Below are 72089 nucleotides of genomic sequence, written 5' to 3'. Positions count from 1 at the left end.
AGAAATAGTTTGGTAAAGTTTGAATTTAAGAACAATCTAGTTGACATCTAAAAGTTAAAACCCCGACACTAATTTATGGGAAAAATGAAGTATTTGTTTGTTGATTGTTAAAACTTAAACATCATCATAACGTAAAAGTCAGCCTAGGTGGCTGGCCAGTCCCCCATTGGACCATCCTAATGAATGTAAATATGTTTGGGCCCAAAAGGCCATATTAAAAGGTTTGGCCCAACCTTTCTTTATGTATAATTTTATATGAATTTTGGTAATAAGTTGCGTGATAATTCACCATATTTGATACAAATTTTTAACGACTTCCAAACAAATCAAAATCCTTTGAACGGCCTTTGAGCATTTAGAAACCATATCTTTTGTTAATTAGTAAGAAGTTGAAATTATTCATTGATAAATGGTTTGGTTTTATTAAAGAAAAATGAATTGTACATAAAAAAATTTCTTACAATTTATATTTTATAGGATTATATACAAAACAATTTACATTTTAAAACATAAATTGTTATGTAAAAGAAAATTTATTATGTATGAATCAACTCCTTTTATTAAATATCCATTAGTTCACTTAATCTTAGTTTCTTCCAATATTACAAATCTAAGTTTTTCCATTAAACTTTGTCTAAAATATTCATTTTGTATTTGTTTTTAGAAATGTGCATCTTTTAAAGAATTGTTTTACAATTCAGGTAAGCCGCTAGGATGTACCGACCCGCCTCTAATGGTTTATTGAACATTGATTTTTAGTCAAATATAAATGGATGATACACCTATCTACCAAAAGAATGAAGTGCTTATTTGTTTATTCAAAGTGAAACATATTCGTTGAATTCTTCTGAACCATAATGACCTTTAGTGAAATTTTAAATATGAGAATAACCTAGTTGACATAAAAAGTTAATATCCAACCCTAATTACCATAACAATGAAGCATTCGATCGTTTAAAGTCAAAACATTATCACTGATATGTACATAATAATATCTTTTACTAAGTTTGATCTAAGGTGACATACTTAACATACAAAAAGCGATAAAAAGTTAATATCCAACCCTAACCAGTGTTGTAGTTAAAACCCTACAAATTCTATGAAGTGGTATCAGAGCAGGAGGTTTTGTAATCAGATTTCATATCTAAAATTGTTTCAAGTTCTTCGTGTTTTTTTTTCTTTGAATTTGTAACGTCTCAAAAATATCATCCAAAATTTTCATTTTTAATTCAAATAAAATGGTATTCTAAACACATTATCCATACAACCCAAATGAAAATAAGTATATCAATCATCCTAACAATCAGAGTGATATCTCAAAAGCGGAATCTATGTGGCCTGTACAATGTAGTCAACCCGAGCTCTTCCCCTTGGAACCAGAAGTAACTGAAACATAAACTAAAAACCGTAAGCACATAGCTTAACGAGTTCCCCAAGATACCGCATATCAAACATATAACACATAACGGGCCCCGCCCAAAGAGTATAACGGGCCCCGCCTTAACTCGCATAACGGGCTCCGCCCAATAGGTATAACGGTCCCCACCCAATTAGTATAACGGGCCCCACCCACATACAATTTATACTACATAGCAAGTAATAGCATACAGGATAACCATCGAGGCCCGCCCAGTAAGCATGCAAGCACATACATATACTAGTGTAACACAGACAATAAGGATTCTGACATAACAAATCATGGGTTGGCATTGGTGCCTTCGACCCGCTTTACATGGTGAGGAAACTCACCTTGCGCTGCTGAATCATATTGATAATCCCTGCCGATGGTCCGATAAATCCCCAAGCTATCAATAACAAATAACACCCAATTAACAGTTGATGTGAAATCTATATCCTTCAATCCATACCTAGGGTAAAAATATCATTTTACCCCTTTCCTAGTTTTGTCCAAGACTAAGGCCCAAAATTTCAATCTAAAAAGCCCAAAAAACCAATTAACCATCTAAGGCCCACATATGGACCAAATTTTCAAATTTCGCCCAAATCCCTACATGGGCCTTACCCTAAAGCACAATAATTTTTCCCTAGTCCAAAACACTTGTTCTTAGATGTCCTAACAATGCCCCCAATCAACCAAGACTAAAAGATAGCCCAATATAAAGCCCAAAACATGTGAGGCCCAACAGACCGAGTACGTGGTGCATACTCAACACATACGCATAGCATACTCGCTTGGAGGCTTATACACTAAGCGTACCTGCTTGTACACCCAACATACTCACCCGTTCAACCAAAACTCGATTTTAGTCCTTAATCCTTTAAGACATAGCCCCAATATATAAATCTGACTTCCTTGAGCTCGAATATCATGTAAAGTTGCTAACGTTATGTTCATGCATCGCTAAATGAAGCTCTTATGCTTAAAAGGGACTTAACAAGTGACTTAATTTATGCATGACACCAAAAATCTCATAAAGCTTGCACCTTTTTGCTCAAGGAGACCAAAACAAACTCAAATCTAAAAGAACTAGCCTTCAAACGACTTAAGTTTTCCATTAACCCAAAAATGGAAAAAAAACCATAACAAACAAGATATGAAGAGATCTAAACATATACAAGCCAAGATGCAAACTTGATACCTCAGAAAGCTTTCCAGGAAGATGATGATTCTAGATTTAAGACCTTCTTACAAAGCAAGACAACTTCAAGCTTCTACTCTTCCTTCACAAAGGCAAAAATGGGCACCAAAGTCTTCTTAATATCTCAAGAACACCTCAAGGATAAGAGTCAATTTTAGGGTTTTTAAGGCAATGGAGGCTGGTAAGGAGGCCAGCCATGAGGACTTAAGGGCTTTATATAGGGTACAACACCATAAATTAGAGTTTCATCATAAATCATGTACGCCTCGCATACATGTCAGGATTCCTGTCCCAATCCCGCATCAGTACGTTAAGCGTACCAAGTGGTACGCCTCACGCACTCGCTTTACAACTTGTACGCTAAGCATATCAAGTGGCACGCCCTTCGTACTGCTCAAGGACCAAAATGCAAATTATTTAACAACAAGGGTAAAATAAGAACATACCAGGATTCAACTATTAGACAATTTTTTGATTGATTCCGCACCTTGCAATCATTCATTGCATTTTAATCAGAAATTCTTTGTTCAGATTGTTCGATTGTTGGTTTGAAATTTGTTTTTAGCTTACAAGTATGATTCTAATATCGATTTCTATTGAAATTCTCTTGAAAATGTCAAAAGAAGATTCTCACTCAATTTCACTCACTATTCATGGTGCAATTGGTTCTACAAATCGTATACCAATTATCTTTCTAGAAGTCTTTGAAGTCTTGGCACTTCATTTTGAAGACTATGTTCTTGGTATTGAAAATCATGGCCCAACCATCTGGCATGTAATTGAAGATAGACCATACGTAGTTATAAAAACTCAAGAAATTGTTAAATCTCAAAAGAGATTTGACGAACTAGTTGAAGAAAAAGTTATTATTATTGAAGAAAAGGAAATCGTGTTATACAATCTAAAGGAATTCAGAACTTTTAGGTTTGCCCTTCCTCCAGATACCTTTCGTTTGGTAAGCTCTTGTGAAACTGCTCATCGAATTTGGTTTAGATTGAAATAAATATATTATGGTGTAATGCCATGTTCCGAATCAATTCCAAATTCGAGGCTGTGGCCTGAATAATGGTCATCATAAGGATTAAGGCCTTTAAAAAGGTAATATTTGGGACCATTTGGATGTGGGTAATGTAGATATTGTTGGATTAGGTGTCTAAGCCCATAACTATAATTAGTATGAACTTGACCCGATAGTAACATGGTCCATTTCGGGTTGCTTTCACCAGAACAATTTGATAGGATGAATATTTGAGAAAAAGGATATTTGTGATTTATTAATATGTTATAAGTATTATATATTACTTGAGAAATCATAGTATTTTAATTAGTATTGATCAAGAATTAATTTAGTGATCAAAAGAGATTGATTGATCAAAAGAGATTGATTAAATAAACATGGATTGATTATGTAAATCAGTGAAACATATGGTTTGAGCTAATGATCCATGATTGGTTTGTGTTGGACTAAGCTTAAGTGAAAGTCCATTAAGTGATAATCCAAGTCAATTGGTGGATCATCAGCCTAAGTGTAAGAATTAAGGTTTAACTATGACTCTTGGAAGTCTACACTATAAGTATGTTCCCTTAGCTCTAAAATCGGACAGACTAGCATTCTAAGCAAGAGATAGCCAATTTTAGTATCTCCCAAACGTCTCTCATATTCATCTAATTATTTATTGGTGTCTATGACTTGTTTGAGGCATCACACTTGGGGTGCTAAGCGCTTATAAGGCCAAGTTCTACAAGCTACATCAAAAGGTAATCTTCTAACTAGTTTTTTATAATACATATGTCAAAGTTGCATGCTAGTTAGGCTTCATGCTTTGGAAAAATAATATTGCATGTATAATTAGAGAAAACTTAGATCTAAAGAATTAGGGTTGTATGTGCACCATAGGGATGTTAGAGTACATAAAATCCATATGTGGTATCTGAGCCATGGGTGTTTCTATTATATTGATGCAATTTTATTCTTTTTAAAGTTGAAAATTTATGATTTTTTCTGTCTAACTGCTGGAGTCGTCGAGTCCCATCACGGAACTTGACGAGTTGGATGATCTGACCATGAACTCGACGAGTCGATAGTCTGGCGCGACGAGTTGGATCATCAGTTGGGAGATTTTTCGAGTTTTTGGCATGTTTTAGATTAGGATCATTACCACAAACTGTTTTGGTTCATTAAATTAATTTTCAATGATATGGTAATGGTTATCCTCATCCGTTAACATGATGATTATCAAATTTTAAGATAATTACATGATTTTGTGAATAACCAATTATTTACAGAATTTGAAATTATCTAGCTATATGGGTAGTACTTGGTCAAATTAGTAAATTATAAATTATATGATTATTTTGTTAGTTAAATTCGATCTAAATGTTTCTTAAAGGGTTTCATAACTTGTCCTCAAGTTATGAAATATGAAAAGTCTCATTCATGAAACATTAACTTTTTAAGTTACGGAATTCCAAAGGTCTTAAAGAGTTTCATAACTTGTCCTCAAGTTATGGAACTTGGAAAGTCTCATTTATGTAACATAAATTCTAAAACTCAAGAGGTTTTGAAGAGTTTCAAAACTTGCTCTCAAGTTTTGAAATTTACAGAGTCACATTTATGAAACTTTAATTCTAAACCCTAGAATTTAAAAGTTTAAAATTCAACCCTATACTATTATAATAATAAAAGTTATATATATATATATATATATATATATATATATGTGTGTGTGTGTGTGTGTGTGTGTATAAGACAAGTTAGTCTTACCGTTAGTAGGTCTCATTCACGAAACTAGTCTATAAGGGGTGTTTAACGAAGCGGCCTATAATATGACCGTCATTGAGTATCTACTCTTACCCATCACCCTCTTGACTATTGGAGGCTCGTTAGCCGAACGGATAGGATAGGACATTAATCCTCATTAATAAGTATAATGATATTATATAGTAACTAAAATTTTATAAATTCCCAATCTTAGTTACTTTAGGAAAAATGTGAAGTTGGTGCTATTCCATGAAATTGCACTTTGCACCTTGCAAGGTCGTTAGTGTAGCATGTGTGGTTAACCGACACACTAACTTGGGACTAGCAAGAGTGGAAAAGGGTATATTGAAGTTAATCACGGATCAATGGAGCATTTATGGTCAACCGGCACATTAATTAGGTGATAAGTAACATCAAGAGTACCAAGAACATTTGCATGGTTATTCACACCTTGTTTATGATCCTCGGTATCCTAGTCACAAACTTAAAGGGCATAATCGAGATTAAACATGCAATTGAAAAGCTCAATGAATCTCAAAAGAATATAGGAATTTCAATTCATTTAAAACTTAATCTTCTTTTTCGTTTTTCATGGTGGAAATTGGTAAATCGTCATTTACCTACCTTCAAATATTCTACAACTGGGTTATGACATCCCTCTTCCAAATTGTAGAATATTGTGTTGGGTCCTAGCCTTAATATTTAATTTTTGTGTTTTATTAAGGATCCTTATCTAATCTAAACTTTGTCTTTCTTTTTAGATGTCTACTTCGAACACTGCTTCAAACCCAATCTCTTCCGGCTCTTTCTCCCTTACGAACTTATGCGGGAGGGTCATCTCTAAAGGATCGAACTTCAATGATTGGATTTGAAACATTTACATGGCCATTCACTACAAGGAAAAATAATATTTTCTCGATGAGGTACTAAATGAAATTGACGAAAACACTGCCACTCTTGAACAGATTGCTAAGTACAAGGCTCATGAGAGGGACGCGAAAAAGGTGTCGTGTATCATGATTGCTACCATGACTGTTGAGCTTCAAAAGTCCTATGAGGATTTTTGGCCATATGAAATGCACCAAGATTTGATGGAAAGTTACCATCAAAGTGCTCGGCAGGAAAGGTATGAAATCATAGCCTCCATGATCACAACAAAAATGAAGGATGGAGAGTCCGTCATGGCCCACTTGAAAAAGATGCAAAGGTTTGTGGACTGCTTGCTAAAGTTGAATGTCAATTTCGATGAGGAGTTGACTATTTAGATTATCCTACTCTCTTTACCTTTTTGTTATGATCAATTCAAAATGACCTATCATATGAACAAGGAGGAAGACACTCTATTTTGTAGGATGTGGTTTTCACATTTGTTCTGATTTGTAGGGTCTAAAAAGAATTAGGGATATGATGTAATGGAAGATGAACTTGATCATAGGGAATAGGAAAGTGTCGCCTGCCACCAAGATTAGAGTTTATTCTTTATTGCTTAGTAGTGGGTTAAATTTAGAGTTGAATAATTATTGCTACTCGTCTGATATGACGAGAAATAATATCTCTTTTCATGGTTTGTATAAACAAGGTTTTACTTTTTCATTTATTCATGAAAATGGTGGTATTAGTGCTTATTATAATGGTAAATTATATTTTGAAGCATTATCTCGTAATGGTATATATGAAACTGTGATGGTTGTAGATAGCTCAGTAAATAATGTGTTGCATATCGATTCGTCCAATGGTTTGGATAAAGCATGCTTATGGCATTTTCGTCTTGGACATGTTAACAACAAGCGCATAGCCCAAATCCAAAAGGATGGAGTGTCGGAGTCATTGACTTAAAGTCGGATGACACATGTGAATCTTGTTTACTTGGAAAAATAACTAAGTCGCCCTTCACTAGTTCTTGTGAAAGGGGTGAGGGTTTCTTAGATCTCATACACACCGATTTGTGTGGACCCTTCAGATCTGCCACAAAGGATGCTAACCACTTCTATGTGACTTTTACTGATGATTATAGCAGATATGGGTATATCAACTTAATCAAGCATAAGTTAGAAACCTTGAAAAGTTCAAAGAGTTTAAACAAGAAGTGGAGAATCAATTGGGCAGAGAGATAAAGATGCTTTGATCCGATCGAGGTGGTGAGTATCTTAGTATCAAGTTCTGTGGCTATCTTAAGGAATGTAGAATTGTTTCACAATTGAAGCCACCTAGGACGCCGCAGCTAAATGGGGTGGCTGAGAGGCGCAATCAGACCTTGTTGGACATGGTTTGTTCCATGATGATTCGAGCTTCGTTACATATCTCATTATGGGGGTATGCCTTTGAAACTGCCACCCATAAACTTAATCTAGTCCCAACTAAAAAGGTTGCCAAAAACCTCACGAGATGTGGACATGGAAGGTTCCCTCGTTAGCACATATCAAGTTTGGGGGTTGAGAGGCTTTTGTAAGACGAGAGACTCACGACAAGATCGAACCCCGTAGTGAGAGGGGTATTTTCATCGGCTACCCAAAGAAATCCTTTGGATATCCCTTCTATAGACCAAGTGAAAATGTTGTCTTCGTTGCAAGGACAGGGGTTGTCCGCAATAGAGAACTCATATGCTAAGAGGACAGTGGGAGAAAAATTGACCTTGAAGAGCTTCAAGAGATAAGTGATGGATGAACCTCAACCACTAGCGCTCAACCCGAGGAAGAAACTCTAGTGGAACCAGTTGACGAGTCCTTACCTCTGAGACATTCCAGTAGAGTTAGAATGACACCTAGGTTTTATGGTTTACATATTACTATTGAAGGTGATACATTTATCAGTGATAGTACATTGGTAAATTTGGATGAACCTAACAACTACAAGGAATCCATGGCAGGCTCGGAGTCTACAAAATGGAAAGAGGCGATGGACAGTGAGATTCAATCCATGTATGACAATCAAGTTTGGAACTTGGTTTACAATGTACCAGGTCGTAAGACGGTCGGGTGCAAATGGATCTTCAAGAATAAGACCGACATGGATGGGAAAGTACACACTTATAAGGAACGATTGGTTGTGAAGGGCTTTACTCAAACTCCTGGAGTTGACTATGACGAGCCCTTCTTACTAGTAGCGAAGATTAAATATATAAGGGTTATGCTAGCCATATCTGCATTTCATGATTATGAAATATGACAAATGGATGTCAAAATTGATTTCCTTAATGGGAAATTGGTTGAAGATGTTTACATGAGTCAGCCAGAGGGTTTTGTCAGTGCAAAGTACCCTAATAGAGTGTGTAAGCTTGAGAAATCCATTTATGGATTAAAACACGCATCTCGCTGATGGAATCTTTGTTTCGATGAGAAAGTCAAAGAGTTTGATTTTTTGAGAAGCGAGGATGAGTCCGTCAAAGCTAGTGGGAGTATAGTTAGCTTTCTGGTATTGTGTGTAGATGACATACTACTCATTGAAAACGACATTCCAACCTTGCAAGAGGTTAATTCATGGCTTGGAAAGTGTTTCTCTATGAAGGACCTTAGGGAAGCTGCTTACATTCTTGAGATAAGGATATTAAGAAATAGGACTAATAGGACATAGTCAGAGTACCTACATGGGTAAGGTATTGAAACGTTTCAACATGGATGATTCCAAGAAAGGAGAATTGCCTATCCATAGCAATACCAAACTGAGTAAGACTAAGAGTCTGAGTACCGATGCTGAGGTAGTATAAATGAGTCGAGTACAATATGCTTCTGTAGTTGGCTCGATCATGTAAGCTATGACATGTACTCGTCCTGAAGTAGCCTTTGCTTTCAGCATGGTTAGTAGATATCAAGGGAATCCTAGTAAAGCCCACTGGACTGTATTAAAGAACACTCTTAAGTACATGAGGAGGACTAAGGACTGGGTCCTTACCCTCGGTGTGAGTGATGACTTGAGAGTGACATGGTATAGTGACACCAACTTTTAGCTTGGGAGAGATAATTTCTGCTCTTAGTCAGGTCAGGTATTTAACTTAAATGGAGGAGTAGTAACTTGAAAAGGTTCCAAACAGGAGACTGTAGCTGATTCAACATGCGAATCAGAATACATAGCAGCAACCGAAGCGTCGAAGCAGACAATATAGATAAATAACTTCATCAGAGACCTTGGAGTTGTATCATCTATACAGGAGCCTATGGAGATTTTCTATGACAAAGAGGGTGCAGTCGCCTTAGCCTAGGAACCAAGGGATCATGGCAGATCCAGACACATCGACAGGAAATATCACTTCATAAGACATCGAGTAAAAGAATAACTCCTCGTAATGAAGGGGGTATCATCAGAGGAGAACCTAACAGATCCCCTTACAAAGGGACATACTAGGGTTAAGCACTTGGAGCATGCTAGGAGTATCGGGCTGAAGGACTATATTAGTTTTAATGATTAGATAGACAATTAGTAAGTTGTAATAGCTAAAATGCAATTGATATTTGATGATTGAATAAAAGAAGTTTTATTTATAACTGTCTTGTTTCAATTATTTACTATTGTTTCAGTTTTGTATGTTTTGACTTCCAGAATAATAAGATTATTCAAACTATTTACAGTCGATCATACTTTGGAAGTAGGTTATGAAAGTAGACTATCATGAATAGGTTTTTGTAAGATTGTCTAAGGAGTTAGACATTGAATTTTTTTTTTTCTACAAGCATTCTTGAGTGCTCTTGAAATAAGATTTGAGTATTGGACTAAACCCACGCTCACATGAATCACTTCATGGAATTTATCATGAGTGATTGTCAGACGATAATATTGTATAGTCTTCAAACCAAGATATATGAGTTGTTGATTACGAGTTGGTTGTACATTGATGATTCGAAACCGCATCAGTAACTTAATGTTATAAAATGTATTATTGTGTTTGCTTTAATGAGGAGTTAGTACAAGTATATAAGTCGAAGTTTATCTATTCCTTTTATCCTAAGAGGATTAAAAGAGATATATTAGGCCCCTCGATGATTTTGTTTTTGACTTATGTATCCAGTCCGGTCAGAGCTAAATTGATGTGTTTAATTAAGTTCTATGTCAAACAAATCAGAAATCAGGAAACAAACTGTAGTACAATAAGTATGACTATGTTCCATGTATTTGTCTACACGATATCTTGAAGAACAGAGGATTATATAATCCCTTATCTAACGGACGCATCAGAGTTCGTCCGCAACATTTGAGAGCTAAGATTGCTAATAAAAATTTGAAGTTACATTGGCAGTTATAGTTATAAGACTTATCCAAGTGGGAGACTGTTGGATTAGGTGTCTAAGCCCATAACTATAATTCGTATGAACTTGACCCGATAGTAACATGGTCCATTTCGGGTTGCCTTCACCAGAACAATTTGATAGGATGAATATTTGAGAAAAAAGATATTTGTGATTTATTAATATGTTATAAGTATTATATATTACTTGAGAAATCATAGTATTATAATTAGTATTGATCAAGAATTAATTTGGAATTAATTTAGTGATCAAAAGAGACTGATTAAATAAACATGGACTGATTATGTAAATCAGTGAAACATATGGTTTGAGCTAATGATCCATGATTTTTTTGTGTTGGACTAAGCTTAAGTGAAAGTCCATTAAGTGATAATCCAAGTCAATTGGTGGATCATAAGCCTAAGTTTAAGAATTAGGGTTTAACTATGACTCTTGGAATTCTACACTATAAGTATGTTCCCTTAGCTCTAAAATCGTACAGACTAGCATTCTAAGCAAGAGATAGCCAATTTTAGTATCTCCTAAACGTCTCTCATATTCATCTAATTATTTATTGGTGTATGTGACTTGTTTGAGGCATCACACTTGGGGTGCTAAGCGCTTATAAGGCCAAGTTCTACAAGGTACATCAAAAGGTAATCTTCTAACTAGTTTTTATAATACATATGTCAAAGTTACATGCAAGTTAGGCTTCATGCTTTGGAAAAAGACTTTTTCATGTATAATTAGAGAAAACTTAGATCCAAAGCATTATGGTTGTATGTGCACCATAGAGATGTTAGTGTACATAAAATCCATATGTGGTATCTGAGCCATGGGTGTTTCTGTTATATTGATGCAATTGTATTCTTTTCAAAGTTGAAAATTATGATTTTTTCTGTCTAACTGCTAGAGTCGTCGAGTCCCATCATGGAACTTGACGAGTTGGATGATCTGACCATGAACTCGACGAGTCCATAGTTTGGCTCGATGAGTTGGATCATCTGTTAGCAGAATTTTCGAGATTTTGGCCTGTTTTGGATTAGGATCAGTACCACAAACTATTTTGGTTCATAAAATTCGTTTTTAATGCTATGGTAATGGATATACTCATCCAATAACATGATGATTGTCAAATTTTAAGATAATTACTTGATTTTGTGATAAACTAATTATTTGTATTATTTGAAATTATCTTGCTATATAAGTAGTATTAGGTCAAATTGGTAAATGATAAATTGTATGATTATTTTTTAGTTAAATTTGATCTTAGTGTTTCTTGAAGAGTTTCATAACTTGTCCTAAATTTATGAAATATGAAAACTCTCATTCATGAAACCTTAATTTTTTAAGTTATAGAATTCCAATGGTCTTGAAGAGTGACATAACTTGTTCTCAAGTTATGGAACTTGGAAATCTCATTTATGTAACATAAATTTTGAAACTCAAGAGGTTTTGAAGAGTTTCAAAGCTTGCCCTCAATTTTGAAATCTACAGAGTCACTTTTATGAAACTTTAATTTCAAACCCTAGAATTTTAATAGTTTAAAATTCAACCCTATACTATTATAGTATTACAAGTTTAATACTTATATATATATATATATATATATATATATATATATATATATATATATATATATATATATATATATATATATCTGCGTGTGTGCGTGTGTGTGTGTATGTGTGTGTGTATAAGACAAGTCAGTCTTACCATTAGTAGGCCTCATTCACGAAGCTAGTCTATAAGGGGTGTTTAAGGAAGCGACCTATAATATGACCCCCATTGGGTATCTACTCTTATCCACTGCACTCTTGACTATTGGTGGGTCGTTAGCCGAACGGATAGGATAGGACATTAATCTTCATTGATAAGTATAATGATATTATAAAGTAACTAAACTTTTATAAATTCCCAATCTTAGTTACTTTAGGAAAAATGTGAAGTTGGTGCAATTCCATGAAATTACACTTTGCACCTTGCTAAGTTGTTAGTGGAGTGTGTGTGGTTAACTAGCATACTAATTTGGGACTGGCAAGAGAAAAAAAGTGTAGCTTGGAGTTAATCAAGGATCAATGGAGCGTGTATGGTTAACCAGCACATTGATTAGGTGATAAGTAACATAAAGAGTACCAAGCACATTTGCATGGTTATTCACACCTTTTTTGTGATCCTCGATATCCCAATCACAAACTTGGAGGCCATAATCTAGGTTTAAACATACCATTGAAAAGTTCAATGAATCTCAAATGAATCTAGAAATTTCATTTCATTTAAAACTTAATCTTCATTTTTAATTTTTCATGATGGAAATTGGTAAATCGTCATTTACCTACCTTCAAATATTTTACAAATGGATTACGGCATCCCTCTTCCGAATTGTAGAATATTGTGTTGGGTCCTAGCCTTAATATTTCATTTGGGTGTTATATTAAGGATCCTTATCTAATCTAAACTTTATCTTTCTTTTCAGATGTCTACTTCAAACATTGCTTCAAACCCGATCTCTTCCGGCTCTTTCTCCCTTACGAACTTATGTGGGAGGGTCATCTTTGATGGATCAAACTTCAATGACTGGATTTGAAACATTTTCATGGCCATTCACTACAAGGAAAAATAATATGTTCTCGATGAGGTGCTAAAGGAAATTGACGAAAACACTGCCACTCTTGAACATATTGCTAAGTACAAGGCTCATGAGAGGGACGCGAAAAAGGTGTCATGTATCATGATTGCTACCATGACTGTTGAGCTTCAAAAGTCATATGAGGATTTTTGGCCATATGAAATGCACCAAGATTTGATGGAAAGGTACCATCAAAGTGCTCGGCAAGAAAGGTATGAAATCACAGCCTCCATGATCACGACAAAAATGAAGGATGGAGAGTCCATCACGGCCTACTTGAAAAAGATGCAAAGGTTTGTGGACTGCTTGCTGAAGTTGAATGTCAATTTCGATGAAGAGTTGACTATTGAGATTATCCTACACTCTTTACCTTCTTGTTATGATCAGTTCAAAATTACTATCATATGAACAAAGTGGAAGTCACTCTAAGCAAGCTTCATGGGCTTTTAAGAACTGTTGCAAGCAGTTTCAAAGGAAAATCTGTTGTGCCAACTCCTACTATTGCTGCCCTGTCTTGGTAATTGGAAATGGGAAAGGAAAGAATAGGAAGACTCCTTCTAAGAGTCCCAAGGGAAAGTCTATTAATGGATTGTCACACCCCCAAACCAAGGATGGCGGAAACGTCCGGGGGTGGAGGACTTCATGTAGAGTATCACAAAAACGAGTATAATAGTGCTCAAAGTAAATACAACCATCATAAATATAAGTGAAAAGGTTACACCAAAGTATATGTTTACATGATTCAAATCAATTACAGTATGATACAAAATGAATTGTTTGACGTTTTATCATCCCATCCTCAAAACGTTGTTGATTTCCTGTTTCACTGAATTCCTGAGAATACAAGTAGTTTTGAAAAGTGTCAACACAAGGGTTGGTGAGTTCATAAGCTTTTGACAGTAAGAGTTTAAAAATCGATCTTTGTAAAGAGATGTATGTTACCAAGAAAAATCCAATATTTTCCTTATAAAAGTTATGTGGTCCTAAATACCAGGACCGAAAATGAACAAGTATTTGTCATACTTAAAGATATAAAAGTGGTTTCAAATTAGCGTAAAAACTCTTTCTGATTTGAGAAAACTCCCGTAATGAATGGTGTTTAGTCTTAAATACCAAGACTGAAAATATACAACAATATCTATAGTTATTGATATGAAAAGTGATTTTAAATCGACATAAAACCCTTTTTGATATGAAGACGTACAAGTGTTTTTCCATAATTAAAGTAATTTCAGTGAGCTAAATCGACATAACTAGCTAAATTAAAGTTAGAACCCGTAAATCTTATGATTTGTTAATACCACATGTGAGCTATCATAACCATACTTGACTTAGACGGCCTCGTAATGCGACGTTCTTCAGGCGTCGCCGTTAAATGACACTTGTCACCACAGATCTGCCGGTCTAGCTGTTGCAAGCAGCTCTGGTGTGGGTTTGTCAAACCCAATATAGATCTATACACAACTATCACGTTCTCCCTACAAGAGACTCTGGTTACAATTTACAGGACTTTTTGAATTGGTTACTTTGGAAGTAACCTGAAGCGAATGACTCACAAATTTATTCATTAACAGATTTACGTGAACTAAACTGAAAACCTTTGGTAAATAAGTTCGATAAGTAAATGATACATAAACTATACCTATTATAGTTTATCCAAAACGTTTGTAATGTATAAGAACTCTTTTATGAAGATGCATTAGTGTTATGAATCCATAAATTATGCTTATTATAGCTTACTATTCGTGTTCTAAATGAATGAATAATCTTATCATGAATGACTAAGTTTCAGTTTATGATGATAAACTAACAAGGAAACACATTCAATATTTAGAACTTATTGTTATACACTTTGCTCAACATAATACAAAGTGTTATGAAAGTTATATGTTGTTAACTAATTTTAACCTTTCTTCACTGTTTTAGAAAAGTCATAGAAAAATCATACGAATTCGAAAACTAAATCCGTAAATTCTGAGAGTTCCCAAAATGTATCTAGTTTACTCATAATTTTTATCACGATTTTTAATGACTTCCAACATGGGTGAAAAAGTTCATAATCACATACTGGTCCGGCTTGGTGTTTGAAATGATAGGAAGTTTTGTAAAAATCACCATAAATTGTATAAAACCTGTATGGAGATGTGAAAGTAGTCATTTTAAAGCTAAGACCTGGAACTACTTAAAACTAAAACAGTTTTGAAAACAAAAATGTTTAAGTTTCCCAAAACAGTCTGTGAATGGAGTTGAACTTTTCTGATGAAGGCTGTTAGAAAAGTTTAGTAATGTTCTTGGTGTTTTAACTTGTATTCCCCCCCCCCCCCCCCCCCCCTTAAATCTTAATAAAACATGAAAATAGAGGGGTATGAACTCACCTTGAGTGATTTCAGTAGATGGATGATGGAGAAAAGAAGTGCTCAAGTCAAGAACACTTGGGAGATTGCTTGAAGATTCGAGATCTAACAACAATAGGATGGAGTTTGTGTAAGATATCTATGATTTGAGTAGAAGGAAGTGAAATAATCATACGGAGGATGTTAATACTTACCAAAAGTAGAAGAAAAGCTTGGAGTATAGCCTTGAATCTCGAATTTTAGAGAGAGGAAGTGAGAGAGAAAATATGTTTGATCTTTTGTGGAAGAATGAGAAAATGAGAGAAGTGTGAGGAGAGAGGATAGTTTTCTAGCCTTTGACCAATTGTGTGGTTGGAAAAAGGTGGGAAAAGTACAATGAAGTGAATAGGTATGGGCTGATGGGGAATAGTGACATGGAGTGGGTATGGGAGGTTGCTTGTGTCATAGATTAAAGTAAAGTCAACACTCCACCTCTTGTACTTCACCCACTCTTCTTGGATAAGGTTTATCCCCAAAAACGTGGATAATTAGTAAATATGGGGCCTTATATGTTAAAATAAAGTTTTGGGTGAAAATCCCGCATTAAAACAATTAAAAACGGGCCTAAAACGCAAAACTAGTCGAAAACCGGGAAGAAAAGGGCTTCCAGCGAGACCTCTCAGTCCTGGCCGGAGGTTCGGTCCCTTCTGGTGCTGGCCAAGAGGCGAAATGAAGCGAAACAGCAAGAAGCGAAGGGTGGTTCGGTCCGTAAGCGAAACGAGGCGAAGAGAGTAAGGCGCGAAATGGACCGAAATGGACCGAAGGTTCGGTCCGAAGGAAGGGTTCGGTCCTTATGCGAGGTTCGACCCATTAGGCGAGGTTCGGTTCTGACTAGTTCGCTTCTGATGCTTTCGCTTTTGACAGGTTCGCTTCTGATGCTTTCGGTTCCTAAGAGGGGTTTCGGGTCCTTAAGAGGGGTTTCGGGTCCTTAAAAGGGTTCGGCTCCTTAAGAGAGGTTTCGGGTCCTTAAGCCTATTTTACTCGTTTTTACCCCGTTTTAAGCCATTTTTGACCCAGTTAAGGGTCGGGATGGCCCGAAAGACTATAAAAAGTTTAAGGAACTTTTGAGAGAGATTTGGGAGAGATTTCACATTCTTGGAGAGATTTCTCATACAAAGAGAGATTTGGGAGAGATTTCACATACTTAGAGATATTTCTCATGCAAAGAGAGATTTGGGAGAGATTTCACATTCTTGGAGAGATTTCTCATACTTGGAGAGATTTGGGAGAGATTTGACATACTTGGAGAGATTTGGGAGAGAGTCTAGATAAAGAGAGATAGAGTGAGAACGATTGAGAGAGGTTTCGTGTGTGACATTTGTGAGTGTCCGGCTTTGCAATGCAAGGTCTGTAAACCCCGTTAAGCCATGTTTAAGGACCATACACACTCCTAATGAGTATGCAACATTGTTTTATCGGTTTGGTTCGTTACTTACCACAGTTTAGGTTAAATAAATTTAGATGTACGAACTTTTCAATTTATGACTTCTCATTAGAATAGCGAGTTGTATAGTATTTACCTAACATGAGCCCTAGTACACTAGGGTTAGTTGGGTTGACCAGTCTGACTTGTTGACTTTATTTGACTTTGACTTGACTAGAATTTGACGGTTGTCACATGGATCCTCTTCTAGTTGGAACAAAGTTGGTTTTGCTAAACCCTCTTCAAATCCAAAGGAAGCAGAATGCTTCCATTGTCATGAAAAGGGCACTAGAAATGAAGCTGCCCCAAATACTTGCAGGACATAAAGGATGGATGTCCACAAATTTTTGAGCACCCATTGTTCTTGTAACAAGATTTGCATACAAGATTTCCTGTCGATTGTTCTCAAAAATAAGACCAAATTCATAGGGGTTGTCTATGGCATGTGGGTCTTGTTCATCATGTGAAGTGCCAACTCTATGTCTTTTACCCCGGGAAGCCATAACCCAAATGAATCAACAAAATATTGCACACAATTAAGACAATTGAAGTACAAGAACTAGCAAGTTTCACCAAAAACACCCAAAAAAAGGAATGTGTTCTATCTAAATGCACAAAGTAAGAGTTTGGAACAATTATACCAATTTGTGCTTGATAATGGTGATAAGATGATATCCAATGCTTCCCCAAGCTATCCCCAAGCTTATCCTACAAGAAATTTGAAACATTAGGTTGAGATTTGAAGTTAAAAAATTCTAGGGTTTTGTTAAAAAAAAAAACCCAAAATCGGCCATGGGAGAAGGATAAAGATGTGGAAGATAAAGAAGATGAAGAAAATGGAGGAATTTCATACCTTGGAGCTTGATTTTTGATGCAAAATTGAGGAAGATTGAGTATTTGGAAGGGTTTTTTTCGAAAGGGGGCAGTAGGGAGAGAGGGAATCGCAGGTATTGAGTGAAGAATGAGTTAGAAAAATCGAGATTTGACCTTAAAATCGTTCAGCCCTGTTTTTGCGTTTACACGGCCCGTGTAAATCAAAGGGGAGGGTTTACACGGCCGTGTAAATCCCTGAATCATAAAAACCATGTTCAATTGTTTACACGGCCCGTGTACATGCAAGGCATAAGTTTACACGGCCGTGTAAACTTCTGAGAAAGCCAAAAAAACTTGATTTTTTTTCACTTTTTGAAAATGTAACTCGCTAAACCTCTACTGCCCGAAAAATGATTTTTTTAACCCTTTTTTTAGCATGAAAAACAACTTGGAAGTTTGAAAACAGAGAAAATGAAAATATACTAAATGACAAAAATACCCCCGGGTTGCCTCCCGGTTAGCCGCCCCTTTTTAATGTCGTTGGCTCGACTTGGACCCCAACTATTTGTCAATTTTCATACTTTGGATCCATTACTTCCTCCACCTCTTCATTCTTGACTTGAAATCCTTCATAATAAGGCTTCAAACGGTGACCATTTACCTTAAAAATCTTCCCGGTTTTCTCACTTGTGATTTCTATTGCACCATGCTCAAAAACATTCGTGACAACAAATGGTCCCACCCAACGGGACCTTAATTTACCAGGAATCAATTTAAAACGCGAATGGTAAAGTAGTACCTTTTGACCTTTGTGAAATACCTTGCGTGTAATCATCTTGTCATGGAATACTCTAGTCTTTTCCTTATAAAGAACCTCATTCTCATACGCTTCATTGCGGATTTCTTCCAATTCTTGTATGTCCAGCTTCCTCTTCTTACCCGATTCACTTAAATCCATGTTGAACTGCTTGACTGCCCAATATGCCCTATGTTCCAACTCAACGGGTAATCGACACTGCTTTCCATAAACAATACGATATGGCGACATTCCAATTGGAGTTTTGTATGCAGTGCGGTACGCCCACAAAGCATCATCAAGGCGTGTACTCCAATCTTTCCTTGTTGTATTCACGGTTTTCTCCAAAATGCCCTTGATTTGTCGATTGCTCACCTCAGCTTGTCCATTTGTTTGTGGGTGGTATGCTGTGGAAACTTTATGAATGACACCATATTTCTTCAAAACACTCCCGAGTATACGATTACAAAAATGTGTACCACGATCACTGATCAAGGCCTTTGGAACACCAAATCTGGAAAAAATGTTAGCCTTCAAGAAATCTATCACAACTTTTGAATCGTTAGTACGGGTAGCCTTTGCTTCCACCCACTTGGAAACATAGTCCACAGCCAAAAGAATATAAATAAAACCCGAAGATGATGGAAAAGGTCCCATAAAATCAATGCCCCAAACATCAAAAATTTCACAAACTAATATGGGGTTTAAGGGCATTTGATTCTTTGAGCTTAAAGAGCCCATTTGTTGACATCTATCACAGCTTGAGCAAAAAACATAAGAGTCATGGAAGATACTTGGCCAGTAAAATCCACTCTCTAAAACTTTTCTTGCAGTCCTTTGAGGACCAAAATGTCCTCCACAAGCATAAGAGTGACAAAATGTTAAGATAGAAGCTACCTCATATTGATCCACACATCGTCTAATCATTTGGTCAGCACAATATTTCCACAAATATGGCTCATCCCAAACATACCTCTTGGCTTCTTTCTTGATCTTGTCTTTTTGCCATCGAGTTAAATCTGGTGGAAATTGATTTGTGACAATGTAGTTCACAATATCGGCATACCACGGGGCAACTTTTGCTGAAAACAGATTTTCATCGGGAAATGCATCATGAATGGGAGTTGAATCTTCGGGAGAAACAATCCTGCTAAGATGATCAGCTACAAGATTTGACTTTCCGCTCTTGTCTTTGATTTCAATGTCAAACTCTTGCAAGAGTAATACCCATCGAATGAGTCTAGGCTTCGAATCTTTCTTTGCAAGTAAATACCTAATAGCTGCATGATCATAATAAACAATGACTTTAGAACCTAGCAGATATTGACGAAATTTGTCTAAAGCAAAGACAATAGATAACAATTCTTTTTCAGTTGTTGAATAATTGTCTTGTGCACTATCAAGTGTTTTTGAAGCATAATAAATGACATTAGGAACACGGTCTTTTCTTTGCCCTAACACTGCACCAACTGCGTGATTACTGGCATCACACATGATTTCAAAAGGCAAACTCCAATCCGGTGATTGAAGTATTGGTGTTGTGATCAACAACTCTTTCAACTGATCAAAAGCTTGCTTGCACTGTTTAGAAAACTCGAATTCTGCATCTTTTTGTAGGAGCTCACACATGGGACGAGATATCTTGGAAAAATCTTTAATAAACCTTCTATAAAATCCTGTCTTCTTCGGCACGACTTGGACCGGACTTACCCACTTACTATCTGATATAGGGTAAATCATTCCCGCATTCAACAACTTTAAAATCTCTTTTTTCACAACCTCCATCATTGGAGGATTCAGACGCCTTTGAGCTTCTCAGGAAGGCTTGTAATCTTCTTCCATAAGGATTTTATGCATGCAAAGCGAAGGACTTAGCCCTTTGATGTCGGCTATAGTCCACCCAATTGCTTCCTTATATTCCTTCAAGGTGGTGACAAGTTCTTCCTCTTCTTTTGTTGATAACTTGGTGGAAATGATCACTGGTAGAGTTTCCTTATCTCCAAGATATGCATACTTGAGATGCTCGGGTAAAGTTTTTAGCTCCAATTCCGGTGCCTGCACAATAGAGGGAACAAGTTTCTCATTAGACATTGGTATTTTCAGCTTTTGAACATCAAACCTCATTTTCTTCTTCTCATCCATACAAGACACAACCTCCATAATCTCTTTGTCAATTGTAAATTTATTGGCAAGTTTTTCCACTCTTTCCTTTTGAAGATTCCTGTCTAAAATAAGAGCTAACACATCAAGATTAGACAGATCAAAACACTCCTCTGTCAATGGTTCAATGACATCCACAAAATTCAAAGATGAAATATCACTTGGATATCTCATAGCGTCATAAATATTGAAATTTATCACCTCCCCATCAAATTCCATGGACAATGTACCATCATAAACATCAATTTTCGTCCTGGCTGTTTTCAAAAAGGGTCTTCCTAGGAGAATTGAACTCAAATTCGGTGAATCATCATCATCCATATCAAGTACATAAAAATCTGCTGGAAATACTAGTTCATTCACTTGGACTAACACATCTTCTAACACACCTTTGGGATGTACTAAAGATCTATCAGCCAATTGAATGATTACCCTGGTCTTCTTCAATGTGCCAATATTTAATGTTTTAAAGATGGAATATGGCAAAACATTGATAGAAGCTCCAAGGTCTAGCATAGCTCGTGGAACATGAAGATTACCTAATTTGCAAGGAACCGTAAAAACACCCGGATCCTTACATTTTTTAGGTAATCTTTTTTGTAACACTGCAGACACATTTTCCCCTACTTTAACAGTTTCATTCCCTTTCAACTTTTTCTTGGATGTACATAATTCCTTAAGGAATTTTGCATACCTAGGGACTTGTTTGATGGCATCAAGAAGAGGAATATTTACCTCTACCTTCCTGAACATCTCCATGATTTCATTGTCTTCTCTTTCACGCTTTGACTTGCTTAATCTTGAGGGAAACGGAGGAGGAGTGACTTTTACTTCAATAGGAGCTTGCTTGGAAGGGGTTTTTGACTTCTCTTCTTCTTTCTCTAACTCCATCTCTTCTTCTTCTTCAATCATTTTAGGACCTTCATATTCTTTACCATTTCTCAAAGTGATGGCACATGCACTATGTTTTGGATTCTTCTCAGTTTGCGCGGGTAGTTTGCCTTGTGACTCCAATTTACTCACAGATGTGGCGAGTTGAGTCATTTGTTGCTCCAAAGTCTTGATGCTCGCTTTGTTCTCATTTTGAAATGTTTGAGTACTTGTGGCTAAACTCTTAACAATGTCTTCCAAAGACATTCCCGATCCGCTTGAACTACTTCCTTGATGCATGTTTTGAGGTTGATATTGAGATTGATGAGGAGGTTGAGTTGGTTGGAAATGTGGTTGATAATTTTGTTGATGGTGCATTTGATTTTGAAATGGGGGTCTTGGTTGATAAGGTGGTGGTCTAGGCTGAAAATTGGTATTAGGTTGGTGCCAATTTGGATTGCTTCTTGGCTGGAAGTTTCTTTGTTGTTGACTTGAAAATCCCATAGCTTGAACTGGCTCTACATCTTCTTGTAACATGGGGCACATATCAGTGGGATGTCCAACTTGTGTACAAATGCCACAAGGTCTGACTATTGGTGGTTGCACGCCCTTATCTTTTGCAAGCATCATTACTACCTTAGTCAACTCAGAAAGTTGACTTTCAATTTTTGGAGTAGAAATTTCTTTCACCCCCTTGGTGCATCACTATACCACTCTTCTTCTTGGACTGTATGCTTGGACTCTTCTGCCATGTTTTTTATAAGAACTCTAATTTCTGTTGGAGTCTTATCAGCTATAGATCCACCACTTGATGCATTGAGCAATCTCCTATCCCAAGATGACATTCCTTCACAAAAATACTGCAGCAACTGATATTCTGTAATCCCATGTTGTGGACATCTTGAGCACAATTTCTTGAACCGTTCCCAATAAGTATGCAAGGCTTCTCTCTTTTGTTGCTTGATGCCAATTATCTCTCTACGTAAAGCTGAAGCTCTCATTTCGGGAAAATATTTATCCAGAAACATCCTTGCAAGTTCATTCCATGTTGTGACTGACCCCGGTGGTAAGTCATACAACCACTCCTTGGCTGAATCTTGTAAAGCAAAGGGGAATGCCCTTAACTTGATTTGATCTTCTGTGACTTCATGTGGCTTCATACCCACACAAACAACATGAAATTCCTTAAGGAATTTATGTGGGTCTTCATTCTCAAGACCACGGAATGAGGGTAACAAATGGATGAGTCCAGACTTGAGTTCAAAGTTGATTGCTGCAGGGTAATTTATGCACAAAGGTTGTTGGGTGACATCTTGAGTAGCCCATTGTCTAAAGGTTTGTTCAGGTAATGGATGTGGAGGATTTTGATGTCCTCCATGGTTGTCTGCCATGGTAGGAGTAGGTGAAGATGGTGGGGTGATACTTTTGGATGTTGGAGAGGATGTAGTTGATGGATTTGATGAAGAAGCTCTGGATTGTTGTTGTTTCTTTATAAGTCTGGCTTGCTTCCTTCTCTGTTTAGCAGATTTCTCTATTTCCAAATCAACTGGTAAAGGTGTACCTGTGCGAAAAGATCTTGGCATAAACAATTAGTACTACCGTATCCCCGGCAACGGCGCCAATTTGTTTGGGTGTCAAACCAACAAATGATGGGATAAAATAATATTAATATAACTCAAATCACTGCTATTTCTAATACTAAAGATAGTATAGAGTAAGCAGGGTCGGTCCACAGAGATACGAGACTTTTCATCTTACCATATTTTCACACATAATACAAGTAATATTTAAATGGGGGTTTGTATTTAAACTTGAATTAAACTTCATAAACAAGAAAGATTGAAAACAAACGCAGTAAAAGAAGTACATTTCCGATTCTGACTCTTATATATGTATTATGTTGAAAGATGTAATATGATTATAACTCATGTTCAATCTAGGTTAGTAAGTTGGATATTAATAAACTCTAATATCCAAATTGGCAAAAGTATTCTATTCAAAATAAGCTCTTTAAATAAAATTTCATTTATTTGATTCAACCCAAATAAGCTCTTGCATTAAATCATTAAATGACATTAAGTTCTTGCACTAATTACCAACAATGTTTAACATTCCTCTTAAGCTTGGGAATATAAACATTTAATCTTTGATTGCACTAATTTTGATCTAATTACAACCAAATAAGTGAGTGTTTCTAACATCAAATCATAAAACATATACGAATTTCATGATTTGATTAACTAGATTGAATAGAACCCTAGTTCATTGATCAAGTGAAAAAGAGAACTAATCAAACACATGATTAAGATCAAATCAAAGATTACTAGATGTTAAACATAAGTCAAATTCAAGTTACAATCTAACAACACATACTTAAGAATTCAGATTCGGAAATGATAATAAAATCAACCACACATATCTAGGTTGGACTACAAATCAAACAAGTTTAAACTTCAAATTGACTTACAAAAAGAAATTAAAGTGTTTTCCAAGTGTTAATCTACTTGCAAAAGCTCTGAAAATCTTCTCTTCTCCTCCCAAAATCCGACCTAACCTCCATAAAAACTGATTGTCTGAATTATAAGAAGACAAAACCACTTTAAAACTGCCGAGACGTTTACACGGCCCGTGTAAACCAAAGGGTTCCATTTACACGGCCGTGTAAACAAGAAAAGTAGAATGCTTAAGTCTTCCAGGTCTTCGAAGTAGAATGTCCTTGCATATACGTTTACACGGCCCGTGTAAATCAAAGGCATAAATTTACACGGCCGTGTAAACTCCTGTGAAACCAAATTCTTCATTTCTTCATTCTCTCTCTTCAAAGCTCCAAAACTTCTACAACTTTGTATCCAACTCTTGATAACTTCCTCCAACAAGATCCAACCTTCATAAGTCCCTGAAATATTCTAAAAGCGTGTGAATGGAATTGCATCATGAAAAATCCCGAAATTATACAAAATGCATGAGTCTAAACCTAAATGTAATGCACTTTTATGAACTAAAACTATAAAAAAATGAATGCATGAAATGCACCTAACACCCGTTAAGCCATGTTTAAGGACCATACACACTCCTAATGAGTATGCAACATTGTTTTATCGGTTTGGTTCGTTACTTACCACAGTTTAGGTTAAATAAATTTAGATGTACGAACTTTTCAATTTATGACTTCTCATTAGAATAGCGAGTTGTATAGTATTTACCTAACATGAGCCCTAGTACACTAGGGTTAGTTGGGTTGACCAGTCTGACTTGTTGACTTTATTTGACTTTGACTTGACTAGAATTTGACGGTTGTCACATGGATCCTCTTCTAGTTGGAACAAAGTTGGTTTTGCTAAACCCTCTTCAAATCCAAAGGAAGCAGAATGCTTCCATTGTCATGAAAAGGGCACTGGAAATGAAGCTGCCCCAAATACTTGCAGGACATAAAGGATGAGAAGATTAAGCCCAACTCCATAGGTATTTACACTATTCTATCTAAGAGCTCATCACATGCTAATTCTTGGGTGTGGTTTTCAAATTTGTTATGATTAGGGTTTAACTATGACTCTTGGAATTCTACACTATAAGTGTGTTCCCTTAGCTCTAAAATCGGACAGACTAGCATTCTATGCTAGAGATAGCCAATTTTAGTATCTCCCAAACCTCTCTCAAATTCATCTAACTTTTTATTGTTGTTTGTGACTTGTTTGAGGCATCACACTTGGTGTGCTAAGCTCTTATAAGGCCAAGTTCTACAAACTACATCAAAAGGAAATTTTTAACTAGTTTTTATGATACATATATCAAAGTTGCATGATATTTAGGATTCATTCTTTGGAAAGAGAATATTGCATCTATAATTAGAGAAAACTTAGATCCAAAGTGTTAGGGTTGTATGTGCACCATAGGGATGTTAGAGTACACAAAACCCATCAGATACGTGACCCAATAGTTCGTTTTGCACTTTGGAGTCAAAGGGTAAAATAGGAATGTAGTGTTTCATAATTCTGTTATGAAATACGGATTTTAGTTTGATGTGCTTTAAGTAAAAAGTAATTAGATAGGGTTCTATAGCTCCTCAATACCTTTTTGAAGTTTGGGTGGTTTTGGGCCAAGCTGAGTAAGTTGGGCGTACAAAAAGGTGTATGTTGGGCATACTAATGGAATCCTGAGTACGCTGTGCGTACGCAAGTAGTGACCAAACCATATTTTCATGGTTTAGGCCCTATTTAAGCTACTTAACTCTCCCAAACCCACTCCATTCTCATCCTCCACCCCTCTAACGCCCCTTTCATGAAAACCTAAACTTAGATGATCCTTTTGAGCTAAAGGAAGCTGATTTTGAGTGCTTTGGGGTATGCATGGTGCACCTAAAATATTCATGATGCATTTGTTAGATATAGCTAATTTTGGATGTTATTAGCTTTTGGTCATTTTAGTGCATAAAGTTTAGATCTTGAAAGTTTGTAACCTTGTTATGTATAAAGTTGGAAACCTTATCCATGTAAACATCATTGTGATTTAGATGTGAAGGTTGGAGACTTGGACTTAATGGATTAAGTTGAAAAACATGCACTTTTGGTCCCATTTGATGTTAAAGGCTAGATCTTGGTGGTTTGGATAGTTCTTATGGATAAAGTTGGAAACTTTATCCATTATAGAGCTTTTAGGATCCATAAAAATGTAATATTGATCCTTCTATACCTTCCATAAGAGTGTCATGATGTCTTAATGGATTGATAAGTTAAGGTTTTAGCTTTTGGACCTTTTTTAGACACGGAAAGTCATAAAGGTGGAAACTTTATGACTTAGAATGATGTTGTGGGACTAGATCTAAGTGTTGGATGAAAGCACTTAAGAGATTAAGCACATAATGGAAAAGTGACTGGGTACACCAGGCGTACCTTCGAGTATGCTATGCGTACTCGTATGGGGTCCCGATTCTGGTTTATAAGTACGCCATTCGTACGACCTGAGTATGATGGTCGTACTCAGCCTAAAGTTTGACTTGTTGACTTTGACTTTTGTTGACTTTGACTTTCGTTGACCGTTGACTTTTGACCAAGTTTGACCTTGGGCCAAACTTAAGGGTTTTGGCATATTAACAAAGATTTTATGTAGTTCTGGTATTGATAGCTCGGGAAGTTGGTGGGCAGCAACTAAGGATTCTTTAAGGAAGCTTCTGCAATGGAGGTGAGACTCCTTTCCATACCAACGGGTCGAACGCACCAAGGTCGGCCCATTATTTTCTATGTGGTATGCTAGTGGATTATGTGATATGTGGTATACTAGTTGTATTTGTGATACTTTCACAAAAGACCTGGGGGGCTGGGGTTCCTAAGGCACTTGGGTGTAAGACCTTGGAGGGTTCCTTGGCATCCTTAGGAAAGACCTTGGGGGATTTCCGAGGAACTTAGGTGTAAGACCTTGGAGGGTTTCCATGGCATCCTTAGTCAAAATCTCGAGGGGTTCCCGAGGCACTTGGGTGTAAGACCATGGAGGGTTTCCATGGCATCCTAAGTAAAGACCATGTGGGGGTTCCCATGGCACCCAGAATAAGACCTTGGAGGGTTTCCAGGTCATCCTTATATGTTTGTATGCATGGCTTTTGTAGATTATATGGCTGATATGGTTTATGTGATTATGTGGATTGTGTGGGGTATGTTATGGGGAACTCACTAAGCTTCATGCTTATAATTTTGTTTATAGTTTCACCTATCATTGGTTTGGAATGGAAGGGCTTGGCTTGATCGCAACGCACTTACCCGTGTTTTTCGTATTATGTGATTTTGGGATGTAACTCTAATAAATGTTTTAATTAAGTAATGTTTTTGGAATGCTTAGATTTAAAAGATATATGTGTTTTGATATAATAAAAATGAAAATTTTACCCTGGATTTTGGGTCTTTACAAGTTGGTATTAGAGCCTTGGTTTGAGGGATTCAGACATACTCTTGAGTGTGTTTTAATTCAAATTGAGGATTTGGTAAAGTTATCAAAAGAAATTGTTTTCAAGGAAAGAGTTTTCTTAGAGAAGAAAGGGTGTGGTGCATGCAATCAACCTAGCTCAATTAAGTTTTCCCTAGAATACACATATATGTTATTTGTTATGACTTGATTTATGAATGTGTGAACTGCATGCTAGTTAGGGCTAGGAGAGACGCCTTTATATGTTGTATAAGCTGGTACACTTGCATTCTAGTGATGAGTAGTCAGCAATAGATTGGCCTGATACGTGATGCTTATAGCTTTTGGGATACTGGATGCTATGTTGGAATGAGAATGACTATTGGTATTGGTAACTGATAAGTGTATGCTTTGAAAATTGTATACGGTAAGGATCTTATATCCTTAGAATAACTGGTTTGACCTTATTTCCTATTCCTTGTCTGGTTGTGGTCCTAGGGTGGAGTCTATTATTCAACAGTCTATTAGATCCTGTTTTGTGTGTAATTTTCATGTATAAGGCAGCCGACAGTGAGGGTGGATATGGATAGCATGTGTTGTGGTATGTAGGCTGAATGTTCTATGATAATTTCATGGGTTGGAGAGTTACTGCACAAATGCTACTTTCTTTGTACTTTGTGGAACTCTTGAATGATGGGAGTCAGCTACTAAGAGTGAATATGATGATATTCAGGAGGTGGTTGGCTGGTATCGTGGGGAGTTCTTCAGCAGTTGATAGTAGGGTGATGTTGGGAACCTAAGAAAGCCTAGAATATGCTCCAGTGAGTTAGTGGGGTGGTTCGGTGAGGTTGGGAGCCTAGGAGTTGCTTCAGTCGGATCGTACTATTTTTTAGCAGATATTTGGTGCATCAGTGGAGTAGGTGACTTATAGGATTCAGGAGGATTGGTGAGGAAAGTATGAATAGGTGTGGAAGGTAGTATTCGGCTCGTACTACTGAAAGTACAGGATCCATACTCAATCAGTGAGAGTCCTGGAAAATCGAAGAAGCTTATGGTAAGGAAATTTTTTGGTTTTGCTCTGATCGTGGGGATAGCTGCTTTGTCAGATGAGGATGAGTACACATGGGGAAGGACCAGGGTTTTTTCCTAGCTCCGGTGGAGAGCCAGCTAGTGGAAGGCTTGCCAGGGATTTGAGTTCACGTTGGATTAAGGATATGGAAAGTGTTATCCACACTAGTCCCTACCCCTTATGGCTAAGGTTCGGTTCTCCTTGGATCACTTGCATCGAACGACAAGTATTGATTGTGTGATCTATTGCGCTTTCGGGATTAAAGACTATGTCTTGGAAGTAGTTTGTAGCCCAGTTTAGGGCAGAGGTTACTCAGTTACTACACTTTAGCCACGGACGATTGAGCTAGTGAGTGTCAGGGTGAGAGACCCTAAATGATATGATTTTGTAGAGCCTGAGAGCGGGTGACTGATTTGGAGCACTCAGGAATGGGATCCAGATTCCAGCACCAGCTCAAGAGCAGAATCTGGGCCAATCGATGCATGATCGCGGGAGTTCATCTCATCAGAGATTACTTGAGGATTTTTGGATTGGACCTTGGTAGTCTTTCATTCATCCAAGAAAGGGATTTTGGGAACTCTCGATAGTCGTCTTGGGGCCTTTGAGGCCGGAATTGTCGCGAGGCAGTTAGGGGCTCATCTGGAACCCAAAGCCTGTCGATCCCTAGAATCCTTCTGGAAGGAGGATCCTACTTTTAGTTCCTATCATTGGGATCGTAAAGGAGCGTTGCACCATGTCCTCAGGATGTTCAAGGTAAATGAGGAGGAGCTGGTTACCATTCCTTCAAATGTTTGCAGGTATGTTATCTTCTGCCACTTCAGGTGGATATCAGGAATTTGTATTGCCTTGGAAATTTGATTGATTTTGAATAAATTAGATCTCGGGTCGGTTCTCTCTTATTCTCTGGGTTATCAAGGATTATCATATGCCAATCTACATACCGAGGAATATTTGATGAATCTTCAGTTGGACGTATCTTGTAGAGTGGATCCTGCGTGTACCTTTATTGTTTCGGGTCTTTGTCGAAATTTGTTCAGGAGTATTTCTTGGAGGATATTTGGTCAGAAATTAGTTGCATGGTTATTAAACATCGTTAAGATTTGGTGGTTTTAGTAACCGCTATTGATTGGATGATGGAAGCACCAAGGGAAGTGGATCATTGCTAAGGTATTGGTTGGAGTATTTGTCTTTTAGTCTAGGATTTGAGTGTGGTATCATTTCAAGCATCAGGGGATGTCGGTTTCATAGGGATGCGATGATTGTTCATCTAGTAATTTGAAGTTGTATGGTCTTTGGGGGATTGGCTAGTGATGGAGTACTAGTTGGTAAGCGCAAGTTGTCATCGGGTCGATCGTTGTAAGGTAAGAAGGATTGGGAATCCATCAATTCTCATGTGCTTTGGGAATTTATTCTATTCAAGGTGGGGGAGAATTATTCAGGTATTCAGGACCGTCAGGAGGAAGGCGACCCAAGTGGCTGTTTGGTTTGAGGGTTGTGTGAGTTGGGAGTTCGGTAAAACTCCCCAGTAGGTGAATCGCGTCTTCTAGGTGCTTGATAGTAGAATTTGGGTTGCAGTTGTGTTAGGGATAAAGTGTTGTAAGATTGTGCTCGAGCTGTAGCATTCACTAATGGTCAGTTAGGGCGAAAGTACTGTAAGACTGTAGGGGAGCCGTAACATTCACTAATGGTCAGTTAAGGAGGAAGTGGTGTAAGACTAGAGGGAGGTGTATGATTCACTAGAAGTCAGTTGGGGTGAAAGTGTTGTAAGACTATGGGGGAGCCGTAACATTCACTAGTAGTCAGATTGTGTGGGAAGTGTTGTAAGACTGCGGGGTAGCCGTAGCATTCACAAGCTGTCAGATAGTATGGAAAGTGTTATTAGACTGCGGGGGTAGCCATAGCAATCAGATAGTATGGGAAGTGTTGTAAGACTGCGGGGGGGGGGGGGGGGGGTAGGGGGTAACATTCACAAGCAGTAAAAGTGTAGAAAGACTGCATGGTAGCTGTGGCATTCACGGATTCGTTCAGATGACTTAGGCTAGGGTGGGCCAGTTCGTAAGGTTGTGAGTAGGTCAGAACATAATTGGAATCAGGAAATGGTAGGTTGAAATAGACCGAGCATGATGTAAGACTATAGTTATATTGGTAACATTCACTTTTTTACGTCGGATTTAGTGGCGACAGGTTGTCAGCCTATCATAATCAGATGGATCTAAAAGATTGAAGGAGCTATGAGTGGCGGTATAGATAGGGCAGTTATTTTTAGATGAGGTATCCTTCGTAGGTCGTGTGGGGTGAATGCAAGGTTGCTTGTTGGCTCAGCAACCGGGAATGAATCTTATATTTCGGATAATGGCAGTCAAGATTGGGATCCAGGGAATTCATGGTTGCTATGGAAAGCATCTTGACAGCAATATGGTATTCCGAGTAGCGGAAGTGATTGGGATCCTTATGTCGAATAGTCGATGACCGGAAGATGCTAAGCCACTTGCAGTGGGATTAAATAAACTTAGAGTAATCGATTTGACACTTCTGCGCAGCTCTCATCTGAGTCTAACCATTGCAGAGATGGATCCTCTACTCAAAGGATTATTTAGACTATATGTTAAGATGGGCGTTCGGCATCTGTACATGGTAAGTGAATTCATTATGTTGGTAACACCAAGATAAGTAGGACCAAAAGTGGTTGTTCGAGCAATTATCCGTGAAGGAAAATTGTATGATACGGTTCCAGTGTCGGAGGTCTATCGAGGAGTCAGACTAATGTGAGTTCTAAGGATCTGGGGAGGCAGGAGTAGTTTCCTACATGAGACGAAGGATTTATGATTTGTCGGGATTAAAGGGAGTCTGGTTTGGTTGGTTTCGGTTGCCTTGGGAAGGATGTGGTATCCACAGGATTGTGGCTGTGTTGCTCAGGTTGCCTGGTATGCCCGCGATGGTAGTAAATGATTTCGAGGATGAAATCTAATTTAAATGGGGGAGAGTTGTAACGCCCTATTCTAAATCAATTCCTAATTCGAGGCTCTAGCCTGAAGAGCGGTTATCATAAGGATTGGGGCCTTTAAAAAGTTAGGATTTAGGCCAATTTGGATGTGGGTAATGTAGATATGTGGCCCAATAGTTCGGCTTGCACTTTGGAGTCAAAGGGTAAAATGGGAATGTAGTGTTTTAGACTTCTTTTATGGATTTTAGTTCGATGTGTTTTAAGTCAAAAATAATTATATAGGGTTGTATATCTTTTAAATACCTTTTTGTGGATATAAAGAACATCAAAAACTAAGTTAGAACGAAGAGGTTATGACCGTTTGAAGTTTGGCTGGTTTTGAGCAATGCTAATTATGTTGGGCATACAAAAAGGTGTATAATGGGTGTAGTAATGGAATCCAAAGCATGCTGGACATACCAAGAGTATGTTGGGCATATGCAATCAGTGCCCACACCTTATTTTCATGGTTTAATTCGTATTTAAGCTCCTTAACTCCCCCAAACCCACTCCATTCTCATCCTCCACCCCACCAAGACCCGTTTCATGAAACCTTAACCTTAGATGAGCCTTTTGAGCTAAAAGAACTTGATTTTGAGTACTTTAGAGTATGCATGGTGAACCTTGGAAAAGAGGGATCTTCTTGTAGAACTGTTGGTTGCATTGGAGCTTGTAGATCTGGATGTTGTTCACCTTGATCTATCTTCTAGAGGTATAAAGTTTGGATCTTAATGATGCATTTGTTAGATCTAGCTAGTTTTAGATGTAAGGTAGGCCATCAAGTAGAGTTTAATGATCAATTCTGTTACATCGTGACGGGTGATAAAAGCACTTGCTTAATCAAGTCTCGATCCGAAGGCACCATGTATCATCTGGATGTTTCTTTCATCATTGGTAAACCGCAGCTGTGCTTTCTCTCAAAAGCTGTCTCCGAAGTTAGTTGGTTATGGCACCGCAAACTCGCTCATCTCAACTTCAAATACATCAACTCCTTAGTCACTGAAGAATTGGTCAGAGGTCTACCCATTCTCAAGTTTAGCAATGACACTCTATGTCCTGCTTGTGAATGTGGTAAGCAGTCAAAAGCAAGTCACCCCATAGTGATTGACTCCTCCATATCTGAACCACTTAAACTTCTACACATTGATCTCTGCGGTCCTTAAACCGTAGCCAATCTCCATCATAAAAAAATATATATTGGTTATTGTTGATGATTTCACTCGTTTCACTTAGGTATTCTTCCTCAGACTCAAATCTGAAACACCGCAGATTCTAATAAACTTCATCAATGAAATAGAACTCCAGACGCATCCATAGTGACAATGGCATTGAAATCACTAATCATCCTCTCAACAACTTTTTGGTTTCAAAAGGCATTTCTCATAACTTTTCAGCTCCGTATACACCTCAACAAAATGGTGTAGTAGAGCGAAGGAACCGCACTCTTGTTGAAGCAATCAAATACATGCTTAACTTTGCACATCTTCCTCTTTACTTCAAGGTTGAAGCTGTAGCAATCGTATGCTTTGTTCAGAATCAAAGCATTGTGTGCAAATGCCTCAACAAGACACCATATGAGGGTCTCAACAACCACAAGCCAAATGTTCGTTTCTTTCACATCTTTGGGTGTAGATGTTTTGTGATCAACAACAGAGATCAACTTAACAAGTTTGCACCAAAGTCTGATGAAGGCATCTTTCTAGGTTACTCCACAAATAAGGTTGCTTATCGGGTTCTCATCAGACGTACAAGGTTAATCATTGAAATTTTTGATGTGAGGTTCGATGACTCTTACGTCCGCAACTCCTCTCCATCTACTGAAACCACTGCCATGATGGAAAGCAACATTCTTGCTTCCTCAGGTCCTCTAAACCTGGTTGAAGTAAATTATGATGATCTTTTTGATCCTGTTGAAACAGCAAAATTATCCGAAGTTCTTGTATCACCAACTGCTCAACAACAACATGCTGATGTTTCTGGTCCATCTCTATCCGAAGTAGCATCTCTCAATACTTTCACCTCTCCGGTTGAGGGGGAAAGCTCTACTCCGGGTCATATCGTAACCATCGAGGTTCCAGTACTTGATGAGGCTCAAGATCCCATTCTCAGACAATCTTTTCCGACAGCAGTCCAGGAGGAACCTTCTCAGGTTTCATAAGAACTCCCTTCAGCAATCCACGGGGAACCTTTCCAAACTACTCCAGAAAATGTCATTCCTACTCCAACAAGTCAAGATGATTCCGCAAGCTGTTCACAAATCCAGGGGGAACTTCCCTCTCCATCTGAAGCAACCTCTGATATTGAAAAGATTCCCTCAACCGCAGCTGCTGATCATTTGTTGCCTCGTCTACATGTATGGATGAAGGATCACCCACCAGGGCAATTTATTGGCAACCCATCCGCAGGTATCCAAACTCGATCTGCCAAAGATTTATCTGATCATTGTCACTATGCATCATTTATGTCGGCAGTTGAACCTCGATCCATCAATGAAGCATTATTAGAACCAGATTGGATCTCTGCAATGCAAGAAGAACTAGAAGAATTTGAAAGAAACAAAGTGTGGAAACTTGTTCCCATTCCACAAGGCCATACTATTGTTAGTACAAGACGGGTGTTCAAGAACAAACTAGATAAAGGCTTTAGTCAACTAGAAGGCGTTGACTACGATGAAACATATGCTCCGGTGGCTAGAATGGAATCAATCTGAATCTTCTTAGCATATGCTTCCCATAAAAACATCTAAGTACACCAAATGGACGTTAAGAGCGCTTTTCTTAATTGGAATTGAAAGAAGAGGTTTATCTTCAACACCCTCCCGACTTTGAAATATCAAGTTCCCTGATTACTGCTACAAGCTTCAAAAGGCGGTCTACGGTCTGAAGCAAGCCCCTAGAGCTTGGTATGAGACTCTTCTGAATTCCTAGTTTCTTCAGGTTACAAAAGAGGAGTGATTGATCCCACACTATTTAGAAAAGCAAACGGCTCTCACCTTATGCTTGTACAAATATATGTGGATGATATCATCTTCGGATCATCGGATCAAGAAATGGTGGATGAATTTGCTAAGCTCATGACAAACAAATTTCAAATGAGCATGAATAGAGAGATTAACTTCTTTCTAGGTCTTTAAGTCAAACAAATTCAACAAGGGATATTCATTCATCAAGAGAAATACACCACTGAACTTCTGAAGAAATACTCTATGGACAACTGTTCATCGGCAAAGGTTCCTATGGCCTTCGGATATAAGATCTCTGCTGATCCATCTGGCGAATCAGTGGATCACAACACTTATAGAGGTATCATTGGCTCCTTAATGTATCTCACCGCAAGCCGATCGGATATTGTCTTTGCAACTGGTGTATGTGCAAGGTATCAGGCTGACCCAAAAGTGTCACACATGACCGCAGCCAAACATATTCTTCGATACCTAAAAGGAAGCAAATCTCTTGCTCTATGGTACCCCGCAGGAAATGACTTCAGTCTTCAAGCGTTTACTGATGCAGATCATGCCGGATGCAAACTTGATCGAAAAAGTACCTCTGGTGGATGCCAATTTTTAGGAGGTAGACTTGTCAGTTGGTCCTCAAGAAAACAAAGTTGTGTTTCATTATCTACCGCAGAATCAGAATACATGGCCGCAACCAGCTGTTGTTCCCAAGTCCTTTGGATGAAGATACAACTGTTAGACTACGGATACAGAATGGTGCGGATACCAATCTATTGTGACTCTGAAAGTGCCATAGCGATTTCTCATAATCCTATTCAGCACTCCAAGACTAAACATATTGAACTACGATATCACTTCATTAAAGACCACATTCTGAAAGGTAATATTGAACTCATCTTTGTCCCTACTCATGAAGCGATTGCTGATGTTTTTACAAAAACACTTGACTCTACAAAACTCAATGTGTTCTTACACATGTTGGGAATGATGAATCCGGACCCTAAACTTTTCTCGAATTAACAGGCACCGCAGACCCTCCTGGTCTCCATTGCGGTTCTAACTGAAATTCATAGATAATAGATGGTTTTGGAACATTCTGTGTACCGCAGTCAATGAACCGCAACCATATATTGTATATATCTTTCATTGGTCCTTCTTGTATGTTATTTCTAACTCTTGTATAAGTGCTCTTCTCAATTTGTCTCACTACAGTTATCCACAATATCAAAGAAGCCATCCACAATGACGTGTTCATCCGCAGTCACGTCAATTACTTTTCAGACGTTTTTTTTTAGATATTTAAAAAAATAATTTTTTTATAAAATAAAAATAAAATAAAAAATAGTGTGCTATTTAATGATCATTCCTTAAATAAAACATTCCTTGGAGAAACTGTCACTTTCTTATCCTTAAAACCTAGTGTCAGACCTATTTTAGGTATGATGACAAATAAAAGATTTTCCAAATCAAATCTTCTAAAATTTCTCTTCCTATTACCCAAACCGTCCCATCCGTTACAACTTCCACTTTATCCAACTGATTTTTCGCACCCTCACCGCACATACTCATAATGTGATCTGACATTTCATTAAATGTAGTACTCTTTTTAGATAATCCCAATTCCTAATCTCTACCCTTTTTTGAATATGTGGTCAAGATTAAAGATGCCCCTTTTACAGATAATTATATTCCTTTTTACCCAATTTTTACCTAGGTCAAAAAACTCACCGTTTCCCGCTTCTTCAAATCACTATAAAATCCCCTTCTTGTCCACAAAGAAACCTTTATGCTCTCAAACAAACCCTCAATCTATCTCTGCAAATTAACAATCTTCTCTCTGCATTCGTTAAGCCTTTTCAAACTCAACAATGGTGAAATTCGGCGCTTCTAAGAAACAATCGAAAGCCACTGGATCAGCGAACCCTCCTAGCTCAGATTCTCCCACGATTGCTTCGAGCAATTTCAAAGTTGTGTTGGATGATCAACCCACTTAAAATGCACCAACCAAACTGATGATCAAGTTCTTGAAGAATCATCCACTTTTTGGGCCCTTTGATGCATTTACCAACGTTGTTCCTCTATCCACTCTCTACAAGTGTGCTTTTTCTGCATATCGCCTAGCCGATGATCTTCAAGAAGTTCATCTCAAGCTTACTATTGATGCCTTGGTCATCTTGACCAAAGAAGAGTTCCTCTCAGCAATTAATTTTCTGATTCATCCATCAGTGAAGTTCTTTAGTCCATCAATGGCGGATGTCACCACCGCACTGTACCAGATGGGCTATCAGAAGAAGATCAAAGGTATTGGCGAGTTCAAGAAGAACCAGTTGCCTGTAGTATGGCAGTTTGTCTGACACTTTATCATCCACAGTCTGTCCGGCAAAACCGGAGGCACAGACAACAGGGGTTTAAAACCTCTAGAATTGTTTTGGAGCATCTTCACTGGCCGACATGTGAATTATGGTCAAATTCTATGGGACGATTTTCTTCAGGATATTCCCAAGGAGAACCCGAAACAGAACCATCTGAGCTTACTTTTGCTAGATTTTGGTCTTTGTGCATATCTGACTTGCATACGGATGCCAAGATTGACATGGGTGATGACATCAATTTCTTCTTCACCAAAGACTTGAAAAGCTACAACCCTTCCTCAGATCAAACTATTTTTGGTCCCATCTGCAGACTCCCTACCCACATTCTCACTTCACTTGGTCTAGAGACTACTGATGTCTCATATCATATAGAGGCTACGGAAGGTATTGACCCAGACCTTCCTACCCCGCCTCTTCCATCCGCAGCCTTAAACCCTGAAGGTACCGCAGTCCCTTCATCAACCACCCTTTTCTAACGTCTCTCAGAGACGTAAACATAAGGTTTCACCTCTTCATGGTCCTCGCACCGCAAAGAAATCTAGCACTCCAAAAAAGGATGCTCCCACACCATCCAAACCATCAAAGAAGAGAAAATAACCACCAGTTCTCATAACAACTGAACCGAGTCACCGTGACTTTTTTAGTGATTCTGTTGAAGATGACTAACCCATCTCAATCCATAAGAAAAGTAAAATTGATTCCTCTAGCCAAATGCATGACCGGATCAATATCTCAGCCTCTCAACAGGCTCTCGTAGTCCTTGGGGTGCCCTGCACACCCACTTGATGACACCATCTTTTTCCTCTCAGACTCAAAAAGTGAGTCTGAATCACAACAAAGAGGAGACCCCCCCCCCCCCACCAGTACATTCCCAAAGGGATAATACTAGCGATCGCCCTAAAGTCTCCAGGGCTTCCCGACTGCACATTTTTTTCATCCGAGGAGTTGAACTCCATCCTCTTGAACGTAACCCATACACTTCAAACACAGTCCTATCCGTAAGGCACTTCTTCTACCTTTTCCAGAACTGAGCTGAGGCCAAACTTGACCACGGGTCAAGGAGACCAAGGAAGCTCAGGAAATCCTACTCTACTTACATCACATTTAGGTGGTTTAGGCACAGTGAGCACAAATGTGCAAGGATCCGTGAACCCAAGGGACACCTTGGTGCATTTTTCAGGAATTGACAGAGATGACTCTAATGATTCTTGGAGCAGATATCAACCCTCTAACGAGGCCGAAGCCAAGAAATATGCCGCTTTTGGTAGGACATTTCAAGCTCACAAGGATCAGCAGATCAAACAGCAATAGATCAAAGATCAAGAAAGTCAAGCTGTGGCTAAGTATTGGGTAGATGAAATCAATAATGCCAATATCGTAGCCACTATCCTTAAGGTTCTCAGGATGAAAAATCCAAAATCGAAGTGAGCACTGCTCCAATTTTTGGCTTTGATGATGATGAACCACAAGAGGTAAACAAACCCTCTCCCTCAGATGATGACCTGATGATGTTCGATGAAGACGAAGAATCCAGTGGATCTCATCACTCCGCAACTAAGCCAAAAAATAAGAAGAAGAAAAAAAAAGCCCGCAGTCACAAGAAAAGAATTCCTAAGTCTTCAAGCTAAAGTCGATCAAAATTTTGCTGTAGTCAAACCAAATCAACCGCAACCTGAAGACAACCCAGGACCGTAGTCCTTGATGGAAAGACTTGAAAGATTGGAAGCAAGGGAGAGATTGGCTGCGGAGCGCATCTCTCTAAAGGTTGAAATGGGGATCAGGTCACTTGACAACAATCGTCAAGCTGATCATAAGGCATTCATAGCTATTGCAGAACGCCCTATCTTTGAGGTTACTGCAATCAAAACAGATCTCCAAGCCACGGTTGCAATCAAACTTCACAGTCTGAGAAGCTGATTGCTGAAACTCACACTGCTTATGAGTCAGCAATCTCTGTTCTTCAAACCACCATCAACAGACTGCAACATTCTCTCTCCAAAAACTTCCATGGTCCAACGATTCTTCAGCTCACAAAAGAGATTCACAGACTACTTTTCAATTCCTCCATCCCCAATAACCTTCAACTATCAAAAGAGCTCAAAGCTGAATTTAAAAATGTATTTGACAAGGTTGAAGGCCTTCGTCAATGGATTGAGGAGGCTCCGGGTCTGGACCCCTCAAGAGGGGGAAGTGAAGAAGTACACGAAGTCCATCACTCCGAACAATCTCAGCAACATCATCAAACTCCTCCAATCTCCACTGGAAAATTCCCACACCACAACCATCACTGCAACATCAAACACAACTCTCACCGCATCTATCTCATCACAGCTCCCCTCTCTATATCACTCCTAAAAAGCCAGAAACTCCCCTGCACTTCAAAAATCTGGAGAAGTATATGTCGTCTCTGAGCTCAAACGATTCTCCTGCCTCTACTCGGAGAAAACGCGACTGGAGGGCAGCCAAGCTAGTCAAAGAAGTATGGAGACTCTGCGGTTTCAACACGGTTATGGATGAATCCTTGATAAATTCTTGGATCAATCCTCACCGAAGACTTCTTGATGATGACTACGTCCCTCATCTCACCTATGCGAAACCCCCTCCAGAAGGATATTGGGATGTTCCAATCTCACCGAATGCCAGATACTTCACTGTACTTGAGCAGTTCGACTGCAGCCTTTCGGATGAAAAAAGACTTCCTATGGAGTTCGAGAGACTTAGCCAATTTTATGCTAAGCATACCTCTCCAGTAGAACATATATGGTCTAACGATAGACCATCCATAGTGAAGAATTACAAGATTAGGAAATTTATGAAGGCTGAGTTCATCCAGTACACCCTGACCAGAAGGGAACATGCCTACATCCGCACACAGGCTGACTTTCCTTTTATGAACTCGGAAGACGTGTTTCTCATCGCCAGAGTCTGCCAGCACAAATCTGAAAAATATCCAAGGATGAAGATTGCTCTTGAAAGGGCTAGTACATATCTTAAGGAAATAGTCTGTGACTTCGCAAAAATAGATGCAAACATTCATCCCATCATCTCCAAAATTGCTGACTTGCCACCGCTTGACCCCGCACCCACGCATACCTAAGGCTTTGAAGAAAGATCCTTAGGCGCAACCAAGTTTCCTGAGCTGGGAGTCATTTTCAAGAGGAAGACTGACAGCGTCAAATATTTCATTCCTATGACTGCCATGCATCGTCTCACCAGAAAACAACTTGAGATATGCCGCAACGCAGTTGAAAAATCCAAGCATACAACCGCAGAAGTCAAGTTTAAAATAGTGAGAAGAATCAACTCGTTAGAGAACGTCAGGAAGTTTTGGTGGATACTAATCAAGTTCCTTAAACTTGATAACTGTTCCAATTTAAAGAGGTCACTTAGGGGGAAATTGTTGAATCAAAAAAGTGACCCTCTTGAACATCGCCACCGTAGTGTCCAAGCTACCGCAGTCAAGCAACGTCTTCAAATAATTATATCTGAAGTCATCATTCACCGCAGTCTATATCATTACTTAGTTTATTTTGTCTTTTCTGTAATACACTCTATTGTCCAGTATGCCATGCATGGCTACTCTTAGAGTTGTAAACTTCTCTATAAATAGAGATCCTTTCTTATGTATTCAGTACCAAAAAAAAACCGATGTGTGAATCTCTTATCAATTTCTAATACACATCTTCTTGTTCTCATTCTCTCTTACTTAAGCTTCTTCCATAACTATCTCTCCTCGTAGAGCAAGTCACTTGTGACTTAATCACAAAGCTAGATCTCACTTATTAACTTGGTTTGAATGCACTCCATGTTATGAATCTGCTTTTGTGTATACTTGATATAACAATTGTTGTCATTTACGTTTCTTTACATTTCCGCATCTAACTCACTAACTTCTAATTCTTAATATTATTGTTGAGCTAACAGATCCTTAGAGATTAACAATTCCGCTATTTACTTGTTCTAATATTTTGTTCAAGTGTGTCTCAAAGTTTCTCTTAACAGGATCCGAGTTCACAACTGCCACAATTGAAAATTTTCTTATATATAAAGCCATTGAACACAACTCTTCTGTTCCATAAAATCCTTAGCAAAATGGTGTTGTTGAAAGAAGAAGCTGAACTCTTGTTAAAGCCGCTCGATTGATGCTAAACTTTGTGAACCTTCCTCATTATCTTTGGGTCGAAGCCGTCTCAACAATTTGCTTCACTCAAAATCAAAGCATCATCAACCGTCGACTCAACATGACATCATATGAAGCAATGAATGGTCGGAAGCTAAGTATCTCATTATTGCACATTTTTGGATGTAAATGCTTTATAAAAAAAACAATTGTGATCGACTCACAAAGTTTTGATCGAAATCCGATGAAGCCATCTTTTTCGGATACTCATCCAAATCTAAAGCTTATGGGGTTCTGAATCATAGAACTCGTATAATTGAAGAAAGCTTTGATATCACTTTTGATGATAATTTTGTTCGTAACTCAATTCCTACTCATGTTACAACACATATCATGGAGTTTGGTGCTCCACCATTTGGGTCTGTGAGTCCTCAAATTATCTATGATGTTGATTTCAAAAGCTTGTTCGGACCAAAAGAAAATGCTCTTCATTCTAAATCTCGATCAAGACCGTTCTCAACTACCACTCCTATTTCTCAATATGTTTCTAGTCCTATCTCAACCTTTCCTCCATTTGATTCCAAGACATTTCAACCTTCTCGGGTTCAAGGGGAGAATAGTCATCCAACCCTCGAATCAAATGTTGATGGATTTCAAGATGTAGCAGATCAATTTGATGAAATTGACCCTGTTATGAACAACAATGAAGATGGTGTTCACTTCTTTGACTTTCAGAACAATGACGAGGCTGACATATCCAGTTCAGAGGGAGCATCATCCTTAAATTCAAACTATTTAGGGAGAGCAACACAACCCCATTGTTGATATAGGGTCATCCGCTAAACAAGAGCTTCCAAGATTACATATATGGACAAAGGTGTATCCTCCAAATCAAGTAATTAGAAATCTCAACGATGGAGTTCAAACTCGGTATGATGCTAACATTCAAAACGAGTGTCACTTCTCGGCATTCATACCCGTGGTTGAAACTAAATCCATCAAATAAGTATTAGAACATTTAGATTGGATTACAGGTATGCAAGAAGAGTTAGTAGAATTTGAAAAAAAAATCAAGTTTGGACTCTTTTCCCTCCTCTTAAGGATCACCTTATTGTTGGTACAACATGGATCTTCCGAACAAAAACTTGACAATGCTGGAGTCATAATCCGAAGCAAAGTGAGATTGGTAGCCAAAGGATTTACTCAGATCGAAGGACTTCACTATAATGAGACCTTTGCTCGTGTTGCCTGTCTTAAAGCTATCTGAATATTTCTCACTTATGTTGCTCAAAAAGGCTTTAAGGTTTACTAAATGGATGTCAAGAGTGCTTTCCTCAATGGTGAACTTGATAGTGAAGTATATCTTCAACAACGTCTTGGGGTTGTGAATCTCTCATACCTAAACTATTGCTACAAACTTCAAAAAAGTTGTTTGTGGCCTCAATCAAGATCCACATGCCTAGTATGAGACTCTCGCTGATTTTATGAAGTGTTATGTTTTTCAAATAGGAATTATCGATCCCATATTGTTTTGAAGAACAAATGGGAAACATCTCATATTAGTACAAATATATGTCGACGACATCATCTTTGGATCAACTTATCTGAAGATGGTTGTTAACTTTGCTAAAGTAATGGTTAGTCGATTCCAAATGACTATTAATCATGAATTAAGCTTTTTCCTTGGACTGCAAGTTAAACATACCAACAGAGAAATCTTCATTCATCAAGAGAAATACATTTCTAAACTTCTATAGAAATATTCAATGGACACATGTGCCTCTGCAAAGGTTCCAATGGGTTTTGGACGCAACTCTTCTCTGACCCATATGGTGTTGTCATTTATCAAAAGAAGTATATGGGTATGATTTGATTTCTACTCTACCTTACTGCAAGCCATCTCGACATCATGTTCTTAATATGTGCGCGCTAGATTACAGGTTACTCCGAAGATCACTCGTCTTTTGGCTATCAAGCAAATCTTTTGATATCTCGAAGGAACAAAGAAACTCGAAATTTGGTATCCTGCAAATGAAAGTTTCCTTCTTCAAACCTATTCCGACTCAAACTATGGAGGACTTCAACTTGATAGAAAAAGTACATTAAGTGGTTATCAATTTTTGGGTGTAAGATTGGTTAGCTGGTCATCCAAGAAACAGAACTGTATTACTCTTTCAACAACTGAAGCGGAATGCATTACTGCTACAAGCTGCACATCACAAGTTCTATGGATGAAATCTCAGCTTTTGGACTATGGTTAACGATTTCAACAGATTCCGATCTATTGTAACTCACATAGTGCTATTGTGATCTCTCATAATCCAATTCAGCACTCTATGACCAAACACATGTTAATATTTGGTACCATTTCATTAAAAGTCATGTTTTAAAAGGTAACATTAAGCTTATTTTTGTTCAATCTCACGATGAAATTGTTGATGTCTTTACCAAGGCATTAGAAGAAACCAAATTCAATGGTTTTATGAACAACGAAGGAATGATGATGCCTGATCCTCAATTCTTTCATGAAGTTTGTACTCTCTAATGGGAATATTAGAAAGTCAAGTAATTCCGATTTAAAACATTTTTCTCCTTGGAATTGTTTCTTCTCGGAGGATAAAGGATCATTATATGTTTTGATTGTCTAATGTTTTCTTATAGTCTTAAGATTTTTATATTACTACCTTAATTGAAGTTTCATTTGATATAGTCACACTGGATACCTTGAAATAATTCCACATCGGAGTATTTTATCTCGGAATGTTCTCCAAGATGTACACCGTGGAATTTAAATCCGAATTCATGATATGATTGTGTCCTTTATCTCCTTCCGAGCTTTATTCCTTCATTTCTCGAAATTTCAAGTCTTTTCCAAAAACATGTCCTCTAAGATCTTCATACATTTTTACATCTGATGTCAATTTAGATATTATGTTATCTCCAAATCTATATCATGTACTAATGATGTGTTTCGATTCTTTTCGAAGTATCTTATGACATTCCATCCAAGAATCTAATTGTTCCAAGACTCTCAACAACAAATAAATTTTAAGGTTATCATTTAAGTGCTAATTATTAAACATTTTCTCATGATTATTTTAACAACAATTTGTTTTATGATTATCCTATTAATTCACAATAAACATGATTTTGGCACACATTTGAATAAAGTACTGAGTGATTCTAAAACTGAATTAACGGATTCCCTTTTTGAACAAACAAATATACCATCTCTTGGTTCTTAACATTCACATAGGAAGGCTTTTGAGTCTATCCATTTAATGCAAACCATTTCCGATTTTGGGTGTCATCATTCCATTCTTCGACCCAACCAAGAAACTCCCACATATAAAAGGATTTTGAATCCTAACTCTTCCTAATTTTCACCTTGGCTATCGTCATCCTTAGAGCTTTTCAACTCTACTGTATTATTTAATATTTTCTCATCTTCTTTAATGGTGTCTAAATCATCCAAACCTACAACCAAGAAGAAATCATACAAAGGGTCCGATTCATCTGCCTCAACCAAACTCATCCTCAGTGAAACAACCCTAAACTTTTCTTTCGATCTATAGTACTATGATGAGTCCGTCAGAATCATGGTCGAGTTTATATCCCGTCATCCCATCAACGTTCCCATCACTAGAACTCCTAACCCTAATTTCCATATTAGGCTTCGGCATAATTCCTTTGAACATGTCAAACTTGAAAATGATGTTCTTGAAGTAAAAATCACAGATGATCGGATCGTGCCAGTTTACAAGACAATGTTTCATCGAGCAATTGGAGTTGCAGAAAAACCACAAGGTTTTCAAGTGCAAGAACCCATACTAGAAGATTTTTAATCATTCTTGACTCCGATTGGCTACAATGGAAAACTCAAAACCAAGGATTTCAAGAAATCGGTCATCATAATTTGCAAAAAGAAAAAAACTTAAGATTTGGGGATTTCTATGCTAACGAAGGAGGCTGGAAAGAAACAAAATTAAGTCTCGTTGTTGGTTGGAAATTAGAAGAATATTGTTGCACAATAACTTTTTTGATTTTAGGCTCTCAGTGGTGGTTTTCGATGGCTATAGTGGGTGGTGATGGAGTTGGATTGACCTCAGATTTCTTAGGTAGGATAGAGAATGTATAGGGGAAGAGATAATTGGAAAGGGACACATTTTTTTTAATTTTAATTAGAACAATTTAATAAAAGAGAAAATTAAGCGAATGTTCCCTGTGGTTTAGTATAAATTTCATGCTTGGTCCCTAACTTATTATTCTAACTTGGACTATCCTCATGTTTTAATTATGTAACGTGCCTAGTCCATATTTTAACAATTCATTAATTGTTTCTATTAGACACCCCACGTTCCTTTCATGTTCTGGGAATAATACTCATTTACCATTGCCAATGATCTTCAAATACTCGCTTTTTCATTAGGATCGACCCTAATTTTGAGTTTCTTTCAATTTCTCCATCGTTGAACCGGTTACACATTCTCTCCTTCAAATCAGGAATGGTTAAATACGATTGTCGGCGTGCTGCTATAATTCAGATTTCAACTACTAACAATAATCTAGGAAAACTCGTTTACACATGTCCAAGTAAGGTATGTTTGTATTTGAGAATTTTGTAATCTTAACGCTAGATAGAGATAGCGTTGTATGCGTTTATCAGTATGGTAATCATGGCTTTTGAAATTGGCAGGGACCACGTAAAGGATTGATTGCTTGGGATGATGATGATGAAAAGGATCATGGTGATGGTTTGAAAATGTTCTGGCTTGTGAGGTTGAACAAGAAGCTGCAAAAAAACAATCTAATCTTGAAGATATGTTTATTTATTCGTTAGGTATTGTTCTTGGTGATACTTTTTTACAAGTTGTAAGGTGACAATTAGTTGTTATTGTAATGGTAAAGTCTTTTGCAATGGTTAGGTTTTCGTAGTGAATATAATGGTATTGTTTTTTTTGTAATGGTTAGGTTGTCTAAGTATTTGTAATGCAAATGGTTAAGTTCTTTAAGATTAATGAAAATTGTATTATGTTGTATTGATTATGTTTTAAAGTGGTGTATAAGAAACATGTTGACCAAAACAACTAGCAATGGTGCATCATAAAAAGAAAACATTCCATTAATTAGTACTAAACTATTACAGGGAAATGAGGATTAGTTGCTACAAACTAGTTCATTCAAAAGTGCCAACATATTGGCCAAAACAATTAGCAAAATACTATCCCTATTACAAAACTATTCATAAATAATGTACCAAAATATTATCCCTATTATAGGTAGCAACATAACATAATCCATTCATATTAAAAGTAGCAAAATACTATCCCTATTACAAACCATCAAGTCGTTGCCTTCCCTTTCCCTTTTCCTTTGACTTTTGATAGTCCACCACCCCTACCAATAGTTGGTCTTTTCCCTTTGAAGGTTATTGCATTGTGACCAACATTGTCACACTTGTTACATGTTACTAATATATGTGATCTCGGTGTTGTGTTTCCTCTAGCATGGTCCTTCTTTTCCACAGTTGATATTGTTCTCTTCTTCTTTGGTCTTCCTATTGGAACACGATGTTTTGGAGGCTAAAAAGTTGTTGGTATAGCTGACTTCTCCCACATGGACCTTTCATTGATTGGACTAACTTTAAAATAATACGTCTCTTTCAAGCTTGATAACCAGTAACATGGATACACAAATGATTTTGGGATACCCACATCCTTGTTATTCCTCCCCATGTCCCAAATAGCAGCCACACAATGTTTGCACGTTATTCCTGTCAATTCATACCTTTTGCACGTGCCAATTCGTTAACCTACATCTACAATAAATTGATCTTGCCAAGGTCCAACAACTTGATATTTTCCATCACCATAAAATGTTTCAATATACCGTTCTGCCTTACTCTTTATCTTATCCAATATTTTGTACTTGTATGAGTCAAAGGACCTACAACTTTCTGAATTTCCTTGTCAACTTCAACAATCTTCTTCTTGAACGTGCTTTAAAGCTTCTTACTTTGCCCTAAAAGTTTTCATATGTGAAATGTCTATATGGTACTCACATTGGAGTTGCTCTCATAAAGCCCTAATAGGAATCTTTGGGTTTGTTTCAATAACTTGTACTATATGCTCTGAAAGGAACTTGTAGTTGTTAGATTAGGTGTCTATGCCCATAACTATAATTGATATATGCTTGAATTGATAGTATCATAGTCCTTTTGGGTTGCCTTCACTTTAGCAACTTGACAGGATGATTTTTGGAGATAAAGGTTGAATTTATTATTTGGAATAATAAATTGGTGTATTAAAAACTCAACCATTTTATAATCAAACTAGTTGTGAGACCCATGTATTACATGAGTTTATTTAAAAAAAACAAACATGAACATCTAACAATTTAGAAAATTTAAATTTATAAAAAATATATATATTAATTATTAAAATTGAAGTGCTTATTTATCTTTTAAATTTAAACTAATAATTTAAATAAATAAACAATTAAAATAGTTGAATTCAATTTGCAATAATAAATTGGATATATATTTTTTATTATATTTATTACATTTAAGTATTATATGAAATCTACTCTAATAAATGAATGTTTTTTTACCACTTGTCACACTCTCATTCAATTTGTCAAATGTCATTTTATGGTTATTTTAAATTTATTTTTTTTCCACATATCATTTTATGAAATTTTATATTTTATTAAATTCTACATAACGTTTTAATGTAATAATTGTAATAAATTTAGTAATAAATGGATATCAATTTCATTAATAAACTTACTTTTTAATTTCAAAATTCCCAAAATTAAAACTTATTAGTTTCTTTTGTTTATTTGTTTAAATTTAAAATATAAAAACATTTCCATTATAATAATTCTTTATTTTTTTATTTTCTTATAAATTCAAAATTCTCAAATATTTAGATATTTATATTTAATTTAAAAAAAAAAAATTAACACATGTAATACATTGATCTCACAACTAGTTTAATAAAGTAGAAAAAAAAACCATAAAATGACACATAAATATAATATAATCTAAATTTACCACAAAATGACATGTAATATAATACATAAAATATAACAAATAGCAAAATTATTTTATTTATTAGGGAGGATTTGAAATCTCTTATCTTTATAAACACATACAAGTTTAAAGTTCCTCGCACTACTTGGTATATACTCAGTCTTGCTGCATGTTACAAGAAATCAAAATAATATAACTTTTAAATATCCTAATTATAAATGAATGTACCTTTTAATTCCTTTTGGCTGTTGTCGTCGATTAAGTGATTATAAAGGTTTAAATAGAAACAGCAAAAAGGTGATAACATAAGATACTTTAAACTGTCCTGAAATATGCATATTGTTGAAGGACATAAGTAGCAAAACATAATACCACAACAATAATACCACAACAACAGAAACTTTTAAGGAAGGAAAAAATCATTCCGTCCAAACTTATTGAACTCTCTGTCACATCAAGTTTTGTATTTTCTTTTATTTCATATTTTTCAACCCACAACACATAGAAATGCTATCTTTCTCAATCCACCCAACCCACTCAATTAGAAAAATACAAAACAACTAAGATACAAATTTTAAAACACATGGTACAAAAAAAAATGAAAGAGAAAATACAGAAATGATGAAGTGGGTTAATAAATCAATTAAACAAGTCGTTGAAGCTGGAATGGTACCGGCGATAACTCTATTGCTAATTAAGATTTTACCTTAGTTGTTTTATAATTTTTTTTAATTGAATGGGTGAGTGGGTTCAAAAAGATAGGATTTCTATTTGTTAATGAATGGAAAAATAAAAATAAAAAATAATAATAATAATAATGTGTGCAATTGGTTCAATGGTTGGAAAGAAATGACCATCTCCTCTCTTAACGAAAAAGCAATTGTCTCACAGGTAAGTCTGTGGGCGGAAAACCATACCTTGTACACTAGGTTCAGTCATTCAGTGGGTTCGTCCATTTTTTTTTATTCAAACGGCACGGTGAACCTGTTATTTAATTCTTTGATTTAAATCTACTTTTTGACTGCCTCTTTGCCTTCCTCTTTGACTGATGCAAAAGAAAATTTCTCAATATTTTGTTATGCATGTAAACCGTGAATATATATATATATATATATATATATATATATATATATATATATATATATATATATATATATATATATATATATATATGAACTTCACAAAATCATTTATACCTAAATTCATTATATATTTTTTTGTTTTAAAATAATGATGACTGAGTTGGAAAGATAGGGTTTTCCTATCTTATGAATTAAAAAAAAAAAATGTGGGTTGGGAGAAAAAGACTCCCTCCTCACTAAAATAAGCAAGAATGCATTCAAATGCATGCTAGAAAAAAGGTGAAATAATAATATATTCATATGACTATATCACAAAATCCATATCAAATCTAATATGTACAATATTTCCTTTCGCATCATGATCTCGTGGAATGTTAGTACGCATATATAACTGATTAATATTTAATAACTGGGAAATAATCAATCAATATATTAAAAAGCCAACCATTTTGATCTATGAAATGGTTGTTTTTACAGCTTCTGGGATAATCAGAGCTAATTTCCACTTATGAGGATCCAAAACTGATGATGACAACAGGATCAACATTTACATCTTTATACGCATTTAAGATGATGGGTTATGGGTTCTCTAAAGCATTCACCTTCCTCTTGATGTATTGTGCGCAAAAAAACAAATATATATATATATATATATATATATATATATATATATATATATATATATATATATATATATATATATATATATATATATATATAATGACAAAGGGCATCTTTTCAGGAGAAGGGGATGGAACAACAGCTTACAAGTCTAACAGGGAGAGGATTCAAACGGAAAAATAAGTATAAAATAGGAATTATGAACGGATAGGATTAAATCTGGAAGTTGGCAAAATTAAATAACGGTAAAAAAGTAGTCCCGGCGGGGCTCGAACCCGCGACCTTCGGCTCATAAGACCAACGCTCTAACCAACTGAGCTACGGGACTTCGATGTGTGACTGATGTCTAACCTGTATACATTCTTAAAAAACACAATACCCAAATTTAAAAAACACACAGTATATATATATATATATATATATATATATATATATATATATATTAGGATAAAATTTATAAAAGTAAAATTCTGGAAAATATATTCTATTATCTTTAATACCAAATAAAACATAATGTAATCATTTTATGTTTTGAGGAGGACCCTTTCGAGTATGTCTTAAATAATTTATGGTATTAAGTAAACTCTTACCAGCCCGTTCTTTACAATACTTGGCCTCTTAAAAAAGTTAAAAACTAGATTCATTATTCTTAAATGCATGAAACACCCATTAATATATATATATATATATATATATATATATATATATATATATATACACACACACACTAGGTGAGTTCTCATGTCCATTCTAAGCACGACCCAAAAAACATAATTCCGGTATTTTAAAAAAAGTGAGGTAGAATTTTTTGTTGAATGAATTTCTTGAAGTACAATATATCAATAATCATAAATGAAATTACAAACACATCTAAACAAGTCATTTAACAAGTCGTGAGATGATGTAGTGACTATCTTAAATAATACTAACATGAAAATATAAATGCCAAATAAGTATCCAAGCTAAAAAATAAGAAATATAATCAGCAAACATGCAATAATTCAAAAAATGCAGATTTTCAATCACAAGGTAAGGATTTACCACCAAGGTAAGTAGGTAACTACATTTTGTTTTTTTTACCTTCTCAATTGAACAAATATGATCCCACTAAACAACTCTTGTTGTCTACTTACAAACACAAGAAGGGCCTGGTACTTCTGAGAGAGTGAAGGAATGAACCAGACAATGTGCAACATGAGTTTCATCCAATGTACCCGACAATATTACTCATCCTCGATCCATCAAATCATGTAACACCACTTGTGCACCTTATATCTGTAATCAAATTTTATAAAGCAATACACTTTGACTGACATGGAATGAACTCTCATTTTTTATGTGACCCAAGTAGAAGTCATATTTCTTGATAAGGTCCTAATATGGTTTCACATAAATATACTTTCACCATGTCTGCCAATGATTGAAATAAAGTGTCATGAAGACATTGTAAGCTGCCAATTACCCAAATTGCAATAAAAACATCCCAGTACAACACATCATCATTTGGCATACCATAGTTTTAACTTGTTCTTTAGTAAATATATGTTATCTATAACCAATACTTCTTGTCATCTTTGAAATGATTGTGCCACGTTTAAAAAATAGACGCCTAACATGCCTCGAGTGTACCTAAACCTGACAAAGACGAATTAAGAAATGATCCTTCAAGAAGCATATTAGAGGTAGTTAAAATTTAGTGAATCAATTTCTCGAAGCGGTGTTGTAACATCCAGATTTTCAGGGTTATTATTGTGCAAGTTAATTTTGTGATTAGAGGAGAGACTCGACGAGTTAAGGCTCCAACTCGCCGAGTCAAGTTGGTTTTTTCTCACAGGTTTAATAGGTGGACTCGACGGGTCCGAGGAGGGACTCTCCGAGTAGGTGCTGGGCAGAGAAACCCTAAATTTCAGGGGTTTAGGACCTATTTAAAGGCACTTATAGCCTCCTTGGCCCCTCCCCACCAGATTCTTCGTTCCTTGAGAGAAACCCTAGAGTGATTGGTGATCTAGAGAAGAAAATAGCTTATTGGAGGTTGATTCTTGGAAAGGAGGAGCAAGGGTGTTGCCAGGATCTCATAGGAGAGTTAGAGGATTAGTTTCATCTTCATTGCAAGCTCCAGATATGGTATGAGCTCTTCCCTTCTTTGTTTTGTATGGATTTCCTTGGTTGATTAAGTTAGGGATTGGGTCACCATTTAGATAGGGTTGTGAGTGCATCCAAACCCTTTTTCAAGTGATGTGTAGATCTGGACCTTGTGAGGTCCAGAGAACCAGAAAGTAGGCAGCCATGAAGGAGTTGTTTGGGAGCTTTGAAGCTATGGAGCTTCAATGGAGTCCAAATGGTGTATTGAGCAAAATACACCATGCATGAGCCTCAAGTTCAGACCTTTACGTGACTATTGGGTAGTGGGAGGTTAGATCTATGAGTTTGGGTTGCAGATCTGACCTCAGATAGCAGAATGAGCAATATGTAGGAGCCAACTCGCCGAGTCCATGAGGTGACTCAACAAGTCATAGCGGGTCTGACCGAGTAGCCTTAACCCAGTGTTGGCTCACCAAGTTAGGGGTCAACTTGGCGAGCTGAGTGAGACCCGAGTAGAGTTCTGATAATACGAGGGGACTCGACGAGTCGCAAGGACGCACTCGACGAGTAGGGTCAAGTGTGGACTGTTGACTTGAGTTGACTTTTGTTGACTTTGGGAAACTCACTAAGCTTCGTGCTTACCGTGTTATGTGTTATGTGTTTCAGGTTTTCTCAAGATCACGGGACGGCACCGGCTCCATTGTACACACCAGAGGAAGAGTTATGTTTTGAAGACCCTGGATTATTAATTATCTGAATATGGAGATGTGTATTGTAAATTAAACAAAAATGAGATTTTATGAAGAGTGTTTTAAGAATTAAGTGATTTTAAATGAAAATTTTAGTTTTTGAAAAATTTACGTCGTTACAAGTTGGTATCAGAGCCTTGGTTTGAGGGATTCGGATGCACCTTCAGGTAAATCTGGACACAAACTGAGGAATTGAGAAAATTTTCAAACAAATGATTTTTCTAAAGCGAATAAGAGTTCAAAGAGAAAACGAGAAGGAGCAGTGTGTACAATCAGTCAGAGCCCGAACGGTGATTTCCCAAAATACCCTTACTTTGTGTTATAAGATGCTTATGATATATGTTATGAGATATTATGCATGCTAGAGATAGGCTAGGTATTCCATATTTTAGGACTATAGTGGCCTGATTTATGATGCCTTAGCCTAGGAGTTGCGATTATTAGTGATGTGTTTTCGAGTATGTAAGAGTATCCAGCAGGAATCCCATGTTTAGAGGATTTTGAGTAGAGGAGTAATCTAGGAGAGATACCTAGACGAGCATGGGAGGAGCCTACCGAGAGGTTAGCCAGATGCCCACGTGGGGTGAAGTTGTTTGAGTTCGGTGATATCCTTTGAGTATGAGGAGAGCGAGTGGATAATAACCTAAGGAGGTTTTTACGTGCTGGAGGAGGTACTTCGATGCCCGAATGTTGCTTGCTTCGTGCTTTGTGGAGCTCTCGATGATGGGAGACAGCTACTGAATGAATATGACGATATTCACGGGGTAGATGGTTGGCATCGTTAGGAGTTCTTTAGCAGCTGATGGCGGAGAAGTGTGAGAGCTTGGGAAGAGCCTAGGGAGTGACCTTATTTGTATGAGTACGCTGGCAGAGTAGAGTATTTCGCTGGAGAGCGAGCACGCGTGACGGGATTGGTGATTGACAAAGTTGAGCAACTACTTAGAAACTCTGGGATGGTTAGTGTGGAAAGTATAGGTAGATGTGGCAGGTAGTATGGGCCCATACTACCGAAAGTAGAGGACCCATACTCGAAACAGGGAGTAGACCGGGGATCTAAGTGGCAGATTGAGAAGTGATGTCATGGTTCGAGTACCATGCATCGTAGCAGATTGAGGGGTGATGTCATGGTTCGAGTACCATGCATTGTAGCAGATTGAGGGGTGATGACATGGTTCGAGTACCATGCATCTTAGCAGATTGAGGAGTGATGTCATGGTTCGAGTACCATTGTAACATCCCAAAAATATAGGCCAAAAATTTCATTTTTAAATACATCATTATAAAACCAACAATGTAATAAAACATTTGTAATATCATGTCATGTCAAAACCAAAGTAGAAATAATTAAACATGTTATCATAAAACAATATCAGAGTGTAATCCCAAAGATCTCATGTGCAGAAAACCATAGTGTGATGCGCTGCGATCAAGCCGGCTCCTTTCCTTTAGACACGAAGTACCTGAAACCAAAACTGAAAACCGTAAGCATGAAGCTTAGTGAGTTCCCCCATCATACCACATAGCATATAATCACATAACATATATATATTGTCCGGCATATCTGGGTGCCCGACCTACCCTTCGGTCCTCTCGACCGGATACTGGCTAGCATATCTGGGTGCTGGCCTCCCTTCATTCCTCTCGACCAGATACTGGCTAGCATATTTGGGTGCTGGCCTCCCCTTCGGTACTCTCGACCAGATACTGGGGACTATTTCACCCCTACTACTACCACATAACACATATCTATCTAGCATGGTTGGACATGACTACCCCTTCGGCCCTATCGACTGCTAATCTGAGGACTATCTCCCTTACTGTCACTAGCACATAACATGATATCATACTAGCACATAACATATCAGGTAGTAGCAAACCTAGATGAATATCATAGAGATAGTCATCTAATCATACAACTCCTACTGATGGGCCGACATTGTGGCTGTAGACCCACCGCTACTAGAAGGTAACTCACCTCACACTGCTGAAGTCCCGTAGACATAACCCCATATTGCTGAAGTCCCGTCGACTTCACCGTAGCTGCTAGATGACAGATTCCCGAACTGTCAACACCAAAATAACACCCAATTAATAATTAGGTCCCAATACATAACCATAAGTACATTCTTTGGGTAATTACTACATTACCCCTAGCTTGGCTTATTCAAGCCCAAACCATAGGTCCAATGTCGATTAGGAATCAAAGCCCAACACATGGCCCAAATTTCCAAATTGGGCCTAGGCCTATATATGGTCTCATTCTAAGGCACAACATCATATAATCATTAAGGCCCAAACTATGGCCCATCTATGTCCCAATTTTCCAAATTAGGCCCAAGCCCCTTACATGAGCCTTACCCTAGGCCCATTAAATTACTCTAGACCATTTGCTTGATCTTGGATAGCCCATTTAATAACCCAATCATCAAGACCCAATAGAAAGGCCCAACAATAAACCCAAGTGAAATTAGGGTTTCACATAAAATGATGATTAGGGTTAAGTTTTCTACTTAACCCATTAAGGACTTAATCCATTAAGGACTTGATCCATTAAGTCCAATATTGCTTAGATTAATTTCCACCAATGATTATTATTTAACATCTCAAGTTATTAAATAATTCCCATGTGTCCCGATTAATTTCCCAAAACTAGTGTTTTGATTGCATTAGGGTTTTTCAACCTAAATACTAGCCCATTATCAACTTGTTGGGCTTTTAGATTAATTAGGGCTTTATTGGGCCTATTAAGCCCACTAGAGTAATATTAAGCCCATTGGAGTCCATTAAGCTTTATTGGGCCCACTTGAGCTTACAAGGCCCATTAGGGTTTCAAGCACCCCCAAACGAATCAAACTCACAAGGCAAACACACCGCCACCCGACATGGCGGCCGGTGGTGGTTTTTAGTTTCTTTCTCATTATTCCATTTCCAATTACATTTTACAAGGCTAAATCTCAAGTAAACACACACACAAAAACACGGTGGTGCATGGTGGTGGTGATGCCTTGTACTTAGAACTCCAGCCAAACACAAACTAAAGAAATCAACACACACACAAAATTAACCCATACATCAGCAAACCCAACCGCTACCTTGAGGTGGCAGCCACCATGGTATACTTTATAGGCTAGAAAGGCTAGTGTTCCAGTTGTTGGTATACTTTCCTATATCCTATTATCTATTTCTTAAATCCAATCACATACCATGTAAATGCTCATATTTACATTGTATCTCAACACATGTACATGGTTATTTTGTCAACTCATACACAGGGTTATTTTGATTATTTAAATATGTAATTAGATCATAGATATTATCTGTTGACCAATGTAATCAATTATTTCTCTTTTCTTGCAACCAATGAAGGCATCATTTGTTATTAATATCAGTGAAGATATATATATATATATATATATATATATATATATATATATATATATATATATATATGCAAGGTTTAGTTTCACTTTGAGGCAGGGTAATATTAGGCACAATCAGTACATATAGGTTCATCTTGGCACAATGTTGCTAAATATTCATAACTCATAATTCATAGTTATGTTTTTCCGTCTAATCCTTTCGCATGTAGCTTGGTAATGGAAGATATGTTGGGTTAAATCAAATTACCCTGTTTGAAGGAAATTTTGCTAATGTATATGGAGAACTAGTTTTAAGCAAGGATGTATAGAGGGTTTGATCCTCTTTTTAACTTTTTTAAGAATTCTCTCTTTCTACTTCACCATAGTTTATTAGGTCAAACTTATAGAGATTCTTTGTATACATGATATTTTTTGTATAATGATATTATTGAAAGTGATTCGGTTTGAATGTTAATACGTTTAATTTGTTGTATGAAATAAATTGTTTTGTTATATATGTATTTTCTTTTGTATTATGAGACATTAATTTTCATTTAATTTGAAAATTAGTAAATCTATTAAAAATATATATTCTTAAAAACATTTAAAATTATGACACACAAAAATGCATGTCCTTTTTCTTTATGACAGGGGCTTCAATGACAAGCAGTGTGTGTCGTAAATGCATGTCGTAAGTATATGACACGCAAATGTGTATCGTCTTCCTTTATGAAAGGGCCTTCCTTGACACACATTTGTGTGTTGTCTATGAGTTTTATGACCCGCAATGCATGTCATTAAAGTGTATTTTTGTAGTAGTGAAGGATGGAAGGCGTCAATAATAGAGACAAACCTTGTAATCTTTTGCGATGTAGAGACCTTTTGATTCAAGCAGTGAAAAAAAGGAGATAAAAACTTAAGGCGACAAGAAACTCCGATTAGAAGAATGGTGGTATCATATTAGAAGGGAATGGCAGTGGTGGATAACTGAGATAAAGACATCAGGGATAGGAAAAAAAAGGTAGACTGGGGAGGAAGAAACATATGGTCAACATGCGAGAAAAGCATACGAGATTAGCTCCAACTCTACGGATAGATAGAAAACTGGAAACGACCTTTTCAAAACTTGACACTATTCCTTAGCATCACATATATTAAGATGTATATAATTGACATTTCAAAAACATTTCCTTATATATATATATATATATATATATATATATATATATATATATATACTCTAATAAATTGATGGTTTTTTTTTTCACATTTCACACTTTCATTCAAGTTGCCAAATGTATTGTAGTTATTTTGAATTAATTTCTTTTCAACATGTCATTTTATGGGTTTTTCTATTTTGATAAAATCCACATAATACTTTAATGTTATAACTAGTTTATAACCCGTGGGAACCACGGTTATAAAATTAATTAAACTTTTATAGTAAAAACTCAAAATTATTAATCAATTATTTTAAATAAATTATTAATTAAGAGATGTTTTTATTAGTTATATGAAATTATAATCATTGATTCAAATAAATATGTAAAATTAATTTTTAATATATATTAGACATTTTTTATTTGTGAATTAACGAAAACAATAATATAAAATTTAAATTTAAAATTTAAAATAGAAAATAAATATATTGATAAATAGCATCACATTAATGATGATTTCTAATAAATTTAAAATAGAGAACTAATATATTGATAAGTAGTAACACATTAATTAAGGGGTCTAATATAATCACACATGACAAAAAAACTACTATTTTATTAGTATAGAGATTACAATAAATGTGGTAATAAATAAATATCAATTTCATTAATAGACTTATATTTTTATTTCCAAATTTCCAAATTAAAGTTTATTAGTTTATTTTGTTTATTTATTTAAAAAGTTCAAATTTTAATAAATCAATTTTAATAATTCGTTATTTTTCTTATTTTCTTATAAATCCAAAATTATTAAATATTTAGACTTTTATATCTAAAATTTTTTAATTAACTAATGTAATACATGGGTTAATATATATATATATATATATATATATATATATATATATATATATAATCAAAATCTCAAAAAATTAGGATGTCGGATAAATATATACGATATATATACCCTAAATGTCATTCAAATTTTTACATGAGGCTTTTTTTAACTAATGAAAAAGATACAAGGCAAAATTAGATGCATCATCCATTCACTCCAATTTTGCAGTCGTAGCGTTCTTACAAAAATCAAGTAAAAGAAAATGCAACAGTGCTATCAAAAAGTAACTCCTTCAAAGTCCTGAAGATCAAGTCTACAACGACCCTCTTAGAACAATTAAGTGGTCGGTCATGCACTCACTCCATCATTTCCAAAGACGAACCAAACTAAGGAATATAGCAATCCACCCAAATAGCTACCCGTCTCCATAGTTGTTGCACCAACAAAAATCCAAAGAAAAGATGGCTGATAGCTTAGACTATACAGTGTGGCCACGGTTCATGCCACCTGGACCGCGCACACCGCCCCCAGACCGCAGTCTTGCGTGGTTTTGGCTGCACCACGGCTCTAGAAGACCGCAACACGTGATTGGTTGGTTGGAGGTTTAACCATTGAACCGTCTTTTGTGATTTAATTTTTTTCTTCCTTTTTTTTTTCTTCCTTTTTTGTCTTTCTTTGCTATATATACATAACCATTTCATTTTTTTACACAATTCAAACCCTTCTCTCAATTTTTTTTTTTTATTTATTTTTAAATCACCACTCTCTCTAAAAATTGTTATCTTCTTCATCTTCTGAATAATTCAGACTATTTTTGATATCGCTGTTGCGTGTGTTCAAATGGCGGAACAAACATACGATGCTTTATGCAACAACGCAGCTGCAAGTTTTCAACGGAGAACATGAAGATATATTTGTAGAAATCGTGAAGAAACCAACCAACGTTTAGTGCAAGACTATTTTGCAAGAATGCCACTTATCAAGGGTATTATTTTCATAAGCGTTTCAGAATACTCAAAGGTTTATACGAACGTATAGTTGAAGATGTAACGAGGGAGTGCAGTTTTTTTTTAACAAGGCTACGATGCTAGAGGTACACCCGGTTTCACTACCTTACAAAAATGCATGGCCGCACTTCGTCAGTTAGCATATGGTATTCTGCCTGATGCGTTAGATGAAAGTTTTAGGATGTCTGCTAGGATCGCACGAGACAGTCTCTATTTTTTCTGCAAAACTGTGATTCAGTTTTATGGTCCAAAATATTTACGTAAGCCTACACATAATGACATCTTGCAATTGCAAGCTCATCATACTAGTGTGCATGGGTTTCCTGGAATGCTAGGAAGATTAGATTGTCTCCATTGGGCATGAGAAAATTGCCCTACATCATATCATGGGCAATATACCCGAGGTGATCATGGTCACCCAACGGTTATACTTGAAGCAGTTGCATCACAAGATATGTGAATTTGACATGCTTTTTTTTTGGTTCTCCTGGTTCAATTAACGACATCAACGTTCTTAATCGTTCAACAATATTTAACAACATATATGATGGATCCGCACTAGATTCTTCTTTTCAAGTGCATGGAACGCCATATAAGTATGGTTATTATCTGGTCAATGGAATCTATCCTAAGTATGTTGTGTTTGTTAAATCGTTTACGTGTCCACATGGTTCTAGACAAAAGAAATTCAAGAGAGCTCAAGAAAGAGCTAGGAAGGATGTTGAGCGTGCTTTTGGAGCTCTGAAGAAACGGTGGTTCATATTGAAAAAACCAGCAGCATATTTAGGCGAGGAAAAACTTCAAGAAATCATGTATATATGTCTCATATTGCATAACATGATTATTGAAGATGAAGGAAGAGCGATATGTGCGTTTGACGAGGAAGAAACCATACCAGAGACACAACCAATAGAAATTGGTGGCGAAGAGTATATGAACACGAGAGCAAAGATACGTTGCACTGAAACATTTCACAATCTTCGCAGTAACTTGGTGGAACACATTTACGGGGTTCAAAACATTAACCTTAATTTGGATCCACCGGATGACCCTGAATACGAGTTCTCGGAGAACGACTTTATGTAGTTTGTTTTAATTATTGTATTTGTGCTTTTTTAAGTTTCTAGGATTATTTAAATGTTATATGTGTGGTTTTCGTTTTTTTTTTTTTTTTTTTTTTTTTTTTTTTTTTTTTTTTTTTTTTTTGGTAAAGCAATGTAATGTTTTTTTTAATTTTCAAGTAATGAAAATTTATGTTTTTTTTATTAAAATATAAGTTTTATTAAATTAAAATAGTTTTAAAAAAAAGAAGTTTTATTAAATTAAAATAGTTTAAAAAAAAATTAAAAGTGTGGCACCACTCCTTTGGTATGGCAAGAAATCACACTTTTGTGGTAAAAAATGGCATGGTGCTTATGTGGCGAGGGAGGGAGTGCGGTTTCAGTGGCACCACTCCCTCCAGCCTTACACTTCCTCTTGGAAAACCTGATACAAAATTAAATCAAATTCAAGACGTCGAGCACCCAAATTAACCCTCATTGGGATTCTATCAAGAGGACCCACACTATAAAGATATTGATCTTTATAGGCATGAACCTAATCCACCAGGTAGCCATGACACCTGTTGGCAAACAAGAGTTGTCAATATATTCCAAATTCGGGCCTAATACTATCTCATCTACAATACACTGATAATATGATCTTCCTTGGTTCTTGGTCCATTTCTAATTCTAAGAACCTAATTAGAATATTGTGTTGCTTTGAATTATCTTATAGGCTCAAGATCGATATAAAGTTGAAGATCAATTTTTTTGGTTTGGGGGTGAACAATCTTAAAACTGAATTGTTAGCTAGGAGTATATTCTACTCTATTGGTTGCACACCTTTCACGTATTTGGGAATGTCAGTAGGGGCTGCCATGTCAAGAATATCACATTGGACCTCCCTCATAAACAAGTTCCAATCTAAATTGTCAAAGTGGGAAGCATCATCTTTTTCTTTTGGTAGAAGGTTAATATTATACAAATTCGTACTTGCCAGTCTTGGAAAATACTTATTCTCGTTATATAAGGCTCATGTGAAGATAATCAACATCCTAGAAAACCATAGAAGGCGTTTCTTTTTTGGAGGGTCACCAAACAAAAACATGTCATGGATAGTGTGGGACAAGGTTCTCTCCAGAGCTGATGACAGAGGCCTCGGCATAGAAGCTTGAAAGCTCAACATCTTGCACTACTAGGGAAGTCGTGGTGGCGTTTCAAATCAAATAAAAAATAGGTGTGGAAGGATGTCATAACAGCCTTATATGGTAGTGATGGGGGTTTCAATGTTCCTTCAAAGACAAAGAGAAAAGGATTCTGTTGGGGCACCATTGTGAATTTGCATTCCAACTTATCAAAACATTCATAGAGTTGAAAAACCTCTTCATAAATCCTAATTCAAACCAAATTATGGGTGGTTTTGGAAGCTTGAGCCATCGGGTGTATACACTGTAGATAAACCACATCGACAACAAGCTCCTCCCAAAGAAAAACATTTGTTGTAACTTGAACTACCTTGTGTCCCGGAAAGTAAGCATCCTAGCATTGAGAGTTTATCATGGTAGGTTACCAACAAAAGAAAACCTACACAAACTAGGAATTTGCTCCAACACGATGTACACCCCATGCAACCAACATGCAGAATCAGAAACCCACCTATTCACCTCCTTTCCAATTTCATGTGAAGTATGGGGAGATATTAGATTATGGTGGCACTTCTTTCCAGTAGTTTTCCAGTTGGTCTCAAAACTACTTCAGTGTAAGAATAGCTTATCATCTAAGAAAGACCTAGAATTGCTTCAAGAAGTTGTATCTTTGGTCTTTATCTGGGTTATTTGGAAATTCAAAACAAGCTAGCTCATTCAGTCAAACCCATCTCACCTTCAGGTCTTGCAAATGAAATGTATAGCCTATCATAACTTTGGATATAACCAGTAGCGGAGCTAGAATTTTTTATATGGGGATACAAAAATTATCAATAAATATTCTATGTAGTTTTCATATTCGGAGCATTAAAAAACACGATATAATCTCTTTACTTGGGGGTACAATAACATAGAACATGTTTACTGTTAGCAGTATATATATATATATATATATATATATATATATATTTGTATGTTGTATTTTCCATTGTTATTCATTTAATTATGTGGCCCTTGTATATTTTGCCCACAATCATAGCTCTTTCCTTATAGCTCTTTCCATATTTTGTATTATATATTGGTGCAATGTATATTGGTGCTTTATGGGAAAATAGTTTACTAAAATGGTATCAGGCCAAATTCTACCCTAGCCGCTTCCCTCTCAGTGTTGACATCTCTTCCCTCCTATTCTTTCTTCTTCCTTAATTCTCCTCTACCATGACTACTGCCCTGGATAAATTGTATGGCATCACCAATATCAAATCGTATGTTCCTCTCATTCTTGATCTTAACAGGTTAAACTATGATGTCTGACGCGAGTTCTTCAAAAATCATTGCATTTCCTATAAGGTTTTTGGCCACTTTGATGGCACCAACCATAAACCCGATGATCAAGATTGGTGTACTGCTGATTCCATTGTCAAAAAATAGCTTTATGGAACTCTCACACAACCTCTTATTCAATCTATTTTGATACCTGATGCAATAACAACTCAACTTTGGAAGGCTATTAAAGATCTTTTCCGTGACAACAAGGAAGCAAATGCTATTGAACTTGAGAACCAAACGCGGAATATTACTATAGGCGACTCCACTGTCATGGAGTATTACACACGCATCAAATAAATTTCTGATCTCTTAGCTAACATCGGTTCCAAAGTTCCTGAAAGAACCCTAGTTACTTATGCACTCAATGGGTTATCTTCCAAATTTGACCACATCGCCACTACCATTCGTCACAAGACTCCGTTTCCAACTCTCCTTGAGATGCGTTCGATGTTGTCAATTGAAGAACAGACTTTGCAGAATCAACTCAGCCGAATCCCTCATGCGTCTCACACAGACTCATCTTCTTCTCATCAGGTTCTGATTTCTAATCACCAGCCACAAACAACCAATTCTGGAAGCAATCATGGAAATCAACGTGGTGGTGGTCGAATCGAGGCAGTGGCAGAGGGCGGAATGGTGGTAGGGGTCGTAGTGGCCAGCGACTTAATGGAGGCGATGCAATTTCTCAACACGCAACAGCTAACCCCAACGGTCGTTGGGTCTTTATTCCTGCCGAACAACAAGTTGTTGCGCTACTCCCTTCTCCCCAGTAAAATCATTGGCCCAATTCACCACAAGCCCACTCTCGACAGCAACTTCCTTGGCTTACTCAGCAACCGGCCCACCATGCTCTCCTTGCTAGACCTCCAAATCAGCAACCATTTAATTGGCAGCAGACCCATTTTTTTATCAGCACGGCTCTCCCTCAAGCATTTAGTACCATGAATCTTCAAGATCCCAGGAATACAGATTGGTACATGGATACTGGGGCAACTGCTCACCTCCACCACGACTCAGGTATTCTAAAATTTGTTAGAAATAATTTCAATAATATTTCAGTTGTAGTTGGTGATGGATCTCGCCTTCCCGTTACCCATGTTGGTAGCACTTCCTTTAGTCAACATCCTTTTCGTACATTATTTCTTAAAAATGTCCTTATTACTCCTCAAATTATCTTTGTTCGTCAATTTACCCGTGACAATAAATGCTCTATTGAATTTGACGAATTTGGTATTTTTGTGAAGGACTACCTCACCAAACAAATTCTCATCCGATGTGACAGCACGGACGACCTTTATCCTTTTACCAACCAACTCCCTCAAGTTTTTTTGGCTGCAAGTTCATCCACTTGGCATAAACGACTTGTTCATCCCGACACCCAAGTCTTCAAGCATTTATTATAAAAAAAAATTCATCTCGTGTAATAAAAAAGACCCCAATGTCTTATGTCATGCTTGTCAACTGGGCAAACATGTCCGTTTATCGTTTGATTTGTCGCAAACTAATGTTAGTTCTCCTTTTCAAGTTATACATTATGATGTTTGGACTTCTCCTTTACTTAGCCATAGTGGAATCAAATATTATGTCATTTTTCTCGATCAATATTCTCACTTTGTTTGGGTATATCCATTACGAAAAAAATCTGATGTTTTTTCTAAGTTTCTTCACTTTCGTGCATATGTCACCAACCAATTCAAAACCGATATTCAAAATTTCCAATGTGACAATGGCAAAGAATTTGATAACACCAAATTTCACCATCTATGTGCCTCTAATGGTATTCACATGCATTTTTCCTGTCCATACACATCTCAACAAAATGGCAAATCAGAACGCATGCTTCATACTATAAACAATACTATTCGAACCCTCTTATTCCAAGCACATCTTCCACCCACATATTGGGTTAAATCTCTTCATATGGCCACCCATCTCCTCAATATTCTTCCATTTACCACCCTCCAACATGACACACCTTTTCACAAACTCTTTACCAAACTCCCATCCTACACACACCTTCGTGTTTTCGGTTCTCTTTGCTACCCCCATGTCAACAATATTAACAAATTGCAACCCCGTTCCGTTCCTTGCATCTTCCTTGGATACCCATATAATCACAAAGGATATCGTTTCCTTAACCTCCATACAAAAGAAATAATCATTTCTCGTCATGTTAACTTTGATGAATCCATATTTCCATTCGGTTCCTTCACTCCAAATAAGGCTCCCGATTATGACTTCCTTAACATCGAAAATCACAGAAACTACTTCAATGATCCAACCCGTCCACCTCAACCCTCTCCTATGATTCCTGAAACTAACCCCACAACTCATACCACCACCATTCCCATTGTCAGCAGCAACCCTGACACTCCTCCCATTGCCCCTGTTGCTGTCGATAACCATTCTTCCTCTCACTCTTGCAGCTCCGAACCATCCACCTTTCAGTCAAATCAACCCCCTTCAGCCCTTACTACTTCTCTAAATACTCATCCTCTTCCTTCTACCTCATCTCGCACTCATCATATGGAGACCCGTGCTCGTCACGGAAGCTTCAAACCCATTGATAAATTAAATCTTCACACTGATCTCTCCTCTTCACCTCTTCCCAAAAACTACTCTCAAGCCTTTCTTGATCCTAATTGGTTTAGTGCTATGACTGAAGAATTTAATGCTCTTATATCTAATCGGACTTGGATACTTGTGCCTCGGCCCCCAACTGCTAATGTTGCTAATTGTATTTGGTTGTTTAAATAGAAACATAAATGCAGATGGATCATTAGCTTGGTATAAGGCACGTATTGTTGCCAACGGTCGCAGTCAAAGACCCAGTATTGATTGTGATGAGACCTTCAGCCCGGTTGTTAAACCGGCTACGATTCGAACAGTTCTCAGCTTAGCTATTTCACGTGACTGGCCGGTTCACCAGCTGGATGTGAAGAATGCTTTTCTCCATGGACACTTCCAGGAGACCGTTTACATGTATCAGCCACCAGGATTTCGTGATAAGTACTTTCCAGATCATGTCTGCTTACTTCAAAAGTCTTTATATGGACTCAAACAGGCCCATCGAGCCTGGTATCATCGGTTTGCTCGATTTATTACAGGATTTCGGTTCATCAACAACAAATCTGATTCGTCTCTATTTATTTATATACAAGGTCCTCAGATTGCATATTTATTACTTTATGTGGATGATATTGTTCTGACTGCTTCTTGTACCACTCTTCTTCAGCAGATCATCACCACTCTTCGCTCAGAGTTTGCCATGACTGATTTAGGCACTCTGAACTATTTTCTTGGCATTGCTATTTCTAGAGACAAACATGGCATGTTTTTATCTCAACAGAAGTATGCTACAAATATTCTAGATTGGGCTAAAATGCTCAATTGCAAGCCAGATCGCACTCTTGCTGATACATCTGCCAAATTTGATGGCACTGGTCCTCCTGTCTCTGACCTGACCTTCTATAGAAGTATTGCAGGGGCTCTTCAGTATCTTACTTTCACGAGACCCGACATCACATATGCTGTCCAACAAGTTTGTCTTTACATGCATGATCCTCGAGAGCCCCATTTCACTACTCTCAAGCGCATCCTGCGATATCTTCGTGGTACTCTTGATCATGGTTTATAGTTATTTTCATCCCCCTCTCGAGGTCTGGCTGCTTACTCCGATGCTGATTGGGCTGGTTGCCCCTCGACCCGACGTTCCACCTCTGGTTACTGTGTATTTTTGGGTCAAAATCTTTTATCTTGGTCCTCAAAACGACAGGGTACGATATCTAGGTCTAGTGCTGAGGCTGAATATCGGGGTTTCGCCAACGCTGTTGCTGAGACTTCCTGGCTATGCAATCTCCTACGTGAGCTCCTCTATCTGCCGCTTTCCGCTACACTTGTGTATTGTGATAACGTCAATGTTGTTTACTTTTCCACCAATCCGGTTCAGCATCAACGTACAAAACACATAGAGATTGACCTTCATTTTGTGCGAGACAAAGTCGCTATGGGTCAGATTCGAGTTCTTCATGTCCCATCTTCGTCTCAGTATGCGGACATATTCACAAAAGGGTTGCCTTCTACATTGTTCCTTGACTTCAGATCCAGTCTAAATGTTCGCTCAAGACCTCTCGTTCAGACTGCGGGGGGATGTTAGCAATATATATATATATATATATATATATATATATATATATATATATATATATATATATATATATATATATATATATATATTGTATTTTCCATTGTTATTCATTTAATTATGTAGCCCTTGTATATTTTGCCCACAATCATAGCTCTTTCCATATTTTGTATTATAGATTGGTGGAATGTATATTGGTGCTTTATGGGAATATAATTTACTAACATTTATAAATAATTTTTTTTTTATATACATAAAACAATTTTTTTTTTTTTGTGCTGTAGTACCCCCAACGCTCCATCTGGTTCCGCCACTAGATATAACACTAGACCTAAATCTAAAAAGCTTAGATGGCTGGAAAGGTGTTGCAACCCAATCCTTGAATCCAATTCGATGTAAGTTCATAGGGTGGGGTTGGGTCAGTTTCGGTCAAGAGTTGGTATTTAAGTCTTTATTCTTCTAAAATCTTGGTATTCTTGGTGGTATGCTTGATTGGTAGTCTATGTTGGTGTGAGTTTATTTTCTTTTTAGTGTTTAGCAAAGCAGGTTAAATGTTTAAAGCTTGATATTTTATGTAGCTTTTAGAGGGGTGTGTGTTCCCGCCTCCTAGTGGCTTTCTTTAATATATTCTCTTTGCCCGTTAAAAAAAAATCTAGCTGACCAAACCGTGAATGGCCCATTTGAATCCATGTGTTAAACCGTGAAGGCCCCATATGAAATGTTTAATTGTGTTATTCACATATGCACTTAAATTTTGATTTTGAAACTATATTTTATAAAGCATGAATTAACTCAAAGTATATTTAGGATTATTTGTAATTTGCTATAAAAAACTAAAAGAAGTTGGACAAAAAGTATTTCAAAACAACTTACAGAAACATATTCTACAAAAATTATATGTTCTAACATAAAAACATTTCGGCCTATTATTCAATATGCCCTACCCATCTATTCTCACCATGTCACCCATGTAAAGAATCCTATTTGTAGATGGTTTAGTTGAGATGTCAATCGGTATATCTAACAAAATCTTTAGGAGAACTTACAATGACAAAAAAGGTGTTGTGATGAAGGCTCCCACAAGGCTTTAAATTTTAATGGCATTGCCCCTATTGAATTTCTTTGGTTTTGTTATTTTCTACTTTTAAAGGTAGAGATGGGTAATGTGGGTCCATTTTGGAAAGCCGAATCCATTCACATTGCATATGTCAAGATTTTGGTGATGCCATTTTCTATGTTTTTCATTTGGGAGTAACTTTGACTTATTTATGTTTATGGGTTTGCTTATTATATTATTTATATATTTATTTGCAATAAGTTAAGTGTGTAAAATTAAATATCTATTAAAATTTGATATTGACCAAATTGGTTGATAAGTTTAAAATTTTCATCAAAGTATTACTAAAGTAAGAATATAATAATTAATCTTCAAAGTAAGGACGTTATTTACTAAATAAACCCAATCCGTTTGAACTTGATTCCTTACACATATTTTGTATTTTTGTACAATAAAATATAATAATTTCAATTTTTAAATTACTTTTGGCTGTTCCAAGGTAAATGTAAAATTTTAAATCTAATAAGTTATTGATTTCTAATTTTTTTTAGTTATCAGTTAACGAGCATTACTTAAAATTAACTTAAAATTGATAACTTATAAATCATATCTTTCATTTCATTTGTTTTCTTCGAAGTCTATTTTAACCGGTTAATTAATTAAGTACTATATTATTAAAATAGGTGTTATTAAATTGTTGTTTTATTATTCTCAAATCTCAAACTAGTCGGTTTTTCGAATATGTCGTTTAATTTGATTCTTCAAGACAATATCTGAAAAAAAAAACAACTTACAGTGATATTCGAAGACCATGGAAAATCTTGATTAATATTTTGTTTATGGGTGGATGATTTGTTGCGCAGGGCCCCTAAAAATAGGCCCCTAATGTTTTAATAGGTTGCTATTGAACAAATGGGTCTATGTAATGGCTACATTGAACAGTTTGTGGGATAAGACAGGAATACTTTTAGTGGCCGGAAAAGAAAACTAAAATTATTATATATAGAGTACGATATACTATCGTCAAAAAAAAACCCGATCCCATAGACGATACTGGATGCGGTTGCATACCCGACATATGTTGGGGCTGATATTGTCATATTTATATGTATCTTTAAGCAATATTTAAGTATATTTTTATATATTTTTTTGTTATTTACATAGAATAATATTATTTATAAGGTTAAATTATATTTTACAGCAAAAAATAAAACATTTTGAAGAAGAAAGACTAAAAACGTTAGAGAATGGAACTTTGGAGATTAAAGGCTTGAAAAATAAAAAAATTCAGAAAAATGCGAACTCAGGAGGTGAGTGTTAGAAAATTCACGAGGTGAGTATAGCTTTCTAGAAGATAAATATCGCGGATCAGGTATCCGTGTTGCATACGGATAAATGCGTATTCACGAGGTGAATCTTAAAAATTCACGAGGTGAATCAGTCAGAATAAAAATCTATATATATCCCTGATCCCTACAACTTTGGAAGTTTTGACTGGCTTAGAGAGGTTCCAGAAGTCGAAAAACTAGAAGGAAAGAAGGCCTGAAAGTTGGTTTTAACACCAAGGAAGAAGAAATTCATAATTTAATTCATAGTTTGGTACTTTAAACATGTCTTTGAATATAACTTGTGTTTGTCTATTTGCTAGTATGTCCAGCTAAATCTAGCTGCTTTTGTTAGCTAGATGAAGCAGAAACTTATGGTTTTAATGCATTAGATTTGACTTTACTTGTTGGTAATGTGCTTGTGTTGATTGATTTTACCTAGAATGTTTAATTTAATATTTGATTGCTTTAAATTCTTATTTTGTGTAGTTAGTGAATACAAATCTACATGAATTTGAATACCTAATAATTCAGTGAACACTAGTTTATTAGAGCTAAGATCAAACCAATCTTAGATAAGTAATTGAATCATTGAATTAAGTTGTGCTAGAGAACTCATAGTATGACTGTAATTATGTTTTGTTAATTAATCTTACATGGCTTCAATCCAATCTTATTCAATAATTATTATGTGTTAAATATTGTGTGACTATACATAGACGACATAAATTAATTAATGTTAGTAGATTTAGAACTAAATTGCTAATACAATTCTAATTGGTACCAACAGTACTTGTCATAGCTAATTTATAAACCATTGAGAGAAAGTGGATTCGAACTAACATAAGTGTTTTGTTATTGATTGAATTTGTGTTAAAGAATTAAGTTCATCTAAACTTGCAAAATTAGATAAATCCCTTTTCTTTGTTAATAATTAGGTTAATTTAGTAGTAAGTAGATTGATTAGTTAATACCGTTCCCTGTGATCGACATCCGACTTACCCAGTTATTCTATAATTTGACTAGGTACACTGCTTAGGTGCAATTTAGTTAGTTAAGTTAGTTAGGTTATAAATATAAAATTAGATGTAGCTATTTGCACGCATCATGGGCCGACAATGGTTAACATTTTTGTTTGGCGCTTGCTTTTCAATCGACTAACAACTATATATAATCTTGGCTTTCGGGGAGAAGATGTTATTTCTATTCTTTATCCGATATTTGGACTAGAAAATGATGAGCTTGAGCACTTGTTTCTCAAATGTGAAATGACTAATAACGTTTGGGACGGTTAATGAATGTGCGAATATAGATATATGTCGGTTTCATTAATGTTCTTGATGTTTTCATTTGGATGGAAGCCTTGAGGATTTCGAAATCCAAAAAGATGGCAATAGAGGAAATTGTTTTTCCCATATGGTGGATGTGTTGGCAATAACGTAATGATACAACATTTGGAAACATAAAAGATTAAGAATAATATGATAGTTGAGCTTTTATTTCTTTGACTTATTGTTTTCTTTGACAATTGAATATTGTAAAAAGCACTAGCAAAGAGCTTGAGAAAAACTAAAATTACATCAACATGTTTAAAATATAATTTTAAAGCCATAAGTTCCAATCTATGTGGAACATATGTTTCCTATAAACCACCCAATAAAAAATAATTATATCATCAACAAACATATCATTTTTTAGTCTAGAACTATTAAAAATACACTTATTATGGAAGTTACATAACTACATCAGACCGGGAGGTTAAAATTCCTATTTTCATGTTTCAATATCTAAGTTGTCGAAACAATCGCATCCAAGAACAATTTACGGGCCACCGACAACTGAGAAGAAGCAACCATATGATCCAAATTGAACACCTAAGATAAAAGAAAGAAATATATGTTGCACCATTACCCCAGTTGTACTCATATATAACTGTTTGAAAAGACTCATATGTACCACTTATATTCGTCTATAACTGCTTGACAAGAGACTGAGATGTATGTAGTAGTTATATTCATCTATAACTGCATCTAATTATAACTATTTGAAAAAACTCATATACATCAGTTATTTTCAGCTATAACTATTCAGCAAGACTCAGCTACATCGGTTATACGCAACTATATTTGTTCAGCAAGACTCCGATGTATCATGTATTGTTGGTATTAACTGTCACCCAATAAAATTGGTCTTGCCTCTGGGTCTCACGCCATAAAAATATATCGGCCCTTGACCAACATAAACAACCATATGTAACATTATTTTTCACTTATAGTAGTTAATAAATATAACGCTTTGTTTATATAAAAATAAAAGTGAAAATATATTGCTTTTTTCAAAGTGTTCAACATGAAAGTCGTAGTAAATGTTGATACAAACACATGGGTATAAAGTATGTCGAAAATAGAGTTTGTATGAAGAAGTTATGATTTTATGAAAATTGGTGAATTTGTAAAAAACATCATAACGAGGTCCCATATGTGTCGTTGCACGGTGCATTTAGTGCACCAACTTCTACAACATAACATTGCATGTAAGCGAGAAAGGATCAGTCGAACACATGGCCTTAGCGTGACCCTCTATGAGGCGTGACACGGTAGAATTACCCTTTAAAGGGAGGGTCACCCTTCCTCATTTTGTTGCTCCATTCTCTTTCAAAGAGTCTCTCCATCTCTCTCTCTCTCTCTCTCTCTCTCTCTCTCTCTCCCTCCCTCCCTTGAGCATTTCGGTCCCTTAAGCTGTCTGCAAACAACCTACGTAGTTTCTTCGAGATTATTCAAGTGATTTTTCTCACTATACTATATATTATAGTATGTATCCTCTATATGTTAGGATGTTGTTATGATGTAGAGTGTTATTAGGCAAGTAGACTAGTTTAGTCAGTTGCGTGTTGTTTTGAATTGTTTGTTTATTTGTCTGTTATATATGTTGATATATCATGTTGTGATTTGAGGTCGGCCCAACATTGTGCTGAAGGCCAAGCTATTCAGGGCGACCAACTTTATGTTGAATTCCAAACGAGTGGACCAACATTATATTGAAGGCCAACGGGGTAGACTAGCTTTATG

At 36.5% G+C, this 72089-nt stretch overlaps 2 protein-coding genes and 1 non-coding gene across 3 annotated transcripts; 2 read left to right on the top strand and 1 right to left on the bottom strand.

Annotated features, from left to right (window-relative positions):
- The first annotated feature begins 34810 nt into the window (after positions 1–34810).
- On the top strand, positions 34811–36552 carry LOC145046394 (putative mitochondrial protein AtMg00240). Its single transcript, XM_078994682.1, has 2 exons — positions 34811–35174; positions 36410–36552. The coding sequence occupies exons 1-2, from the start codon at positions 34811–34813 to the stop codon at positions 36550–36552; spliced, it is 507 nt and encodes a 168-aa protein (XP_078850808.1).
- Positions 36553–45555: 9003 nt separating this feature from the next.
- On the top strand, positions 45556–60067 carry LOC145046393 (uncharacterized). The gene is made up of 3 exons (XM_078994681.1): positions 45556–45648; positions 45747–45829; positions 59659–60067. Exons 1-3 carry the CDS (start codon positions 45556–45558, stop codon positions 60065–60067), a joined length of 585 nt encoding a protein of 194 aa, XP_078850807.1.
- On the bottom strand, positions 50041–50114 carry TRNAI-UAU (transfer RNA isoleucine (anticodon UAU)). Its single transcript has one exon. It is a non-coding gene; the product is annotated as a tRNA-Ile (tRNA).
- Positions 60068–72089: the final 12022 nt, after the last annotated feature.

Source organism: Lactuca saligna, chromosome 5 (assembly GCF_052625555.1).
Source record: "Lactuca saligna cultivar CGN05327 chromosome 5, ASM5262555v1, whole genome shotgun sequence".
Lineage (NCBI taxonomy): Eukaryota > Viridiplantae > Streptophyta > Magnoliopsida > Asterales > Asteraceae > Lactuca > Lactuca saligna.
The sequence above is the reverse complement of the archived record's forward strand: the minus strand, read 5'-3'. Positions and strand labels throughout refer to the sequence as shown.

Bases quoted from the DNA above. Each gene is read 5' to 3' on its own strand.
- LOC145046394 (XM_078994682.1), top strand. From the start codon at position 34,811: ATGGACAACTGTTCATCGGCAAAGGTTCCTATGGCCTTCGGATATAAG. The intron at 35,175-36,409 runs GTAGACTTGTCA...GCATTCGTTAAG, and splicing joins TGGATGCCAATTTTTAGGAG to CCTTTTCAAACTCAACAATG.
- LOC145046393 (XM_078994681.1), top strand. From the start codon at position 45,556: ATGGTTAAATACGATTGTCGGCGTGCTGCTATAATTCAGATTTCAACT. The intron at 45,649-45,746 runs GTATGTTTGTAT...TGAAATTGGCAG, and splicing joins TTTACACATGTCCAAGTAAG to GGACCACGTAAAGGATTGAT. The intron at 45,830-59,658 runs GTTGAACAAGAA...ACATGGTTCTAG, and splicing joins AAAATGTTCTGGCTTGTGAG to ACAAAAGAAATTCAAGAGAG.